Consider the following 72,089-nt stretch of genomic DNA (forward strand, 5'->3'; position numbering starts at 1 on the left):
TAGAACGAAAGGAATATAAGGCACATTAGACTGTAAACATGACAACATTAGATAGCATCAGCAGTAAAAACTTAGTAAAAACTTAAGAAGAGTGCAAATTTAGTATAAACAGCAAGCTGCAGTTCTCGAGGAATGCTCTCACAGGGCGGTGGGACCCCAAGACCAGAAAAATAACGAACTAAAAATTGAAACCACTTAAATTATTCATATCTTTACACAAATAAACACGCTGCTTTCCTTATGTTTTAGATGCAGCATTTTTGCATCATCGTGAACTTTTTCCTAAATTTTGGGCATGAAATGCAAATTAAAACATGATTGGCTCTAGTTGGAGCCGATTTCTTAAAATGCTAATAGGATGACCTGATATCAAGACACAATAAAGATGGCAACTTTCAAGAAGAAATAGAACCACAAAGGCAGTAGATATGTCACATTTAATGCTATAAATATATGGATCAAATTCAACTTACGAATCAAGTAATTTAAACCACAGGGTCTCTGACTCTTCAGGATTCAACCGAGGCATCAGGGCTTAACAGAAGAGCTTTATATGTTTCCAAAAATTGAAGATACAGATCAAGAAATTGAATTTCAATTATTTGTGCAAACATATCAATTGGTAGAACCTTTGATAAAAGAAAGAGATGCTGCAGATGAATCACCCACATATTCTTTTGAATTATATGTATCAACGGGATTAATTTGGAAAATCATTATGTGTATGCAAGAACAAACTCTTTTTATTAGAAACATTCCTTTAATGAATTCCTTGGGAGCTTAGTTGGATTGGGACAAGTGTTCAATCTACGGGACGCGATTTACACTTTAGATTAATGATTCAACAGATTGAAATAACACTTTACCTCGGTGACTTAACAAGCTCAAAGGCATTTAGCACCTACACCTCCTTCGACAGTTATACAAACAACATAACATCAAAGATCGCAAAGCCTGAATAAGGTTGTTCGTACCAGAATCTCAAAAAAGAAGGAAGTCTATATTCTTGTTTCTCCTTTTCCATTTTCCATAACTAGGATTGACTTTCATACATCCATTCTGTCTCGTATATAGAGGATAGCAATTTCAGCATGAATAACGACAAGCATAACATAGAGATTGAGAACGCAGAATATATGTTCGAGAACCACAGCAACAAAGAATATGTACAAGAACCATCTCGTTACCAGGTATAAACCCCTCCTGCAGAGAAAAGACAGGAATACACATTATCAATTCGTGAACCAACAAGAATGTTCCTTCTCTGTATTCAAATGAAAATCCATTGGATAGAGCAAAAGCAACGAGAGAAGAGCCTGAAATGTTCGCAAAGCAACAGCTTTTATCTCATTCCTTACATCAGACTACTCAAAACTTTAAAGATTGTAAGGAAACGCACGCGTGAACGAATTGGCTCTGGCATCCATGGTCTGAAGGTGGCTATCCAAGCGAAGAGGACAGCAAGAAGAACGGCATCGAGGAGGAGGCGGAGGAGGACAGAGACTTCCATGCATGGCTCAACTACCCTCCGCCGTCTCCACCTCTTGAGCCCTCTCTTGCTTCCGGCCCTTCAGCTTCAGCTTTCAGCATAGAGCAAGAGATGTCCGCGATGGTTTGCACTCTGTGCTGCATCGTGAAGTATTGTCGGGCGCTAATCAGCAGCACCGGTTGGGTTTGGGCGGAAGGGTAATTGTGCCAGCAGCTCGGCACTATTGATCAGAACATAAGCTCTCAACTTCACTAGCTCTCTATGCTAAAAATTCGTGAAGAATTGTTCTTAGCTTCATTTTGAAAAAGTTTTGTTTGGAATTTCAGGGGTTCGCAAAATTCACGAACAACGAATACCATAGTTTATATAGACAGAAAATCCCGAACTGATTCGCTTGATTTTCGCCATTCAACGTAATCGGTTAAGAAAAGCTTGGATTGAGTAGTGGGCTGTTGGAGATATTGCCGGAACCGAATCTGACTTATTCTAGGATTACAGTTGGAGGAGAGAAATCGGCAAAAAGAGAGGATTATGGGATACTCACTTGATTGTTCTACCAAAGAAAAGATTTAAATAATTTCCAACAACATCTAAAATAACAAATATTATTCTTCGGCTAAACAAAAGATTTGGCGATATTAACTTCCTAATCCAAATAGAAACTTTATATGGAATTCTATCTAAAATCGTTTTTTCATTTTTAACTTTAGCTTTGACTTATGTGATCCAAAAATTGATCTCATATTGTTTTAGATCACTGCATAATCTAATAACACTTTGGCAACAAAATTCTACTTTAAGCAATTCATTCATTTCATGTAGTTTGGAGTTATAGGTAATACCTTAGTTTGCGTAGTCCACATTTACATTTTAGTCTTGCGTTGTCCATCATCTTGAAATCAATATTGCTAATGAAAAGTTCCTTTCCCTTTTCACTCTATACTTGTTTTCTAAGTACCGATCATTGCTTTTTATCGCCGATACTAACACTTGGTCATAATGTTTATAAGTCTTCAACATTATCAATTAGACCTATGTCGGCATTGCCACGAATGTGATGCTTTGTTTAAGGCCATCCCGACTCGGCTTCGTTGATGGGTCACTAACCAACTAAGTGACCCATCCATTGCCCAAAACCTTATGACGTTGGCATCTTTTTCCGAATCTAGGCGACTATATGCTAGCCTTTATCGGCATGTATCATCATTGAGCTCGTGCATTCCGAGACATCTCATCAATTTTGGTTCGCCCATGGTTTCATCGCTTCTATTCATGCACGTCTTTTATTGTGGATTCTGTCCGTGGAATTACTTCAATATCCTAATGAATTAGTTTTTTTTTTTCCAAATTTTTACCAGCCATTCTAAGGAATTTACCAGCATATCTATAAATTATTAAATTGCCAACTTCGATATTTTACTAGATTACCAACCTTGTAATGAGTTTATCTAATTTTCCTGGTTATGTCTTAATAGTTTATTTTTTAAGAATCGTGCCCCTGTAGGACTCCTCGAAATGCAACATTTCAAGCCTGATAGCCCGGATCGACCTCAGCTTTTGAAGAGCCTGTCAGTTTGTATTTCTTAAAAAAGTGCAAGGCAACTTTTTGCTTTCTTGCCTTTTGGTGTTGCCAATTGACAACAAAGACATTAAGGCGAAATCAAGCATGGTTATAATCTAAAGGAGCAAAGTGAAAAATTTTAACTTTTCCTTTGCACTTCGTATAGTTTTGAAGCTTGTGTATTAGTTATATTGTTTATTCTTTGTAACTTTTCTTAATCAAATGTAAATTTGACCACTTTTGCATCTATACATTAATTTAACGACAGTAAGTTATAGTAGAAAATTGAACTTACAAAGCAGATCGTATGAATTACAATTTTTTCCCTTTTATCCATTGATGCATTTGAATGTGGGAATGGTCCCACAAAAACACTTGAGAGATAGTAAAAATAAACTTCAAGAACTAAAAAGCAAACCTAGAACAACTAGAGCGGCAGGATTTGAAGAGCAAAACTAGGTAGACTTAAAGAAATATTTTTGTCTCCAACTTTGATATAATTAACAACGAGCGCAAATGTAGTTACTCTAAAAGAATACTCAAGTTCTAAGGAGCAATCACATTGCGAAGTTATTGCATGGTTTATATGTATTGTGGATCAATATCATTTCACTCATTAATTATAGATGTCCTATCGTGGAGCTCATAGGATCAATGATTGAGATGGGCTTAGTTTACGTGATATATAGACCTTATGTTTTATTGTTTCACTGTCTTTTGCCGGTTGCGGTTATAAAGAAGTTAATTAAAAAAAAAACTGTGCTTAAATATTTCTGCCGAACAAGTATTAAGAGTTTAAAAGGAAAGGCAAACAAGGCAAGAACAAAAAACAAGAAACTAGGTTGATTCGAGTAATTAAGCGGCAACTTATAATCTCTTCTTTGGAGGTAGCCACGGCATTAAAGAAAAAAAAGCAATTAACCGCCTATAAAATCCAATCAATTAATTGGATCTCTAATTACCAAAGTGACTATCAACAAGTAGAATAAAAACTAAAAGGATTGATGGCCGCGCTCCAGAGAGTCGTCATAGTAATTTTAATCGGTCTTTTCAGCGTTCTCGATGTGGTGAGAGATGATACAGACACGACCGTGCTATCCTGGCTTTGCAATCCAAATTCCTACGATCCCGGTGATGATACTGGGGTAGCTTGCAATGAGGCTCTGGCCGACGTACGCCAGCACACAGTGGACAACAATTACGATTACTATGCATCATATACGTATCGTAAAAGAGCATGCTATGCCCACGGGGTGTGCCATCAGGAGGTCATTCCTGATGATTGCACTTCTTGCTTGGACTCGGCCGTAGACGAGGTGTCTGGGCTTTGTTTCCATAGAGTCGGGGCACAAGCTCTGCTTGTAGATTGTGCAATTAGGTATGAGATATATGCTTTCAACGAGTGATTTTTTTCTTGCCATCTTGAGAAATCATGTACTGGTTATGGACCAAATAAATCTGTATACTTACTTGCGTCTGTACAAATTGGATCTCTTTAACGAACCTCAAAGCTATAGTGCCGCCTTTAGCCATTTAGCCTATCTCTCGCGCGCGCTCTCTCTCTCTCTCGTTGGCATTCTGGGCTGCTGCTCCACGGCCATTGAGATCTCGGGTTCTTCATCAGAGTCTTGAGGGCCATGGAGGAGACGTCCCTCTAAATCTGGAGGAACATATTAAAATGTCAACTCCTACAAGGAACGAGAAATTTATGTGCACACCCACCCAAATTGGATCTCTACGCAGCAAAGTAGCTAAAAATAAAAAAAAACAATCTAATAGAAAGATCCACTTCGACCTGGAGCTTATCCAGTCTGGCCTCGACCTAAAAGCTTCTACAACATGTCTTCGACCTGAAGAGTAGTGACTAATGCGATCAAAGTATAAAGTGGGTACTTCAGTCTATTTGACCTAAGAGCAGGAATAGTTCGTAGCTAAATCGGATTGTGAAAGAAAGGATACTTATTGCAAGACGCGCGATTGTCGTAGGGGTCGCCACGACGGGATTCGAATGGAGAAAATCATGGAAACATGGAATAGTTAAAGAGGGAACGACACGTGAATTTCAATAAACATTGAGGAAAACCTTGAGAATATAATTAGAATCGTTTGAAACGCTTTTTCTTTCAAAGTAATGTCTCTCCATTTTGATTTCAATTTTAGGGTTAAGCATGTAATTCGTAATGGATCATATGAGAAAAAACCAGTGGAGAGGCAGATTAACCAGGAGAAGTTGGACATGATTTCAAGTCAAATTGAAAACACTGATCACTGATGCCATTTCGGCTTGCTATGTATTACAAGAATGAAGACGCGATAAAGTGGGGTAATATCTGAACATGTAATTCATATAATTTAGCGGAGCTCGTTTTTGTTTTAGTTTCTGGGAATCAAAGAAATAAACTTCACGCCGGTCTTCTTTTTATCTGATCAAAGGATCTGTTTTATCCTCAATATCTTGCAGCAATTATAAATATCACCCACTTTTAATAGTAAAATCCAAATAAGAGGATGAAATACTCTTTTTTTTTTATTTAAATAAGGGCCTGAAGTTGATATTGTTTCAAATAAGGGCCTAAAGTGCTCTCATAAGTGTAGCGAAAATCCTAAAACTTATCATGAAAGTGCAAACGAATCCTAAAACTTTCAAGAAGTTTAATCAAGTCCTAAAATTTATCACGAAAGTACATTCGAGTCTTAAAACTTTCAAAAAGTGCAATGAAATTCTAAAACTTGTTACGAATATTCAATTGAGTCCTAAAAATTTTTAAAAAGTGTAACCAATTGAAGGACTTGATTGGATCAATATGATAAGATTTAAGACTTGATTGCATTTTTTGAAAGTATTAGGACTCAAATGTACATCTGCGACAAGTTTTATGACTTAATTGCACCGATTGGACAAATATGACAAGATTTAGGGCTTGATTGCACTTTTTGAAAGAATTATGATTTAAATGTGCCTTCGTGACAAGTTTTATGATCTAATTATATTTTTTGAAAGTTTTAGAATTCGATTGTACTTTCATGACAAGTTCTATGATTTTTAATGCACTTTTCCCTTGTTTCAAAAAAGGGCCTAACCATGTGTCACGCCCCGACTCTTGAGCTCGCGACATCCCTACCAATTCGCCTTAGGTCAAAAGGATGACGTCCCAAGCATGTCATCGACCCATTCATTTTCATCTTTTATGATGCATGCAGAACGTGCAACTCCCAAATATCAAGTTAAACAATACGGATAGTTAAACAAACGGTCACATCAATCAAATCAAGACAATTCAGTAAAAACCACCTTATGTTTATTTATCTTCGTTAACCCAAGGAAGTGAATTATCTACAAGCCCATTCTTCGGGCCACTTTCTCCGACTCTTGAAGATACCAGGTCCGAATTAACACAACTCCCAAACTACTCCAATAAGATCAATGCCACTTCCAGCTCTTTAAGACAAAGGGCCCGAAAAAAGGTTGACAACGACGAGGTGAGAATAATCTCGGTGAGTCACCGCCTAAGCCCGACCCGGGCGCTGATTCGCTCAAATCAACCTACAAAGCATCCCCAAGGCATCAAGCATATAATTCAATCACATGCAACTTACCAGTCCTCGGCCATGCATAATGCAATGCTTAACTCAAACCAACAATCACGACCGACGAACAACCGGCAAGGCATAACATCAACTTGCACATATGGGACACCACACGAAGTTTAATTATTAACAGATGAGGCCACATGACCCGGCATACTAGACGGTTGGTGTCTATCACACTAGACAGTTGGTGCTCTACCGGGAGGACCAAGCATCAATCTATTACTTCGGCGACGGCGACTACTATGTCGTTGTAATTCCGATTGACACGGCACGACATAGCAGACATTCCAAAAGGAGCGTCGGTCCGTCACAAGCTGCAGACGAGGAAGACGATGAGGATGTGTACGAGTAAGGCAAAAAATGCTTGGAGATCAAGCACATTGCAGAGGTTATGGCCACCAAGAAAAAAATGAAGCTCTTCTTCCCGTTAACTCTCTTATTTTTCTAGGTAAGGTATTCATTGCAACTTACGGACTTTATTCTAGTACGAACTCTAGACAAATTCAATGTTTTGTCTCCCATGGAAGTTCATTTCTGTCGCAAGTGACTCATCGTTTGTCTCCATCTCGCAAATTGCACAACAGATGGGCATATAATATTGAATTTCAATAGACATTAATCAGAAACGATGTTTTTTCTCGATATATTTTACGTGTATCCTACATATGTTATAGATTACAATCTTATTTACGTTATAACTAGTAAAATTAAGAGAAATCAAACGGGCTAACAGACACAGTATTAGAGTACATAAAAAAACAAAATGAAAGTTAAACTTTTCCAAGATGAAACTCGAAGTAAAACGGAGATCGAAAATTGCAAGACAACGATGCCTTCACGAACGGAAAAACATAAAATAGTGGCCATTTCCAAATTACCATTTGGCATTAAGTCATCGAATGAATTCACCCACCCATCTCATCATTAAAGATTTCGTATTGCTGCTGAGTCTCTACTTTTTTACATAATACAAGTTAAATAATTCACGTCAAGGCGCTGCGCAGATCACTTTCCCAGCGCAGAGTCCACGTCATGTACTTGGGTCCCACCCCTCTATCGACTAAGGAAAAGGCTATAGAAGAGACTGCACACAAAATGATAGCCTCCACCATGCCTGTTTTAAGCATTTCCATGGCTAATGTTGTCACAACACACAACCCCAATCCACTGTGCTCCTACCCGCAGCAAAATATAAAAAGGAAAGATTAGCTCTCCAGTATCCTGTAATGGGCGTGGCTTAGCTGACCATCCCACTGAGTTAGACGGTGGGGCGGCCAGCTAACGACCAAAAACAAGCGTTTTGAGAAAATCGGATCACTTGCTAATCCGATTTCCACAATTGGACTCTTTTGTTGTTTTTTTTTTTTTTTTGCTTTTATGTATTTTTATTGTAATCTCAAATTAGAAGACAAAAATATAAGAGATCCACACAATCAATGTTCTAACGAAACACGTCCAATTGACAAGCATATCACGCTAATATGTGATGCGTACATGTCAGACGTAGACTTTTGGTTGACAAGCATATCACACAGATATGTGGTACGTACATGTCAAACGTGGATTTTAGGCTAACAAGCATATCACATGGATATGTGATGCGTGTGAGTTTGAAATGTCATCTTAGCTTTTCTCAATTCTATAATTGCTTATTGCATTTTGTAATTTTAGGTGACCCTTTTCAAAATGATTTATAGTGCCAACTCAGCCATGTTTTGCATTGCTGATAAGGCGCATTTAGAAGACAAGAATAGCGCAATATACGGTTTACAAAATGTCATGACAATCAGGAGGAGGTTTTTTCGATACTACGGGTTTGTTTGTTTCACAGATAACTCAAAATTTGAAAAATATTTTTAAAAATATAATCACTTGGATCGCATATGAATGAATGCAAAATACTTTCATCCCCATAAAAATAACTAGGCATAAATTGTTATATATAATAAATATATTTTCGTCAACTAATTTTTCTAAGAGATAGAACCAATCTTTTTTGGAAAATATTTTTCAAATTTTGAGTTTTCCGTGAAACAAATGCACCCTATATCTCAAGCTTATTTCCTAGCGCCAAGCACAAACATTTGCAGTGAGCGAAGGAGAGAGAATCGGAAAGGAGCAATGAGAGCCCGGAAATAAATGAAAGTTGCTACTTAGAGGTGGCAAAATGGGTCAAGAACCCATATTCTAACCCATATTTAAGAGTGTGAGTCATAAACGGATAGCTTAACAAATTTAAGTGAGTCATAAATGTATTACTTAATATCTTAATGGGTTTTAAATGGATCATAAATGGATTAGCTAACTAGCTTAAGTGTTTGACCCAAAAAAAATCTTAAGTGTTTCGACCAAAAAAAAATTATCTTAAGTGAGTCATAACAATATTTTCTGCTTTTTATTTCTTTTTTCTTCTTCTTTTTTTTTCCGATGGTCCGGCAAGGGTCTGCCTGCGGCTCCCACCATGAATGGGCGAGGGCCACAACCCTCACCCCCAGCTAGCAAGGGTTCCCCAAAATCAAAACCCTAATCATTATTGCTACCACAATCTGCTCGAATCAAAATCCAAAACAACTATAATAGAAGATGTATCCAAAGACACAACGACATAATTGACACTGTCCATCGAAACACGAAACTCATTTGAAATGAAGCAACATTACAGTGAATAGAGAATGGACGCGACGTACACGATCAGGCATATATTTAAGAAAAGGAAAGTACAAAAATAAGAAAAGAAGCAATCACGGGAGATTGTGGTAGCGATAACGATTAGGATTTTGATTTTGCGAAACCCTTGCCAGCCGCGGGCGGGTCCTCGCCGTAACGGAGCTTGCATGGTGGGGATGGTGGGGGAGGATCATATAGAAAAATAAAAATAAAAACAAAAACCAAAGAAAATAATAAAAAATCAAATTTTTTGTTTTTATTTTGTTTAATTATAAAAAATTATCCATGATTTTTTAATAGTATAATGTTTTAATAATTCGTGAGTTTTGGTAAATTAGATTGAATATGAAAGCGTTTTAATAATTTGGGTCGGGTCGTGTATAGATGGTTAGATTTGTACCACGTGAAAGTGGGTCAATATAGGTCAGACCATATTCAACCCAATCCAAACTCAATTTGACCCATCCATTTCACACCTCTGTTGCTACCAAAGCACCAAATTCAAGAGGGTGAAATTGAATGTGAGGCACTTAAATCGAAAGATCTCCCAAACACACCCTTGCTGGTCAATTGCTTACTAAAAAACAAACATTCCCAAAGGATTTAGAGCATGTATGGTAACTATTCTCATTCTTTTATTCTGATTTTGGGAACAAAAAAGGATGAGAATTGCATTCTGATTCTTTAAAACTTATCTAAGAACAGAATTAGAAAAAATCATTTTAATCGGAATCAATTTTCCGGAATAGAATGGTTACCATACACAGCCTTATTCTCCCTACTAAATTTTCTCATCCACTTTCACTTTGCTTACATGAGCAAGGAAAAATCATTTGCTTCACTTCCATTCTTTACCCTCCTCTACTTTGACTTCCTCCATCCCAGAGATTTATTGACAAAAGAATTTGTTAGAAGCAAAAAGTAATGATAAAATCCTCGGGCAGAGGAGATTTGCCTATTAGTCAAGTTGCAACATCAAACTAGTTTTTACTATAAACTTTGAATGATCGGACATGATAACAAGGATATTATTCATAAAAGGCAAAGAAAGAAGCATATTCTCACAGAAATCACTTCAAGCATTCAATTACGGGAAATGTCTTCTTTAAACATACATCTCAATATGGGTCTTCTTGGTGGTTTAACCGGCTTTTTATCTCCTTCAACTGATTGCTTTTTCCTTCGCTCAGGTCCCATGACTGTTACTCTTCTGGATCTTTATGCCATCACCGGGTTTAGTCCTTGGGGAGAAGATCCTGGTCATGCCGACTCGGCTAAATGCTCCTTTTTTCGACGAGACCAATGATTTATTCTATGGTAGTTTCATGAGCCGTCATTCCAAAGATAAAGGTGAGCCATCATAGAAAGAACATACAGTGTTCTTTTCACACTGGCTTTTTTTTTTTTTTTGGCAAATTAGAAAAAATGAAAATATAGGCTGGAGGACAGGGGCCTGTGGTTGTTAGTGAGAGCCAATGGGGTCGCCAGCGCCTCGGTGAGGACATGTTGGCCCTCTCCTAGATCTAGGCGTGGGCGGCGACCCTCACCGAGGCACCTACGACCCCACCGGCCGTCACCGATGCCCCACCGGTGAGGTTAAGCCTTCATTTGAAACAATCATGAACACTTCATACCCTTATTTGAAACGATTTAGCTACTTCAGGCTCTTATTTGAGAAAATAAGACATTTCGGGCCCTTAATTGAAATTTTCCTTTTCTTTTTTCACTCTTGCGCACTTTTGACATGTATAATAGATGAGGGGTGAGCATGGTCAAGATTAGTCCGGTTCCCTCAATAACCGAGGACCGGACTCGAACTGGAGCAGTGGTCCAGTCTAGTTCCTAGGCAGTCCATTGGAATGGGTAAAATGAAAATTAAAAATGTAAAGCACACCAATTGTTTGGAAGGCAAAGCTGCAATTCAAGAACCTCGATTTGGAAGGCAAAGATGTAATTATTCGGAAAAATGGACCATGTTGGATGGCCAGACCTAACTACAGGACCACCTTCTGTGGCCACAGGCAGTCTCAGAATTTTATCACCTTGACCACGATCAGGAACTTCGTCCTGATCGCATTGACAGGGTTTGGAATCCACAACTCTCTCGAAGTACTCCGTTGCCAAGTCTATGTCGTTTATCAGTTTGCTCAGCACCATATGGGGAACACGTCTCTCCCAACGTCCAGCCATGATCATAGATGGCGGGTGGATAGTTTGCTCTCTCTCTGAGACGATATATGGTGACTCGGTAGCACGGACACAGTTGGATGACCGGGCCTAGGCCTCACCGGTGATTGCTGATACTTACCCAACAAGAAAGAAGGGAGGAATAGATGGTAAAGCAGATAGAACCTCAAGTTTAATGCATGTAAGTTCCAGAGTGGATAACTCCGAATTAAGTTGTGTATTAGGTCGGGGCAGTTCCTGATTGAACCGGTCCATCTTGCAAAGGGGTCCCACTATAATAGACAAAAATGAATTTACTATAGATGGATCATGAACTTTGCTAGTATAACAGTCTCTAGGTGACTATGAGAATAACAATATGATTCTTAAAAAATTGGACCCCTAAATAATTTTTAAACTAGTTATGATTTATTTTCTGTGGCACAAAACAGACAATTAGCATAACAATGACCCAGAAACTCTCATATAATTAATCCTCATCGATCATCGCCTTATCAGAGTCACTTGGGACTAATAATTATTTGCCTCAATGTTAAAGCTCGGTTGATTAAAATTGACATTATGCAAAATCAGCAGCCTTCTGATGTGTCAGCTTTTAGAGAGGGAGAGAGAAATAATACAATCTTTTTTAATATATGGCTTTTGAAATCTTCTGGAGAAAATGAAAGTTTTTATTGTCTTTGTAAGGAGAGAGCAGAATAGGAGGAAAAGAAGAAGAAGCAGAATCTCTTTAGTAGTCCAGTTGATGCACATAATAAGCATCGAATTGAATGCGATCAACGATGATACTAGAGTAAAGCTCCATGTTTAACTGGTCAATTGTCAGAAAAGACACTGTTGAGTCCATTACCTGGACCATCCTTTGGAGGACATAAACTTATTCGTTGTTGAAAATTCTTACTCAATGTTTGATCTGATGAAGTTCCCCATTAGACCGAGGATTGGTTTATTTGGTTTTGCTAGCTTCCTACGGAATTAAGGAGGAGAATAGTGAGTGAATCCTTTTCCGGTTTTTTTTTTTTTTCCTTTCTCCTTTTGTTTGCACGTAAGTTTCTTGCGTTTCACATTTAACAAGGCGACAATATCATTAACAAGTATCTTGGAGATACTACTAAGCAACTAACCAAACAATATTTATAGTTTTCGTATGTATTGACCTTTTTTTTGTGCTACTATGGATGTCGTATCTCGGCCACAGGCAATCGATTAAGTGACGGGGGAAGTTAGAATTATGTCTCCATCTCAATAAATGCACAACATGCATACATCCCTCGTCCCCCGGCCGAGAAGAGCTGAATGTCTCCACCAGATCTTTTCATTACTAGCTCATTAACACGCATTGAATGGAACCCAACTTTTTGGTGATTCATCGCGTGTCTTCCACCGATCCATGGTGGTGGATCATTAAAGATTTTGTATTGTTGCCGAGTCAAAAGAACAAGGGTTCCTGAGGTCACACCTTAGGTTACCACAGAATTTTAAAATTCTCTTGCAAGAAGAGAATTCGAGCAGTTGCGTTTTCTGTGTGGTCATAATGAATTCGCACAACAAAAGATACTCCTTCTCTTGTTCATGATGCAATAAAGAAAGGGTCGCTAAACCAAAACCGACATTAATGAAGGTACGTGGGTTCATTTAGTTGTCATTTAGGTGGCTTCGAGATGCTCAAGAAAGGAGAATCCACATTGAACAAGCTGAACCCGTTCGTTTCTTTACGGAGAACGCTTTAATTCAACCGGATGAATTCAATTCACACACCCATCTCCCTCGACCCTCCTCCCAGATGAATCAAATGTCTCCACCAAAATTATTAAATACGCATTGAATAATTCCCTATTGTAAGTGACCGAGGGACCCAACTCTCAGTCGTACCGTCCTATCTATGGTTTAAGACTTAGTAAGTGTGAATTGCTAAAGGATATGGAGAGATCTCTGTTTTCAAAAAAAAAAAAAAAAACCAGACTGGGGAGCAATCATGAAGACCCCTCGCTCGTCAAGTTTTCAACATCAAACTTCTTGCGTTTTCACTATAAGCTTGAATGATCAGACGGGTATTACTCACAATGGCAAAGAAAGAAGCATATTCTCACAGGAATCACTACAAACATTGAATTCTGGAAAATTTCTCCTTCAAACATACACATCCATGTAGAATAATAGGTTCCGCCAGGCAATTTGAAACTCAAAAGACAATACTTTGCTTCCATTACACATTGAAGTGTCATCACCGCCATGTACGCGCAATGCGGACTTCGAAAAATTAACTAGTCCCTTGGGTCACCATACTAACACCTGGAGGGCGTTTAATCTCAGACCTGTCGCATAAAATAAAATGCAAGTAACGATAGAAACCTTGATGGTAAAAGAAGATGCATGTCCATTTGGTGCCCTTACGGAGAAGATAAACAAGTCCATCGCCCAGTTGACCTTTCCATGGCTGTGGTGGACGAAGGTGAGGCACATTCCAAGGAGGGAGAGCGAAAATATCATCCACCCGATGCTGATCAACAACAAAGGCCGCCGCCCGACTCGGTAGCCCGACCCAGTAAAGGATGAAGATGGGGATAAGGATAAAAATTGTCTTCACAGAGTCAACTACAATGGCCATGAGGAGCTTTAGGTTATGGGAAGAGGTAATGGCCTTGTCAAACATCATAGAACTGTAGAGGAAAATGGTGTCAGCACCAAGATATCTAGCGATGACACCATTTTCCTCTACAGCCCCAAAATATTTGACAATGCCAACATTACCTCTTCCCATAACCCAAAACTTCTCATGGCCATTGCAGTCAATTCCATGAAGACAATTTTCATCCTCATCCCTATCTTCCTGCTTGACCAGGTTGGCCGACGACCATTATTATTGATCACCATCGGCAGGATGGTCTTGCAACGGGCATGTCTCACTGGCAAGTATGCAAATGCAGTAGATGGTATCGAGAGGGGATAAAAGATCTTCTTCCCTAGAGTTGAACGAACGAGAGAGGGATACATATTACGTGCACACGGAGGGTCTGCAACGCCCTTTGCTTTCTTCGAGAATGTGTGGTGGAGAGAGAGAGAGAGAGAGAGATGGGGGCATCGATCTTGTCGTGGCCTGTGCAAGATTTTTATAATCATTTAGCAGTAGTAGAGTTGAGGTTTTCTGCATTAATGGTCAAGAGAAGAGTTTGAAGCGACATTAAATATGGTCGCTCTTCCTCGCCCTCTCCTCTCTCCTCACCCTTATACGATTCGAAGCAAACTCAAATCTTTTCCCAAGTTTATAATTGATATTTTTTAAAATAAAATATTCTTAATTACGTCAATTTGTTTTTAAACTTTTTTATGATTTGTCATTATTCTAAACCTTCCAATTGTATTAATACAGTTCTAAACTATTTGAAATCTTGTTAATTTAGTCTAAACTTATTATATATACAGATATGCTCGATGATGTGCGGCTGTTAATGGAAACTATATCGTCAGCATTTGATGCCATGTTAGTTTACTCGCAAATTACTATTGGAAGCTCCGTTTGGGACACTAGACATTGTGATGGTTTTGGGAGAAATGGGGGCAAGGAGAGTTTGAACAAGAAAGCTTTGGAAAGATCTTGCGTTCATGATTATTATTTTGCCTAAAATGCATGTTACGTGTATCTCAACATCGTTAACTGTTCCTCAACATCACATGTGAAAGCATACAATGTACGCATGCTACTTGTATCTCAACATCATTAATAATTCCTTGACATCACATGTGAAAGTATAGAACGTGCACATCAAGGAATATGAACAAATTGGAATCCTCCTCATCACATGCACACTTTGCCTAAAAAGGCAGAGATTTTTCTCTACATGTTGCCTCAAAGTATCTCGTAATCCGCATCGTTTTTGATAGCCCTGTTGAAATTGAGATGGAGATTTAAATCTCATTCCTTTTTTAAAAAAAACCAAGGTTCTAGTGGTCATTACACAAAGAGAACTACAAAATTTCAAAATTTTCTTGCAAGAAGAGAATTCCGGCCCACTCCATTTTCTGTGTGGTCATAATGAATCACGACCAGAAATATAACTCCTCTACACTTCTTTCTGAATGTGCCATTAATAATGCCCCTGCAAGCACGATCTCCTCATTCAAAGCCTCTCTCTCTCTAAACCATTAACGTATCCCTCCCCTTCTCTCTCTCCCCTCTCCCGTTACAACTTCGCTTTTGAGGAAGCAAGAGAGAGAATCAAACGACGATGAAGATGATGCAGACGAGTGAGGCCCATCGACCAAAAGAAGTAACGAGAACGGGGGGGGGGGAGAGAGAGAGAGAGGGAGCTTTGAAATTTCTCGGATTAGGTGATTTAATTTTGAAATGACCTGAAAAATCCGCATTAAAAAGCTGAAAATTGTTGCTCAATATTTTTTGATCTAATGAAGTTCCCACATTAAACCGAGGATTAGGTTATTTGGTTTTGCTAGCTTTCTACGGTTATGTTACGAAGGAATTATGGAGGAGATTAGTGAGTGAAACCCTTTTTAAATATATATATTTTTTTGGTCTCCTTTCATTGCCAATAAGTTCCTTGCGTTTCCAATTTAACAAGACCCCAGTATAGTTAGTTATCTACTAAGCAATAGATTAAAATAGATTTATAATTTTCGTATGTATTAACTTTCCTCGTATTATCATGGATGTTGGTTATTTTATTTTAAAAAATCGAGATTATGCGGCTTTTCCAAATTATTGTCCAAACAAGGGTAGAAGGACAGCCCCAGTTGAAAGACGTTATAGCCACAGAGTACATAGAAATTTGTTCTTCGAAGCAAATTCCACTTTGCATTAAATAAAGGGACCCATGAATTGCAAAATATATGAAAAGAAAAATATGCATATCTCTGCCACAGTGCAGTCGATTAAGTAACTGGGGAGTTAGAATTATGTCTCCATCTCAATAAATACACAAATATATATAGACCTCTATACACACATATTTATATCTTCAAAGTGGAAGCTTTTCATCCTCGTTTGTCTCCATCTCAATAAATGTGCAATAGAAATGGACGTTGACGGGAAGCAGCAATGTCCTTGGCACATTTTATGAATATTCTACGGATTTTAGAGATTACCATTTTATTTATGTTATATAACTAATGAATTTTAATATAATATGTAATGTCATTCTTAAATTTTTAATTTATTCAATGTGATCTTTAGACTATTGACACATGTTCACTTTAGTTCGTGCACTATATGAAAAAAAAAATTAATGTTGTTCCTGAACTTGAATTAATGAAAGGATAATATTGAAGTTTTTCATGTAGTCCAGGGATAAAATTGAACGCGTGTCAATAATCTAAAAATTAAATTGAACAAATTAAAAATTCATGGATGAATCGTCGGACCAAAGTCTAAGGATCACTTTGAACAAGCTAAATGCTTAGAAATTACATTGTACATTGAATCAAAATACTATTTACGACATTAATCCTAAGAATTTCGATTTAAGGAATTGCTACATCAAAGCTCATTCTTGGCCTCGCATTCAGAGGTTCATTCAAAGCCGCACCACCCCCCCCTCACCTCTCTCTCTCTCTCTCGCGAGCCCCTGCCCTAGTTACAGAAACGTTACGACTTTGCTTTTGACGAAGCAAGAGGGAGAATCAAAGAATGATGAAGATGATGCAGACGGGTTGGTGGGCTGGCAAGTTCCCAACATTTAATACGGCCGTGTCTTGCAATGGGCACCTCTAGTTGTACAAAAGTCTTTCTAATTACAATCATTGATCTTCTACTCAATCTAACGGTAGATGATGTCAATCCTCGTCTACTTGATCCGAGAGTGGAGACCCCTTTGATCTTACGGTGAAGGATGGTGATCCTCATCACATTATTCCAACGGTAGTGATTATCCTCATTCAATGAATGAGACCTTCAATCCTTGTTACACAAATCCGAAGATGGAGATTGAGCTCCTTTACGATCTAATGCCTTGGATGACCTTCCCTTGGATTGATAACGTGTCAATCTTTACCCCATGACATGTGCAGATGCGGTGGATGATATGGAAGTGAAATGACCTGAAAATCGGCATTAAGAAGCTGAAAAATTGTTGCTCAATGTTTAATCCGGTGACTGAACCCTTTTTCGTCTTTTCTCTCTCCTTTCATTACTCGTAAGTTCCTCGCATTTAACAAGACCACAGTATCGTTAACAAGTATCTACTAGACAATTAATTGAAAAACATTTATAATTTTCGTACGCAGTGGCTTTTCTCAAGTTATCGTGGATGTTGGTTGTTTTATTTTCAAAAATTGAGATTATGGGGCTTTTCCCAAATCATCAGCCAAACAAGGGTAAAAGGACACAGTCCAAATTGAAGAAATTATGGCGACGGAGTACAAAGAAATTTGTTCTTCGAAGCAAGATAAATGAAAACAAAAAAATCTATATCTCGGCCAAAGTGCAGTCGATTAACAGATTAAGTAAGGGGAGAGTTAGAATTATGTCTTCATCTCAATAAATGCAGTATTATGTCTCCGTTTCAATAACTGCATAATATATACAAAAATATAGAACTCTATACATACATATATATATTTATATCTCAAAAGTGGAAGCTCTTCATTTCAATTGCAAGTGACTCGTTGTTTGTCTCCATCTCAATAAATGCACAATAGAGGCACATTTTACGTATATTCTACCGATATTAGAGTATACAATTTCATATATGTTATAATTAGCGAATTTTAGTCCTATATATAATGTCATCTTCGAATTTTTCATTTGTACAGTGTGATCCTTAGACTATCGGCATATGTTCAATTTGGTTTCTGAATTATATGAAAAATATTCAATGTTATCCTTGGACTTGAATTCATGGAAGAACAAAATTGAATATTTTCATAAGGTCCAAGGGCGAAATTGAATGCGTACAAATAGTCTAAGGACCATATTCAATAAATTAAAAAGTTTAAGGTTGACTCGTTGAGCCAAAGTCTGAGGACCATATTGAGCAAATTAAATATTTAAAAATCACATTGCATATTGATTCAAAATGCTATTTGTGACATTAATCCTAAAAATTTCGATTTAAGGAAGTGTTGTAGCAAAGCTCATTCTTGGCCTCGCATATAGAGGTTGATTTTTTTTTTTTTTTTTGGGAACAAATAGAGGTTTTTTTTTTTTTTGGGGGGAGGGTGGGGGGAGGTCCTAAAAAACATATAGAGGTTGATTAGCATGAAAAGTTATGTGAATTTTTTGTCCTCGTGTCTTTTTCTTTCTTTATTATTTTTACTTTCTATTCCACATAGGTCCATTTATGATTGGATTTTTTTTTTTTTGGTCATTTGTTCTCTTGATGTGATTACATTTATTTTCTGACTTCCTACTTCGTAACAGGGGCGAGATTATGATAAAACTGTCCAACATTTTTCAATTTCTTTTTACCTCACTTTAATGATATCTTAATTTTGTCTTAATGACTCCAAGAGTATATATTACAACTGTATAATCTACCTTTATCACGTGACAAACATTTCTCTCATATGAATAAGACATTTCTTCTTTTCATCAGTCGAGTAATTCTATTTACATTTATCTCGAAATTCATTAATCCACTTAATTTCAAAAAAGAAAATGAAGAGTGAAAGAGATGGCAATGTCCTACATGAATTGGCAAGGTCATGCACTTAATGTACGTCAGTATTGTCATAATTAACAAAGTATACATTTTCTAATGACACAACAGGAAAACCTGATTACAAGCGTGAATTTGAAATGCCATCTAGTCAATTTTTTTCTAATGGAAAGTACATATTTGGTTGTCAAGATTGAGCAAAAGGAGATGTACCAAAAAAATATATATATATCTCACCTACTCGCCTTATAACTGCTAATAAAGACACTCCAAATTTGATTACTAGAACATCACAACGGCAATTTAATGAAATAGGGAACATGAATTGCTGTCTTTCCGGGGAAAACCGATTCCAAAGAGAAGGTACAAAGATTTAACCACATTAACTTTATCCAAACGTGTATATTAAGACGTGCATAATCCACCTTATCACATGACAAGCATTTCTCTCATATGAACAAGAGATTAGCATTTCTCTTTTCATCACTCGAGTAATGCTATTTACGTTTATCACAAAATTCACCCATCTACTCAATTTTAAAGTACCCAAAAACAACCTTGCACACCCTTGAGAACTAATAGACACATAAAAAAAAATTGAGGAGTGAAAGAGCTGGCAATTTCCTACATGATTTAGCATGCTCATACAGTTAAGCTCCACTTGTTTCGCGGAAAACAACTTCCAGGAAATGTTTTTCGGATTTTTCGGATTTTCTAGCATTTGGTTCACAAAAAATAACTAAGTTAAGGAAAATATTTTCCACCCATGGAAGAACACATTCAAAAGTGGAGAAATTGTCGTTCCTTCCTCCACTCCTTGACATTCATTTTTTTAATTATTTAAAAAAATTCCTAATTTTTATTATTCTAGTATTTGAATATTTTCTAAATTTTTTATCCTTTTTCCTTTTTTCTTTCTTTGCCGGTTGCCGGCCATCGCCGTGTAAGAAGAAGAAGGGGAAAAAGAAGAAGAGAAGACCCAAAAAAATAAGAATTCGGAATCTATTAAATTCAAAAATTAAAATTAAAATGTTAAATATTAAATGGATCACCACGAAGGAAAATCAAATTCCATTTTCAGTAGTGAACTACAGAAAATATTTTCCAGTTCAATCTTAGGTTTCAATCAGACATCGGAAAATATTATCATTTTCTCATAAAATAACTTATTGGAAAATCGGAAGCAACTCATTTTTTGCAAAACGATTGAAGCCTTAATGTACATTGATTTTAAATCGTAATTAACAAAGAATGGTGTTTTCTAATGACGCAATCGCAAAACCTGATTACGACACATGAACTTGAAATGCCAGCTAGTCAAAATTTTCTTTTTTGGTCATAGAAAGTACATATTTGGTTGTCTAGATTGAGCAAAAGGAGATTAAAAAAACATCTCATCTACTCGCCTTACAAGTGCTAATAAAGGCACTCCAAATTTGATTACTAAGAACACCATAACGGCAATTTAATGAAATAGGGAACGGGAATTGTTGTCTTTCCGGGAAAACCGATTCCAAAGAGAAAATAAAAAAGAATTAGCCACATTAACTTTATCCTTATAGAATTTTGGTTGAAGCTATTTCTTAATAGAAGTGTCGGTCTATTTAGTTAACTGAAAAAGGTGAGGCTGCTATGGCAATTTGGAAAAAAAAAATCGAGGTGGTAAAAAGGGCTAAATATATTCAAAACGGTAAATTTATTATAGGAATACTCGTTAAGCATACAATGCCTCGAGAAATCCTTGAAACGCTTCCTTCTTAATCATATATTTGGCACAAGAAACTTTTGAGCTATGTCATAATCCAATCCCCTCCTCCTTGCTCGAAACTGTAAGACATGAAATTGTGTTAGTAATATGCAGTTTGCAGCTTTAATTCCGATATGAAAAACCTTCTTGAAACGTCACAAAATGCATTTTCAGGACAACTATTTTCAGTTCTCAAATGAAAATAGAACGGGCCAGAACTAAGCTGGCCTAAGCTTCTGTTTCGCTCCTATAATTTCTCGCACAAGTTCATTTCAACCTGAACATTTTCGTGTTGTGCACTCACAAAGTTTAGTGGACGGATGCGTGTGGACTCCATGGTGGTCATCTCCCTCGGCTACTTCCTCTCAACCGCGACATTGATCTATTCACAACACCTATCCCAAGGTCTTCCTAAGCCACCGGTGGACCTGCTCTACCCGGGAATAGCATTTTTCGTTATCCGGATAACGGGCAACTTGCACCCCCATATCCTCATCTTCAAACTGAGGAAACCTCAAATCAGCATCCCCGTCAATTGTTACGTGTTATTCAACTCAGTAATTTGATGATATAATTTAACAAAAACTAATGAAAGGTAAATTTGTCACAAATATGTCACTTTGGAATTTTTTTTTTTTTGGTAAAAAAAGTGGTTTGGGTAAGTTTATTCCATGTGCACTAGTCTAGAATTTTCGGTGGTCAAAAAAATAATTTGGGGTAAATCTATTATAAGTGTACCGGTTTGGGTACTTTGTCATAGGTGTGTCAGCTTGGGATTTTGCATTGTCAAAAAAATAGTTTGAGATAAATTTGTTACGGATGTACGAATTTGAGATTTTTTGTGATATTAACCTAATAAAATAAATTAAAAAAATAAAAAATTACCTGTTTATTTTGGCATGCATATTTAGTTAATCTATTTAATACACATTAAGTTGTTAAGTAATCTACGACAAAGAAAAAGGAGAGATTAAAGGAGAAATGAGGATTTGAATGAGGGTGGTTGCGGAGCTGATAAATGTATGACAACCGACCGAGAGTCTCCCACACCCGTCCTTTATTCTCGACCAACATTACATTGCTTTCCTACTTCACCCGCCTCTGAAGCAATCATCAATTTAAGCAAAGAGTCGCCCCGACCTATTAACCTCAAAATTCAAGTGAACAAGCTTTCCCCTTCGCTTCATTAAAAGAGTTTATGAGATGGGGTGATGATCATGATGATTTTGCCAAGAGGAAGTTCTGAGGGAACCCCTCGACTTTGACATTCAACGCGATCCTCCTTTTCATCTGTTTCCTTGACTTGAGCATGAAAAACATCTTCCGATCAGATGCGTTGGCTCGTGCTCGAGTCAATGAAACAGATGAAGAGGAGGACCTCGAAGGTGTGCTTGCGCCTGCTCAAGTCGGGGATGCGTCGGCTCGTGTTCAGGTATATTTGTGCTCACGAGGCTGCTGGTCGACAGTTCTAGCAAGCCCGGACGAAAGGGTGCCTCAGCTTGACAAGTGACGATAGTGACGGCCATGGATGAATAGATCTCTCTCTGGACATTGAAGCAAAGAAGCTATCTCTCTAGACAAGGAAGCAAGCTTCCATGGCTGCCGATCTGTCCGAACAAGTCGTCTTTGTTTGATTTTAATTCCATATTAGTGTACACGGGTCAATAAACAAGTGGATAGAATCAACAAATTTATGCCACATCAACGCGACATGGTGACGGAGGATTGGATTATTTGGCTTCGCTAGTTTCCTAGGGTTATGTTCTGAAAGATTTAAGGAGGAGGATTAGGGAAAGGAAAGGATTGACCCTTGTCCAAGAAGAGCTAAGTCAGTGAGTGAACTACCCTTTTTCGTTTTTTCCTCCTTTTATTGCTTGTTAATTCCTTGCCTTTCACATTTAACAAGAACACGATATTCTGAATAAGTATTTGGAAAACACTCATTGATTTGTTAATTAAAAAAATTATAATTTCGTATGCATTGACTTTTATCTAGTTATTATGGATATAGTTCGAATTGAAGAATTTATATTGACGGAGTACACAGGGATTTATTTAGGGATTACTTGAATACAATTCTTGAGTTGGGAGATCAAGAAGGGAAGGAAGCCATGTTTTTGACTTTCTGAGTCCGTTGGCGTTGTTGGAATGAAAAAGGAGAGGGAAATTTATTTCTTCTTCTTGGTCATCAAGTACCCAATACATTTTCACTGAGTGGGCCCCATCTCGATATCCTAAGGAGACCGGACAAGCAAGTCGTCCGGTTTCCTTGGGAAATATGTGGATGCCGAGAAGAGTAACTGCGCCGTCGGCTTATCATTTTCCTTGAATCTTTTAGTTTGAATTAATAAGAGTTATCTAACCAGCTTAATAGTATTAATTGCTGAATCTTTAACTTTCAGCTCAAGGGGACAAGTTAAAAGTTTGAAAATCACGTGTTCTCGAAAATGATAATAACAAAACTACTAATTTGGTATGTGGATTTTTAAAGAAGGTTGCGTATTTATTGCTTTGGGATTAGGTGTTGTTTTACAGTTTTGCTCTCGAGGATCGGCAAACTGGATGACAGGAGGATTTAAAACTACTCAAATTAACCTAGTGGAGAATCCAAATAGGTAGTACGTGGCGCTTGTCAAGCGAGTACAAAAAAATTGAGGGCATTGAAAATCAAGTTGAATACAATTGATGATATTCTTAAAAAAGAATTTGTACGAACTAAGCTGAACAAAATAGGCAAATCTGTATTTTGACGGATTGAACAGAAAAGAGCAAAGTATTTGCGAGTTATCCCCAGAAAGATTTACAAAATTGAAGCATCTACATGTCGAGCATAGTCCCTCCTCCGTCCATTACATCCTCCGATAACTTTCCCACACTGCTTCTAGTTGCCAATTAGATGTGATGTAGATTATAATGCATATTCCCATCCTTATTTTCTGTTCATTCTGTTCCAATTTACCTTATCCTTTCATGCCTTTTTTGTAATCAGATGAAGCAATCTTCTATTTCTCTTCATTTTGAAGGAATCCAACTGATTGTATGAAATCCATATAAACTCGGTTTCTGATAGGTCCGAGTTATCTTCAAATTAAATGCCGCAAGTATATTTACATAAATAGGGTTCATGAAACACAATTGGAAGGGGTTTTGGCAATAAAGTATTGATAAAGTAATTTCACAAATTTGAGAAATTGATTCAACTAAATTTAGTTATCTAAAACTTTGTTATTATCTAAAAGATAGAGGCTAAGCAAGCCAACATGTGCTTTTGCAAGGGTGAAATTGTCATTTCCTCTGTATTTTTATTCAAGTTACTCTTTTGCCCGTGAATGCGCTAAAATAAAGTGGAAATGGCTAAAATGAATATCACAAAATTCTCTATAGTTAGTTTTATTGTCGTCATCGTTATACTTAATATTACAATTTTGTCAAAGAGTGCCTCGGGGCCGGGGGCAGTCGTTGAGAAACTAATTAAGGAAACTTTATGCTACCGATGAATTAATTATGAAATATTCAAAATAAAGTATGCTAAATAGTGTCTCCGGACCACTTATTAATGTTATATTATCATCATCGTTGTTGTTATTTTGTTTTTGTTACACATCAATATATTCTTTATTCGATCATTACATCATTTTAATTCTAGGAAAAGAACTACACGATGAAAAAAATAGCAATGAAAATATTATGATGAAGATGGCAATGATGACCATAATAATCTTTCTTTTGTTTTTTTTTTAATCTTTTCTTTGATTATAATTGGTTTCCCTTAACCTTAGTACTGGGATGTATCGCAAACAGATTCGGAACAATCATATAGATGATAGAAGAGAAAATAGACGAAGCATAGTTTTACTAAAGGTCACCCTAGAATAGGGCTACGTCTTGCAAATAAATTTCACTATGATTTAGGTTTACGATCGCACGACTCGTTACAATGATCTCTCATATGAGCACAATATGTATATGACCTAAAAATGGGTCCAAAATCTAAACCTATCAAAATCCCTTTAATCCCACAACAAACGGGCGAACTTAAACACAAGCCCAAACTCGTTGTTGTTTTGGGGGCGCTGCCTCCGAACTCCTACCTATTGACCGAGCAGCGGGACTCCCGTTTCGGGGGCGCTGCCCTCAAACCCCGACATTTCATGCGCAAGGGTTACATGTCGTCGAATCATATTTCAATTTCCCTAAGCTCATGTGGACGTCCCCGATATGAGAAACAAGGGTACCCGAAGTATTCGCCAACTCCAACACTTAGAACCGGTTATCTTGTTTTGCATTTACTAATGAAAATGCCCAACTGTCCCTTGCGAAGCCTTGGTGTTGTTCGCCTTAGCCACTAATATGGTTTGATTTATCCACGTTATGTACATTATTTTCTGCTTAATGGAATGATGGCTCAATTTGACTTCTTCCGTTTCCCTTTTTCAAGTAACTCAAGCACTTAATTAATTTTTGTTTACCCTTAGTTACTAATTTTCTTGCTCGTATAGATAAATTGTAGTGCATTGTGTTGGAAAGCACAATAAAGCATAATTATGCGGTGTTATCACCAATGGTCCTCTTATATAGCTAGCTATGGAGGCCAAGAACGTTTAATTTTTGTGCTTATCCTAATTTTTGGTTATGCAAATTGTGCAACCCCTAGCGAGTCACAACAGGGTCATGCGGCCCTCACCGTGGCTAAAATGAGGAAGGACGGTCTAGCTTGTTTGGATTTCATTCATTATGACAAACTGCCAAAAGGATGTATTATTTTATGATAAGTGTAAAATACATTACTTGTTTAAACACTTCGTGCTAACAACTTTAAATTGCTTTCTCGGTAATCATTAGATCAAGGCAAAAAAAGCCGCTCATAGAAGAACCCTTTTACACCGACGGCATGTGTCACGATTGCTCTCATTTAAAGACGCATCTTTGGGAATACATGGAATCAAATTAGAGGTACGAAACATTACTCACCTAATTAAAATTCTCTCGACATGAGTTGAATCCAAGCAAATTGTCATGATACGTGTGTGGTGCCTATGATTTTGCCATTTACCCTTTTGAGTTTGTCAATGCGGGGTGATGTACTTTCAACTTAGCAATTTGGTTGAATCATCATCTTGGTACTTCAATCAAGAGGAGGCAAGCGCAAGCACTATTTAGATAGGTTTACCCAACTAGGCTCGAAAAAAAAAAATTCAACATCATTTGCATGGACACCACAAAGAATTTGGCCTGTTAGCCCCCTAAAATATTCAACTAATCAAGGTCGGTTTTACCATGTTTGGGGGCACATAGGGCCTAAGAGAATGCAAGAAATACCGTAGCCCAAAGAGTTGAAGTTGGATCTCAAGCCAATTTTCGTCTCTTCTGCCCATCAAAACTAAGCAGATTGGATTACAATCCATTTCATTAAAGGTCACTGAAAAATTGCGGCTTCACTATAAAATCATTCTATTATCTGTCTTGTCTTAGAGGACATTACCTTTTACTAACTCGTTTTTCGATTTCGGAGAAAAAGATTTACATAATTTGAATGGTATCTTTTGCAGTTCCCGCCATTTCAAAATATTGAATAATCGCGCAGAAGTTATCTTTTCTCTCCCTCTTTGTGATATAAAGTTGCTGTCACTAAAATTTTGGCTCTTGAATTCGGCCCATCAACAGAATGTTAAAGTTACGTTTTGACATCCTCCATCGCATCCCATTGCATTTAATCTTCAATGATTGAGGATGGATAATCCCTTCTTTGTAGCAAAGGCGGTGGTGATTTTATGGGCTTAAAAGAGAGGCACGAAGAGCGGTGACCTAATGAATGAACACCGAAGAAACAAACAAAAGAAAGATTAAAATCTGTCTCAAACAAAGGATTATGAATTGGAACTTCAAAATCTGAAGGCAGTGGCAGCCATTCTCATCTTCTTGTGCGTGGGCAGCGACATTGTTATACATCAAAAGGTAATTGTAATTTATAAAGCGAATACTTAGTATAGGATGAGACCTATTTTTCTTATCTGGAAGAGAAAGAAGTGAGTGGATAAATTTGGCAGTTGCCTAAGGAAAGAGAGGGTTGATCTAGTGTACACTGTTGCTGAAATTCCATGGCTTAAAACCGTCTCTCCGCTTTTGCATAAAGTCCTGTGAAAAATCTTCAATACTTCAAAGCTTCCAGATTTGCCATTTTCTGCATTCCGAGGGCATTCTGGCTCTCTGGTTGCGGGTTCCTCTATGATAGGTTGACAGTTACTTGCTCCGGGTCTTGTTTCTTGTTGCTGTTCTTCTTGGTTCCCCTTTTGCCAGTGGTAATGACAGAGGCAATGTATTTGGCTGGCTATGTTTCTTTCCATTGCATTCACTGTTGATCACTCTCAACTGCCATGAGTATTGTAAGGGAACACATCATCTGTAGTGGCCAAAAAAAGGGAAAAAAGAACATCTGAAACTGGATAATATGATCATACCCTTCCAATTGTTAACGTGCATGCAAAGATTTTGTAACTTAACTGATTGTCATAAATTCAATCTAGAGTAGGTACCGTGCACCAAATTAGAAAATAGCATCCTTTCAAAGTTCTCTGATCGAGCTCCGCTAGATGGTTCCGTCCCTCTTATAAAGAACAAGTGTACTGTGCTAATGATTTGTCATTTCATAAGATGATATGCATGAAATGACCAATCATGAGCACAATGCACTTGTTCTCTACTGATATCTAGGTGCTCCAATTGTTCGACAATCACATGAGGCCCTGCGAGAAAAGAAGAATCCAATAAGTTTACAGATTAGGGTTTATCGAACACGGTTGCACCAGCCAACCCAACGGATCAGTCACTTTTACATCAATGTGTAAGGCTGGTGGTTCCTCAATCCCTTTTCTCCTCGCATATTTTCTCTTGCCCGTGGTCTTCCCCCATCGACCTCGGAGTCCATTTCTTTCTGCGATGTCCTTCGATGCCTGAAACCACCAGTTTCAGCCATTGAAGAAGGTCGCAGAAAGAAACGGAGGTTTCAGGCATCGAAGAATAGCCCAGAAAGAAACGGAAACAAATTCGAGGACCACGGTTATAACAGGTGGTTTCTCAACTCTTTTTCTCCTCGCATATGTTCTTATAACCGTGGTCTTCCCCCCATCGGGTGAAACTGGTGGTTTCTCAACTCCGTTTCTCAGACTGTGAAGTAGGAAAGATCAAACATAAAGTCAAAATCAAGCTCCCAAAACTAAATGCTTAACCGTGTAAGTTCAGAAACCAAAGGCACATCATAGGTAGGGCAGAACAAGTTTGCACACGCATTTTGCAAATATTACGTTTCAGAGCAAGAAATAAAGCCCAAAATCTAAACTTTAGCTTCATTCTGAATTTTAACAGCAAAAGATTCACAACAAAGTTGGACTTGTGGGAGCGGCTAAGAAAAAAATACTCTCAAAATAAGACTTCGTTCCTAATGATTGAAATCGCTGGTTTCTATAAATTAACGCTTATTTTGAAATCTTCGGATTTAGGGGCGAACCATCAAGGCAACACACTGAATAGAGGGTAGGGTTTAACAAAACCCTAAAAAGAACTGATCATTATTTGTTTTTTTCAAACCGGAACGACAGGAAAACGAAGAAAACGACAGAATCAGACGTCGCCATCGGCGAGCAGGAAGACTCACCTGACGAGCCTTATCGCTGCGAAGAAGACCGACATCCTTCCAAAGAGAAGAGAGGGAGAAAGAGAGTGTTTCCCGCAGCGGAGTGAGAAATCTTCTTTATTGTTGTACTCTCATAACACTCACGTATGACCGAGTCTCGGGAACGTAAGATTCATTCCCAGCCGTCAGATCTTATCTCTTTGAAATTTTCCATGAAAAAACTTCACACCATATCTATCTTTCCAATCCGGTAAACATCTTTAAGTCTCTACTGGAGCAAGCAAAAAAAAGATTTGATGGGGATGTGTGGATCTGTCATTATCTGTGTTTATAACGATTTCTCTTATATTTTAACTTTCTCTTCGTATGTTTTACCGATTACACTGAAAGGAATCACTCAAAAACCGGTCCGGTCCGGTCAGATTTAGAGTAGGTTCTATTTTCTCATTTTTCTAATTTTCAGTTTCGAGAAACAGGTTCGAAACAAAAAACCGATTGGTAATGCAAGAAAAATAAATTTTCTACTTTTCTATTTCTTGAACAAAAATTGAAATAAGAATTTTTTTTCACTGCTCACTTCCTCTCTCTCGCATGCAATGTCATTCTCTCTCGCGTTCTCGCCGCAGGTCACCATCCACCGCCGTTCGCTTCTCTCAAGTCTCGATGGTCGATTGCCGGCCCACTATTGCTGTTTGCCGCTTGCCATTTGCCGGCTGCCATTTACCACCACCGGTTTCTGGTCTGTCAATCTCCGTCCCCCCATTCCCGTTCTCCGTTCTCCTGTCGTTGGTCGTTTGCTGTCGTTCACCAATCGCCATGTCATTTGGGACTCAATTGACAAAAGTACAATATATTTAATATTTTTTGGACAATTTTCCTTTTGCCATGTCATTTGGTATTAAAGGAAGGACTATGCAAAAGAATAGTAAAAAAAGCAAAGGGCAATTTGATGCATTGAACTTATAAAATTGAAACTGAAATTGAACGTCTGATCCAAGTTGGTTTAAGTAATTCCTAGGGAAGAATCGCGACATAAAGATGAGAGAAATACTTTCATTTGATGTTAATAAATAGCTCAATACATGTGGAAGTTATCACATTCTTCCACCAGAGTAAAATCAGATCCCGTGACATATAGATGTGGACGTTCTTTCCCTTGCAAAATGTGGACGAGATTTTTACTACTATATAGCTTCATACTTTTTTCATTCAACTGATCACCAATGTATAGTTCTATAAATTGCCAATGCATAACTACAAAGTAATTCGTTTTTTGTACAAATCTATACACATGTGATGCGGAAGAGAATTCCTCATTCAATCTCTGTAGATATTTCCTACATTAAAGAATCCACACGGATTTTTAGTAGTTTTTCTTTCGACATTTTCATTTAATTTGCTGAAAAAAAACTCACTTTGATCTTATGACAATTGTCCAAAAAAAATCGTAAACCTTACGGAGGCCAATTTTTTTTTTTTTTGGAAATAATACGGAGGCCAATTTAGCCATTAACATATTGATGATTTGTCAATGTAGTCCTCCAATCAATTTTGATCTAGAAATTGATGACTTGGATGTCGGTTGTCCTACGTGGCATGGCTAGAGGGGGTCGCCAAGCCTCCAATAGTGTCAAGTGGCCCCCCGTCGGTCCTTAACATTGAAAGAAGAAAAGGAAAAATATTCAAAAAAAAAATTAAAATTTGCAAAAATTGTATACTTTAGCTCTTGCCATATTATATAGGACGCTCAATATTCATGTCATCGATTTTCGACCAAAATTAGTCGGAAGCACTATATTGACAAATGATTGAAAGTTTAAAAATAAATTAGCACAATTTAAAGATTTAAAACTGAATTGATTGCCTACAACAATGTTAGATTTTTTTTAACAATTTTCTCTTTTGATGGCTATTTTTCTATCTTCACTTTCCAATTTTTTTTTAAAAAAATTCCGTGTGCATTTGGAATAAGATCACCAGCAAAGTAAAATAAGCGCACAGTTTCCTCGAAAGTGTACAATTTATTTGTTTGCTCGAAATAATTTCGATCCATGAATTTATATTGTTGGAGGAAATTAATCGTGCTCATCAAATGTAATCACAAAGTTGGACGAAAAAATGGATAATGAATTTACCTACAAGAAGGTTTTTTTTTTTAATCACCACCCGTTTCCTGTTATTTTATTTTTTGTTGTCATTTTCGTTTGTCTTTTTTATTTGTTTTCATTCTTTGTATCTTATGCGTATTGTTCTTACTCTAGTACTTGTTATTAATTCTTATTGAAAGTGTGTGTAAATAATCTCTCAACGTGGAAGTGAGCTTTTGTCGCACATTAATTATTGCTGAGTACATGTAGGCCGCTGGCATTGCTCTTAATTCATTGATCAATAACGAGTCCTGAACTCTCCACTATCAAGGAGAAAGAAGAATTCACACTTCATCTTTAGAATTATCTGGGGTTAAAAGAAATTCCGTTAATTCTACCTTGAAAATCTCGAAATTGTTTGAAAACATCCTATTGTAAAACAAACTATGATCTAACGAGGATTTCAATCTCGTAATTTTCGTAAAGAATTCTATGAATTCCCATACAAGCTTCTAGTGAACAGTAAAGCCCCATGAGGGATTCGCCAAAATCCTAACAAGAATATTTCTCTTTTCTACAATTAAGACTCTGTTTATTTGTCTGAATTTCGAATTGAGATATAATAAATAACTGGATAAGGAACATTTGAAATTCTCTACATATCAGTGACTTGTAAAAATATCGTATCATATATTTGTTGCAACTTGAAATAGGATTTGAAATCTTTTAAAACAATTTAAAAAACCTTTGCAAATCCGTAACCAAAAATCGAATTGAACATCTTTAAAAATCTTGAAAATTTTTTAAATAAAAACTTGAAGTGCTATTATTTTCTCAAATAAATCAAAGAAGGGCCTAATTAAGGGCAATTTCGTCATTTATTTTTTTTTTTTTTTTTTTTTTTTTTCCTCTTCCCTTCTCGGGCGGCCCTCGTCATATCTGGCGAGGTTGTCCTTGCCCGTCCAACCCAAATGAGGACTACCTTTGCTCGAGGTGAGAGGAAAAAAAAAGGAAAAAAAAATAAAGAAAAGGAAAAAATTTAAAAAAAGTAAAGGATAAAATTGTCTTTCTTTAAAATAACAGTAACGATGACATTTCGGGCCTTATTTGAAATAAGATTCAATCCATATCAGTATTTGAAATTTTCCCGTGATCTTTGGAAAATCTTGACTCCGAGTCCTTTTGAACGTGACTCAAACCTTCCCGACTACTTCTCCTCTCAACGGACTCAGTTCACGTAATTCTGGGACAGCTCAGCCAGTCTTCCATTTCGAAGTCCTCTGTACTTACTCTGTTCTCCACCGACGGCAAGTCGAGCAACAAATCTGCCCCCATGGTACTCTATCGTCCCGTTGACTTAGCATCGGTTTCTCTGTCAAGTTCGCCCCGGCAGTCTTATCGGCCGAACTTTTGATGTTTCGTCCGTCTGTTTTTAGGTTGCAGATCCTGGTGCGGTGCCGGCGTCGGAGTCTGCCAAGGAAGGTAACCGCTTCATTAGTCCTGACGTTAAACTTAGTAGAAAGCTCTTAGGCAGGTTTGATCTCGCTGTTCTGTGTTGTGTGCTCTGGGGAAGGCGCATTTGGTTCTTCTATCCGTTTTGGAAGTTTATTGATCGTCTGATTCCTCCGTTTGCCTGTGTCAATGCGTCACACTTTCGCTCTCGCGTGCTCTGTTTGTGTATGTGCATGAAATAGTAGTCAGGTTTTATGTGCCTCCTCGTTCGAGTTTTACTTGCAAACTTTGCAATGTCATGCTTTTTGGCGTTCGTTGCATTAGGTCAAAGAGGAACTGAAGAAGTGCTGGTGAATTCAAAGAAGCAGAAGAGAGATGACTCTGATTCTGTGGAAGAGGAGGAGAAGGTGTGTTACATTTTTTTGTGCCGAGCAACCGTTGTGTTTGGTGATTTGAACTATTCGTCTTTGTTTGCGCTAGGCTGTTGAAAAGAAGCTGAAAGTTGAAATGCGGAAACCTCTGACAAAGAAGGAAGAAACTAGTAGTTCAGAGGATTATTCCTCAGATTCATATTCGGAAGAAGAAAAGAAAGTATGATTTTCACTTTTTTTTTCTTTTAAGTAACGTCCCGTTCCTCCGAATAAGCCGCCATTGCCGTCTAAATATGGCCAACAAGGGCCAGTCTTCCATCAATTCTTATTGTTCCGCGTGTTCGGATGATGAATCCGATGACGATGAAGTCAGTAGACGTAGAGTTTCGTCAATTCTTTCTGCATAACCTGTGACGTTTTTGTTAACAACACAACAGATGGAAGCTGTTGCAAAGGAATCATCAATTGATGAATCAGAATCCGATAGCCCTTCGGACAACGAATCTGTGAGGACAGCTAGTACTGATTGCTCTAATATCCCAATTTTATTGAAATCGAACTATTTGTCGTGTGTTTTGATTATGGTTTGGTCACTCCTCCGAAGAAGCATGAATCCACCGATAGTACCAATGAGGAAAGATACTAGATACTTTGTAGTTGTATTGAACTTTTAGCCAGCTATTTTATTCTGGGATTTGTGCCAACAATACGTTTTTTGATGCTCAGAATCATATTGCAGATGGATTATTAGATCACTAGTTCTCTTTGCTGGAGATTGTGTTTTTGAGCTGTTGTAAGAATATGGGCCACCTCTTTACAGGAATCTGCGAATGTTACTTCTCAAGACACAAAGGCACCAGCCATGGCATCTAAGACGGCTCCCAAGAAAGATGAATCTAGCGATGAAAGTGGAAAGAAACCAATTTCTGTAGTTCCCAAAATGCTAGTAGATTCTGAAGAAAATGACTCCCATTCTGATGAGGTATATGTGCTAGTAATTCTATTCTTGAAAGCAGAAGACGAGCAATGAGCTGGTTTTCTTTCTTCTCATAATTTGACATTTAGTTTCTTCCACACAGGATGAAAGTGCTGAGAAACCAATTTCTGCAGTTCCTATAATAATAGTAGATTCTGAAGAAAGTGACTCCGATTCTGGTGAGGTACATGTGCTAGTAATTCTATTCTTGAAAACAGAAGACGAGGAATAAGCTGGTTATCTTTCTTCTCCTGATTTGATATTTAGCTCTTACGCATAGGATGAAAGTGCTGAGAAACCAGTTTCTGTACTTCCTAAAGTGATAGTTTAATTTGAAGAAAGTGACTTCGATTCTGATGAGGTATATGAGCTAATAATTCTATTTTTGAGAACAGAAGATGAGCAATAAGTTGGTTTTCTTGCTTCCCCTGATTTGACATTTAGTTCCTTGCACACAGGATGAAATTGGTAAGAAATCAATTTCTGCAGTTCCTAAAATGATAGTAGATTCTGAAGAAAGTGATTCCAGTTCTAATGAGGTCTATGTGCTAATAATTCTATTCTTGAAAACAGAAGACAAGCAATAAGCTGGCTTGGTTTTCTTTCTTCTCCCGATATGACATTTAGTTCCTTGCACACATGATGAAAGTGCTAAGAAACCAATTTCTAAAGTTCCCAAAACGATAGTAAAATCTGAAGAAAGTGACTCCGATTCTGATGAGGTATATGTGCTAATAATTATATTCTTGAGAACAGAAGACGAGCAATAAGCTGGTTTTCTTTCTTCTCCTGATTTGAAATTTAGCTCGTTGCACGCAGGATGAAATTGCTATGAAATCAATTTCTGCAGTTCTTAAAATGATAGTAGAATCGAGCGATGGTTCCTCTCCTAGTGAATTAGAGGAAGAGTCTTTTCTCTTTGTCCTTTGTCAATCTTACCGTGGCATTATATGTCAATTGTTTGAGTTCATTCTTGCGCAAATAACTTTATTTTGTGCTTGAAGCAGGAAGTTGTCGGTAAGAATAGTGTTGAAAAACCAGCTAACAATGTATCAAAAAAAGAATCAGGCAAGAGCAATTCTGAAGATGAGTCAGACAGCAGTTCGGATGATGATGTGAGTGTCTTGCAATTAATCAGGTTGGCTACGATATTAGATTATTGATTATTGATCGATATGCTCATGTTAATTCTCAATGCAGCCGAAAACGCTTGCTACGTCTCAAAGTACGGGCTCAAAGACTGTCTTTGCTGGTAACCTGCCACACTCGGTTGAAAATCAACGCTACATCTGTCTTCTGTTTGTTTAATTTTGTAATAGGCCTGGAGTTGTCTCCTATGGTTTCTTTGTCGCTTCTTGTCTAATGGAAGTTGTTTTCTGGGGACGTTGCAGGGAAGAAAACGACATTCGATGATGACGAGTGAGGCATCGGAGGAAGTGAAACTCACTGTGGTACTGGACAGGTTTTTCAATGATACTATATTTATCAATGAAGTAGCAGACGCGGACCGACCCGAGGATTTTGTAATTTTGGAGACCAGAGCGCCCATTATGATTGCAATCCTGATATCTCGAATATTTTGATAGTTCATTAGTGAATAAAAGTTCTGTTTATCTTTAGCTTGGTACATGGTGCTCATATAAGTGCCATGCATCTGTCCTAACCAATGCTTAGACTAAAGGATAGAGTCATATCTGTCGCATGCTGCCTAAGATGAATCTTCTTGTTCATAATGGCACTGGTTAAAGCTCTTTATTGAAAGCAATTGTGATAGAGACGATAGAGAGAAAAAAATTGACAATAGAGTGGCTGCGGGGTCGTCGGTGGGAATGGAGGAGAAGATGAGCTTGAATGAGTCCTAGTTGTCGCTAGGGCCTTTGTTCTTTACCTCAGGATGTTGTCCATGATGAATGGTCGCATTGATTTTACTTTAATAGCAAATGCTTTTTCTCCTTGGTGTAATTTGGTGGTTAATCAGAAAGGAAAAAAACTTCAGGTATTAATGATATAAAGGCGATGTTAGAGAAATCTGGAAAATAGACTTCATAGCACATCACACTTGGCCCAACTGCTTCGTTAATCGACATAGATTTATAAAAAATGTTGCAACCTTAAATGCTCAATACCCTCATTTGGATGGGGTTTGGGATTCTGATAATTACTGCGTTCCAACTATGAAAAGATACTGCTTATGCTCACCTCAAAGAGGGAGGGAGTATTGACAGAAGATCAAGTAAAAATCACAAGAGTTACATACACCCTTAATGTTCTTTCATGAGATGCCTCATTAGGGAGTGATTAGGCCATATAATGATACTTGATCGAGCCATTTTGTCGAGAGTACTATTAGAGTTACTAAAAGTGACGGAGGGTAAATTTGTCACTTATGTATCAATTCAGGGTAAATTTTGTCACAAATTATCAATTTGGATTTTTTTTCGTGGCATTAACCCTATAAATTTCCATGTGGACTTGCCACATCAACTACCATGTGTCATCAAAGTCAACAATTTAATGATAAAACTTAATAGAAGCTAATAGATGATAAATTGGTCACGTGTGTACCAGTTTGGAAATTTTGATGATCCAAAAATTGGTTTAGGCTAAATTTGTCACATATGTACTAATGTAAGATTTTTCGTCCTGTTAATCTTTCCGAAATCATAGGTAACCTTTTTCGTGGATATGCTAGCATTTATTTTTTTTATCAGTTTATGATGGCAATTTCTTTGTAAAATATGTTCTGTTGATCCTTTGTGACAATGGTCATGTTTTTATTGATACTTCAGTACCGATTATAAATTATATTAAACATTACCTCATTAGATTTATCTTTGATTATGTATTTAATCATAAGAGTTATCACTATTATGGATTTAGGCATATTTATCTACAACATACAGAAAATTGTGCAATCTATTACCAATATATCCTATCCTTGATGACATTATGAAATGGTGGTTTTTCATTTGATAAATTTTTTTGGGTGATTTCCTAATATTTCAATTGTATGTAAAACCAACGAGTCATTTTAAGAGAGACCGCTTATATCATTTATTCGTCATATATGAGTTGTCATTAATTCATTATAGATGTAGTTCCTTTTCATAATAGTCTAGCATCATTTAATTATGAAACCATCCTGTTCTGTTGTGTTCCTCTATTCTATTCAACTCTCTTTCACGATTAGACTAATTGCAAAACGATAAGAGTTATCTCCAAGGTCAACAAATTTTCATTCGTATTGAGTTATTAAATGACAATGTTCTTTTATTTTATTAGATAGCATTTGTTTTATCAGTTTCATAAAGTTCATCAATCTGTAAGAGATGTGCTATAATTTCTCAATGATGCATTTTTTCATAAAAACTAATATCATTTATGTAGTAAATAGAAGTTATCGTGTTATATGACTTTTCTTAACAATCCTCTAGCATCCTAGATTTATGTAACATAGATCATCATGTTATAGAGCTATTTTAAAAGGTCTAGGATGTTGTGTTAGAATAAAGTCCCATGTTGAATAATTGGTGTGGTTTGGAGCAGTTAATGTATCGCCATCGGCACATAGCTAATTAGCTTAAGTTTTAGGTGAATATGAGTCCAGCTGAATATGTTGATGGGCTTAGACTTAAGCTGCCTCTTGGCGATCTGCACAAGTGAATGGGCTCCTACTACGCTCTCCCAACGTAGGGATGAATTTAGGAATCTTGGCTTCATCATAACTGTATTTGTGAAAACGTTTCAATGTGAAATTCAGTTCCCCATCATTATATGGCTTTTTAAGGCTAGAAAGAAATATTTATGTATAATATGATCCAAATTGTTCCAAATAACCTGCATTCGAGTGCAATACCAATGCTATCACCGCCGCACCACAATGGTGCAATCACCTTGATGCTGATGTCAGATTTAACAAATTCAACAAATCGTTGTGAAGATTTACATAAATTATATAAACAAGATCTAGAAGATGGGAAGCAATGATTACAGTTGTGAAAACGTTTCAATGTGAAATTCAGTTCCCCATCATTATATGGCTGTTTAAGGCTAGAAAGAAATAATTATGTATAATATGATCCAAATTGTTCCAAATAACCTGCATTCGAGTGCAATACCAATGCTATCACCGCCGCAGCCACAATGGTGCAATAACCTTGATGCCGATGTCAGATTTAACAAATTCAACAAATCGTTGTGAAGATTTACATAAATTATATAAACAAGATCTAGAAGATGGGAAGCAATGATTACAGTTAGTGATTCTATTACCATGAGAGTTATACTGTGCGATAGAATGTTCGATTTGAATCATAACTACTACTTGTGTGTGCAAGTCCCTCACCATTGCCCAACCATATGTGCTAGTGAGAGTGAAGATTGATGTGATTCTACGTCATGGTACAGTCGAACTTATGCAACATATGAACTAGGGCTTCCTAAGATTGGAGCGATTGAGGGAAACGACACAAAATTTGTTTGTTGCAATCGCTCGCCCGCCCCACCCCCACCCACCCCCCCTTCCCCCTCTCTCGATCGATCGAAGAGAATAGTGGTCTTCCTCTGGTTAACGACTATCATTGCGAAGTAAAATTGAAATTGCTTTTATGTATCAATACAAGAGATTTAGTATACTGACAGTATGTTGGAAATGCCGGAACTATATGATTCTTCTTCTTCTTCTTCTTCTTCTTCTTGCGACGGTCGGTATTGAGATAGGACAATTATAAAAAAAAGTCTTAAACCTATTACAAATTGTACCAATTCAGTCCATTTGCTCAAATTTGACGGGCTGCGTTGACGTGGACACTAGCCGGCCAAAAAGTAAAAAAAAATATTGAAATATCATGTTGCCGGCCAAAAAGTAAAAAAATAATATTAAAATATTATATCGCCGGCCGGCCAAAATTGGTCAAATGAACTGAATTGGCATAATTGTAAAAAGTTTATGACTGAATCGGTTAAAAAAAAAGTTTAGGACTGAATTGACACAATTGCAATAAGTTTATGATTGTTTTGTAATTTTCCTCGTATTAAGCTAGAAGTAATAAGCAATGTTAGACTTGTCGTGTTTTTTTACGGACAAGCAACAAAGCACATGCGATTTTAAAGAAAAAACGATAATGTGGTTTGGTCTATTCACGAAACTGATTAAACAACCAATAATAATGACTTTAATGGATTTAAATTGAGAAGTGGAAATATAGATTACCATTGAATAATGTCACAAAAAACCAAAATCTCGAAAGTTATTTATTCTTTAATTATTTATAGCTTTTTTCAATTCGGTTCCATGTTAGTTAAATGAAAATGGAAAAACTAATCACCTGACGTCCAATACGATGTCAATTACGTGACGTCCAAATTGAATATCAACCGTGGATCACACTAGCTAATTATTTTATCACTTTGCAATTCTTTTCTTAATCAGTAACCAGGAGGCAATGCAATGGGCAGCGAGATTATCATATATCAAAAGGTAATTGTAATTTATAAAGCAAATACTTATCTGGAAGAGAAAGAAGTGGGTGGATAAATTTGCTAAGGAAAGAGGGAGTTGATCTAGTGTACACTGTTGCTGAAATTCCATGGCTTAAACCGTCTCGCCGCTTATGCATAAAGCCCTGTGAAAAATCTTCCATACTTCAAAGCTTCCAGGTTTGTATACTGACATGAATGATGGCTCAAACCGAGCCCGAAATGAGTAGCTGCAATAACCTTGTTAATCCCTAAAATCTATGTTTTGCGAAACTTCTGGCCACGATTCATGCGGTTGCCTGGAATCTGGCTACGAAAGGCATGCTTTCTTCCTCGAATGCTTCGCCGAACATGGTTATTGATCTGGTCTTGCCGGCACCATGCACAGTGTGCATTATCGAACCATCATCCTTCTTACCCGTGTTTTCCTGTCAAATCCCCCCACACAAACAAATCCTACAAAAAGCAGAGTCCGTTATCGCTCGTTTAGAACTCTCTTCCAATGCACATGATTCCATGGAAGATGCTAATGCAACTCGATGTCTAAAAGTTGACTTTTCTTGGCGTAAAAAGCATTAAATAGTTACTAAGCCTGTGTAGACCGTAGACTCTCTGGAAGAGATCATGACATAGATTTACAATTGCCATCCCAGATGGAAAGCTTCTTCGTTTTGTTCAGCACGGCGAAATCACGGGTAACCAACTCAAAGGAGTTTTCCAGAGTGTTCTCCACAAATTTATTTTATTTGTTTCGACGATCAGAGGGGTTTTTCAAACAGAGACGTATGAACAAAACAGAGATTTTCTTTTCATCAACAGGGGAAAAGCACTTGCACCTCGAATGCTTAGCCGAACATGGTTTTTTCATTTTAAATTATTTTAGTGTACATTGAAAATTAGTCTTTAATTAGGATGAAATTTTACAAAGTAATTACATAGTTGTTTGAATTAAATGAAAAAAAATTAGGAAGAGAACCAGTTTTTTGAAATAGAAATTTTGTGCAGTTATTTAACGCGTTTCTATTCCAAGAACAAAAATTTTAGGCAGTTATCAACCGAGTTTTGATTCTCTAAAACTCATTTAGGAACAGAATAAAAAAAGTCATTTTAATCGGAATCATTTTTCGGGAACGGAATGGTTACCATGCGCAGTCTTACTAGTCGAAAAGTGCAGCCCAGCCATCGTTGGACGGGGTACCCGTGTTTTTCTGTCAAATCCCCTCACACAAACAAATCCCGCAAAGAGCAGAGTCCGTAATCGTAATCGCTCATTTAGAACTCTCTTCCAATGCACATGATTCCGCAGAAGATGCTAATGCAACACGATGTCTAAATGTTGACTTTTCTTCTTGGAGGCATAAAAAGCATTAAATAGGTACCAAACCGGTGTAGACCTAGGGCCTACATGGTAACCATTGCCATTCTCTCGATTCTCATTCGATTCGGAAAAACTGATTATGGTTCAAATGAATTTTTTGATTTTGTTATTGAATGAGTTTTAGAAAATCGGAATGTGTTTGATAATCGCACAAAATTTATGTTTCAAAAAAATGATTCTTTCCCTATTTTTTTTCATTTAAGTCAAATAACTATGCGGTAAATTTATAAAATTTCATCCTAAATTAAAGACTAATTTTCAATGCACACTCAAATACTTTAAAATACATTATTTTTTAGCATGTCATGAATGAAATACAAATTTTAATACATAATGTTTAAAGTTCTTTAAATGTTGCATTTTCTAAATACATAGAAACATCTTGTGACGCACGGCTACCAATATACATGTTGGATGTCCTCATCCTCTGCAATATTCTTTGTAAGAGAGTGAAATCTATGAAATTTATGAAATTTAGGCCCAACTTTATGAAAATAAGGTCAAACTAGCATAATCTAAGTTTTTTCTATTTTTTAGGATTTTCTAAATTTTTTATTATTATTTTTAAATTATTTTTTATTTTTATTTTATTTTTATTAGGTAGAGGGGAAAAAATGACAAGAAAATTACAAGGAAAAAGTGAGAGATGTGAGACTTCATTCTGTTTGCTATTTTCAAAAGTCATTCTTTTTCCCGAAGTAACTTTTTTTTTTTTTTTTTTGCTTCTGAATTTTACTCTAAAACCGATTCTGGTTCTCTAAAACCGATTCTCAAAACGGAATCAGAATCGGAATTATTTACATTACCAAATAGCATTCTCATTTTTTTACTGTTCTGGAATGAGAATCAAAAAATGAGAATGGTTACCATGCAGGCCCCTAGACTCTCTGGAAGAGATCATGACATAGATTTACCAGTGCCATCCCGGGTAGAAAGCTTCTTCGTTTTGCTCAGCACGGCGAAATCACGGGTAACCAACTCAAAGGAGTTTTCCAGAGTGTTCTCCACAAATTTATTTTATTTGTTTCGACGATCAGAGGGGTTTTTCAAAAAGAGACGTATGAACAAAACAGAGCTTTTCCACACTTACCTTATCAAAAAAAAAAAAAACAAAACAGAGCTTTTCTTTTCATCAACTGGGGAAAAGCACTTGCACCATCAATTAACTGTCCTTTGAAGCTTGCATTTGCCAAAAGGTACAAGATGTACAGATATTCACACGCTACGGAGCGAGCCCGCACACTAGAAACAGAAACCTTCACAAGGAAAAACGAACATAAGCACAATAATGCAGGTTAAGGGGGCTACGGCATTGAAAGCTACACCAAAACAGAACACAAGAGGTCGATGCATCCGAGCGCTCACAAAGGCCCCTGTATCTACATTACGGACATAAGACATGATTTGTCGAGCGAGACCTGGATCTTGTTGAAGGAGCTCCCTCAAGATGTTCTCCAGATCAGCCATTTGCTTCTCTAGGCACTCCTTTGAAGTCTGCAAAAAGAAAGGGCGAATCAGCTTTTCTGATAAGCGACGGTAATTCATTTAAAAGGTTACAGAAAAAAGAAGAACCCACGTAGTAGATCTAAAAGAACAACAGGGTACACAAGCACAGGTCATAAAATTTCTAATAGAAAGTATTATCCTACCAAAGTCTGCGAATCGAGCTCCGTTTCTCTGTGCAGCAACTTTAGGCAAGTGGGTTTCTAACCTTCTGACTCTACTGTCCATTCCTCGTTCGTTTCAAGTGTGGATAATGATTTTTTACCATGGGTGTGCCGAATTGAAGTTTCGCTTGCATGGATGGGGAAACGACTTTGATTGTTGAATCCATTGCTTGAGTTAGTGCCTTTAGGTTGCTAAAACTTTAGGTCGCTAAAACTTACTTTCTTACTAACAGAATGAACAGTATCATAACTATTTTGAAGAAAGATCCAAAAAATGGCTTTGCTACCTTTGCATTTTATACCAGAAATAGAAGGAGATCGTGCGGATGCTTGGACAGTTAGGTGAAATAGAAGAAGAGGAGGATAGCGTGGATGATAGAAGAAGAAGGCTATGAAGCCATGGATGACCATCATCATGTGCCATTCGTCATCACCGAATGGCACACGGCATCTCTCCTCCTATTTCGGCAGATTGTTCTGCATCCGCTCTGTCCATGCCATCTCCATTTTCAAGGAGAATATTTATAGACAAGAACAATTTGATTTGAGCGAAACAAATAAGAAACCATAATGCATTTTTTTTATTAGTTGCAAAGCCAACAATTCAAGTGTTTTCATCTTTGAAATTTAAAAGATCTTCCTAATGTCATTAATGGTTTCTTCTTACCTAGCGATAATATATTTTTCACTTGCGATTATCTGTATCGATGCATATAATCTATTTTCTCTTTTTCTCATATTCAAGGATTTTAACTTATTGAAGCTTTTTGGCCTTCATAAATCCTCTAATCCAACAGAAAAAGAGGGGAGAAAAAAAACACAACAAATGAAACCGGTCGGAGCATCGTCCTGGTTTTCTCCATTAAAAGTTGTGACTAGTATTAGACAGTCAGACAATTAAAATGACCACACATTATCACACACGATGCCGGCACGGTTAAGGTAGCTGAGCCCATATTTTTACTCACACGCACGACAGATGTTATATTCTACATCTAGTGCTCAAAACATATATTCTTCTCGATGTCACTTGGCTTACCACAGGTTGAGGAAAACAGCGTCCTCCTTGTCATTCTCCTCCTCGACCGCATTTTCCTTTTCTCTCTCCACTCTTTTATCTTCTCCAGTGTCTTGAAGTGTGTTTCAGTTCTATCCTCGGCTTTTGTCTCTTTTAAACTCCTCACGTGCTCTTTAATCCTCCTCTTCTTCTGCATTCTTTTCTGCTTTCTCTTCTCCTTCAGCTTCTCCTTTCTTTTTTGCTGCACGGTCAGGGAGTTTGTTTCACATGTTGTATCACTAAATTCTCGGTTAGATGGACCAGCAGGTGGAGGAGGAGGAGGTGAGGGAGTGGGAAAGTGCTGGAAATTACAGGTCCCTACATGCAAATTGCGATAGGGGCCAGTTATCATTGGCATTCCTCCACATGAAGGTTGGAGAGGGGGCGCAGTAGTTTTCATCATTCCGCCAGGAGAAGGTTGGAGGAGTTGATAATGTTGCAAAGGATAACTTGGGTTACCAAGAGAATTCGCCTGAAAAGGTGGAACGAAAGGAATATTAAGCTGTCCAAGGCTGGGCAGAGGAGGGAAGGCAGCCTGAAATGGTGGAAGGAAAGAAATATTAAGCTGCTGCCAGAAGCTGGGCAGAGGAGGGAAGGCAGTGGGCAAATGATGTTGCGCCTCAGGTCCTTGATTATTACCATAGTTCCTCTGACCATACATAGTGATAAGGCTTGGGCATTCTTTCTACTTCAGAACTAGTAAGTCACCAATATATGGTTCTGCCTGTGAAGTTAGAAAGATCAGATCATGAAGTTAAAATCAAGCACCAAAAACAAAATGCTTAACTGTGTTAATAGAGAGTAAGTTCAGAAACCAAAGGAACACCCACCGCAGGCAAGCAGAACAAGTTAGCACACGCATTTTGCCTCTATTGAGAAAACAAATTTCAAAATCTGAACTTTTATCTTCCGCTCACCCAGTTCACCTCCTCATCAAACTAGGCTTCATTCTCAATTTTAACAGCAAATGGCTAGGGGATGAGGAAATGATTCACAACTAATGGTCCTTCATCCAATGAAATTGATAGATAAATCCTTTTGAATTTTGTTCTCTCCATGTTATTTTCGGGTTGAAAGCCCCTCATCACAATGTTCGCACAGAACCCATTAAAAAAAATCAGAAACGGAGAGAGACCGAGCCATCAAGACGACACACTGAATAGAGGGTAGGGTTTAACAAAAACCCTAGAAACCCAAATCAGACGGGGGAGCAGTGGTGCTCAAAGAAGAGGAAAGAGAAAGGGAAAACTGTGTGATGGTGCCGTGAACCACAGTCTAAAAACCCAAGTCGATGGAGACGGTCTAGTTGTTCAGCTTCGTCAAAAAAAAAAAAAAATGACCATTTTTCCAAACCGGAACGAGAGAAAACGAAGAAACGAAGGACAAAGAGGAGAAGGAAGACCCACCTGAGGGGCTTCATCGCTGCTGCGAAGAAGACGAACGCTAGGGCTCAACTGGCCAAGAGCTAAGCAGACTGTGACACTCTGTGAGGGAATTGGATTGGTTTCCGTTTGAAAATCCTTGCTGGGGTCGTGCAAGAAGAGGCGCGATGAGGAGGCTTTAGGGGCTTTATGGTTATTAATGAGCATTGATCGTGACGGTGGGGGACGCTTTTCACCAGTTACAAGTCCCAAGGTGTTTTCGCCGGATAAGAGTTTTTTATGTCATCATGGGAAGTTCGAAAGCGCAAGCAACATGTAATGCGGACAAATGATTGCATGCTATCTTCGTTCTCCTCTTACGTTCGGAAGGATATCTTCTTTCACGTTTCCACACCTCTCTCGCTCTCTCTTTCTCTCTCTCTCTCTCTCTCCTGCAACAGTGCGTCCATCTTCTCTTCCTCGTTGTTGTCATATTCGCCGGACATAGTGAATCGATGAAGCGTGTGATCAGTGTTCTAACGAAAGCTTCTGCAGAAGAGTCGACTTAAGTTTTTCCTTTGCCTCGCCAATATTCTTTTCATCGAAGACGAACGAACAAGGAGAAAGACAGCTTGTTGTTGTTTGGATTCAAGTTACACTGCATTTTGCATTAATAGGTGATGGGGGAGTCTGGGACCAATGGGTGATTTCATTGCGGCTGCAGATCGTTTGAAATTGTCGAACAAACTTTAAGCTTTGCGGCCATAAAGTGGATGTCTTTATCGATGTCCTCTCGTTACCATTTCGAGCTGCCGTTGTTGTTCTCCCGTTTGTGATGTTGACTTAGGTCGAAATGAACGAATTAAGGCCGCATAAGACAACACTTTCTAAAAAGAAAAGTTGATTTTCCTACTTTTGTTTTGAAAGTTGATTTTCCTACTTTTATTTTGAAAGTTGATTTTCCTACTTTTATTTTGAAAGTTGATTATTAATAAAAAATTCGTTTACGAAAATGATTAAAAATTTCTACTTCTTTTTTAATTTTTTAATCTTCTTTGAAAAATAATAAAATACAAGGCGAATATTTTCAAAATTAAATTTTTATTAAAAATGTTATTTTTTTTTACATAGGGAAACAGGCAACTAGGCGGCAGTGGCTATAGTGGGTAGGGAGGTGGTCGGCGGCGTTGAGTAACTATTATGGGCAAGGGGTGGGCGGTGGACGAGGCGTGGTTGGAAAAGAGTAGGCGCTTAAAATGATGGTGGAGGCGGCAAGTAAAAGGAATTGATGTTGAGAGAGGTTTTATATGAAAGATAAGTAACTTTTTGAGGGATTTTGATATTGAGTTAGAGTTTTAATTCGCTGAAAAGAGGAAATGTAATTTTTTACATGATCAAATAGAGTTTCCTTTTAGAAATTATATGATCAAATAGAATTTTATTTTAAAAATATAATTATAAAGATACGTAATTCAACCATTAGGAATATTATGTTAAACACGGCCTAAATAGTTCTTCTGGTAAGCAACCACGATTGTGTTAGGTTGGTGGCTGACAGCTTTTATTTTTTTATGTTTTTTTTTTGTTATTTTTTCAAACACAGCTGAAAAGACATCTGAAAAGAAAATCACCGATGAAAAGACCGGGTTCATGCATGGAGTCTCCACTTTGGCCTACATACAATGCTTCCTAGGAAAAATGCTCAGTAAGCTAAATCACGAAGCTCCAACCTTGTCATTTAATCCTTATCCTCTTCCTCCTCGTACGGCTCCAGAATATAATTAAACACCACATAAAAAAAAAAAGCCTAAAAAATGGAGGATCTTCGGAAGAGCAAAACTTAGATAAAGAGAAAGAGAGGCTATGCCGTTGCGATTTTTCCCTGTCCGAACAACCTGAGATGAACCAGCAACAACAAATGGAGGAAGATGAAGAAGCCTTCTTACATAAAGCACTACGTAAATTCCTCTCTTGGAAAGTTTTAGCCTAAATTTCGAGTTCTGCTTTTATTGGATGTTCCAAAAATGGACTAAAGAATTTGGGAAATTTGCACCAGTTAGTTAGGATTTGGTTAAGTTTCAAATTTGAAAAAAAAAAAAGACATTATATGTAAGGAAATTCAATCACAAAGGTTGGTCGTCAAATCAATTGGTACATTTTGAAGAGCTATTACCCTAATAGTCTAATAGTACTGTCATTATTTTTGACTTCACAATTTTTCAATTAATGAATACTTTATGCATAATATGCTGTGATGACATATGGATCTACGGTTATAATGGGTCTCTTACGCTAACCAAGCAAATCTCAATTTCCTTACTAACCGTTGTCACTTTTTTTTTTTTTTTTTTTTTTTGGGAGAAAAACTGAATTACTCTTGCTTACTTTACCCTGGTGTAACGTGTAACTTTACCACACATGATGGCTCCTCGTGGCAGTAAGACATAGTAAACTACTGAATATGATAGATTTATAAGGTATGCGGGAGATTTATTAGACATACGTAGATGTTTACTATTTTTGAATTTTAAAATGACAAGAATTTTAACAATGGCCTACTTTTCGACATCCTTTTGTCCCCTCAATTTGTCTTTTTTACTTTAACTATAAAAGAGGTCTTAATGGGAAGTTGGAGAGATGGAAGCACTCAGATCAATCAAATTTAGTGCATTTCTTTGTTGCATGTGTAAAATTATTAGAGTTAATATCCATGAAAATCTCCAAGCTGATTGACCACCAAAAGTTTCAAATTGATAAACCAATGCCAAATTTTTTCCAAACTATTTTTTTAACCATGACAAACTCCAAACTAGTACATTTGTGATAAATTTACCCCAAACTTATACACGTGACAAATTGACCCCCTTTAATTTTCGTTAAATCTTATCGTCCAATTGATGAGTTGGGTGATGGTATACTAGTTTGAGATTTTACCCTATGATTGTCACGGTGTTTCAATTTGAAATTTTTCGTGATATTAATCCAATTTAACCAAAACTAACGGATGGTGAATTTTGTTACATGTGTACCAATTTGAGATTTTTTGTAGTAAAAAGATTGTGTTAAATTTGTCATAAGTATATCAATTTGGGATTTTTGTAGTTAAAAAATTAATTTTGGGTAAATTTGTCATAGGTGTATATGTTTAGAATTTTTTGTGGTAAAAAAATAGTTTGGGATAAATTTGTCGTAAGTATATCGGTTTGTGTTTTTTTCATGATCAAAAGAATAATTTAAATTAAATTTATCCTAGGTGTACCCATTTAGAAATTTTAGTAATCAAAAAATAATTTAAATTAAATTTATCACAAATATATCAATTTAGAATTTTTCATGATATTAATCTAAATTATTAAAATCGCTTTTCTCTTTTGCTTGTCCCTTCGTAGTTAGTTGTGCCCCCAAGACCCACATAGGCTCTTTCACTTAGCGAGAAAGTTATTGTACCCAACAATGGTTTGTTTCGCTAAAAAAGGTTTTCTAGTTTCCATGTAGATTGATAAGGATTTGATTTTTTGAATCATGAACCCGGTACATTGGAAAATGATTTTCATAAATTTTCAAAAAATAATTCCTAATTTTTTATATTTCTTATTTTTAATTTTTTTTTATATTTTTCTTTTCTTTCTTTTTTGTAAAGTTCTCAACATCATTTTCCTTGTTACGGCGAAAACGTATTTTTTATTTCCAATGCCGCATATGCTTTACAATAGCAGGGAAAAGAGAAAAGTGATATATTGCAACCACCCAAGTTTACCAAATAGACACTTATTATTTATCGATTTTATTGGACCGCGCAGAAATTAAAAGAAGAAAAAAAAAAGTAATATGTGGTGGAGTTAAGTTGCTTTTCCTATCTTGGCGGTCCCTTCGCCAGTCAGGCTAAGATTAGGCCTCATTAATAGCCGAGGGACCCAACTTAAGCGACCTACTCTCCTCTCACATAGAGTTTGAACTGAAATAAAAGAAATTAAATTAATCAACTAATCCAACATATAGATATATAAGATACTAAATAATTACAAATAGTGTAGTACATGGAGGAAGGAAGCCGACTTCTTTAACGGTTAGGCCTCATGATGATGGGTTTCTTTCGTACGCAAAAGGGCACACATAGTAACAATTTTGCTTTAAAAATCAACTTCTAGCGTGGACAATACAAGTTACCCACAACGCCCGACTTCGATGATAGTTAATTATCTTAATCCCTTTTCCTTGAGAAAAAAAAAATTACCATTTTGCTCGGTGTACTCACACATTAATTAGTATGTCATAAATCAGTGCTTGAACATGAAGGAGTCGAGGAATAGGTGAGCATTACGCATGGATGTATAGCTAAATGCATCCCTTTTTCACTAAACCGACAAATATTGCCTTAATCATCTAAACTATATTTAAAATGGCGTGGGGCAATTTTTTCAGTTCTTTTTCTTATTATTTTTTTTTGATTCTATGTAAGGTCAAGTTACCATAATTATGAATAATTTTTTAGTGGGTGCTATTTGACAAAAAAAAAAAAGTGTGGCTACTACAGTTTTGAGATTTTACCTCTCTACGATACAAATTTAGATTTGGTGAACACAGATAAGGTAAGAATTCTCGTTCTTCTTTACTTCTTTACCTTGCCAAACTAGTAGAATAGAGTAAATGTTTCACATAACTTTGTTGTGCTAACCAAATTATTCTATGCATGAACTTAGAATTTGAAAATTGACGTTGCATCTTTTTGATAATTAAGATTGGCTTAATGTACTTTCGTAAAAAAACTATTTTGTTTATCAATGCTATTGTTGCCTCTCTAAAGCTTGACCTTTCTACTATTTGGAAATTAATCGGAATTAGCCCCTAGATTTTCATCTCCATCAGTTGAATTATATGCTAATGGTCAACCCCACAAGTGAAGTATGCAATATGCCTCGGATCGTAATACCAAAGCCAACCATTATTTATCACAAAATTGTTCTGCTGTATTACTTTCCACTGTATTTGCATCGAAATTCCTTTTGGTTGAGCCGAATTCCGAGTTTTGTATCGAACTATCCAACTAAAAGATCAATTGAGAAAGCGAACCAAGCAAGTGGGAGGCCTCACCATTTGCAATTCATTTTGTCCTGCTCCTTTTATATATTCATAGTCACAAGTTGTTATTTATAAGTGGAATTAATTAGAACAATATTAATTATCTTCGGTTTTCACTTACAAGGTGATTTCAAAATTTTTAAGTACGACTTAGGAAGAAGTAAGCTACAAAAGATATTCATATTAAAGGAGGTCTCTATTGTGCACAAAGGAATGACCGGATGAGAAAAAATTCTTTAATGATTTGCCAAAATACAATTACAATCTAATCTAATTTAATCTACATAAAAAAATGTGAATAAAATAATTTGGTTGACACATTTAATGACTATAGCTTTCAGCCAAAACAACAAAGTTGTCCCACTTAGGATTTGACAACGGAAGGGTTCAAAATTTTTGAAGCCTGGGTTGTAAATGGATAGTATCTTAGATGGGTCTAATTTAACCCGACCAGCTCACTTCTTTCTCTCTTCTTCTTCACTTGCTCAAGACCTCTCTATCTAATTCGCAGCCGCCTCCACCGGCTACGGCCGACTTGGCCGCCCATCTCCGGTGGCTGAGATTCCCCGACAACTCAATCGTCACGGTATTGCCCGTCCTGCAATCCTCTGCAACCTCAAACAAACTCAAACCTCCGTTTCTAGCGGATGAATCTCTCTGGCCGCCGCCAAATTCCTGAAAACTATCCGAGCGTACGACTCCCGCCACCCCACACGCCACCTCTGTCTGCTCATGAAGTCGCTCTCCAATGACAATCGAGTCCTAAATGAACATGTTTACACCCTTAACTTAGTGAAAAACAGACAGCCCTATTGCCATGTTTCTGTAAAAACAGGAGTAAATCTCTCAAATGCCGCCAGTTAACAATCTAACTATCCAAGAAGACTTTGCACAGAAATAAGGAAATAAACGAAGAGAAGTTTTGGATCTTATTGCTTCAATGGATTCATCTAGAAACCATTGCCGATGGAGTCTTTTCCTTACGAGTGGTCTTAAGATCAAGGCCCTGTTCGTTTCCTCGAGCTACTTAAGATCAAGTGTATTGCCCAAACAAAAGTAATTTTCTGCTCTGAATCAAGGTGTACCACAGTCAGAAGAGCGCTTAATCTTGGGAACTAGGAAAGTCACAACACAAGCTTTCTTTTGTCATAGGTGCCAAAGATGAATGTAAAGGAAGAAGCCAATCAGATGACCCGCTAAAACGAAGAGAGGCAGTCAACTTATCAGCTAGCGGATGAATTTCATAGGCTCCCCGTGAATGTGGCGCAAGAGGAGTATTACAATTATTTCAGTATGAAAACATCACAAAACCAAGTTCTTGTCTGATATGATGTAGTTGAAAAGCTCGATGAAAACACAAAAACACCACAAAAAGATCAGAAAAAGCTCTGTTACATGAAGTTGAAGCAATCAGGAAGTTTTTGTCTCTGTCCAGCATTCCTCACGAGGTGACCACTCAATCGTCATTCCGGGATTTGAAGTCATAGTTTCCTATCCACGCATCCGAGCAAACACATAAAAGCTTCAGAGGTGCATATACCGAAGCTCGACATCATTCAGTAATCTTGCTAATCCAAGCCATTTTTCTAAATTGTTTACATGGGAAAGACTAAACAACCCAAATAGATTCATATAAAAGGTGCTACAAACTCAAACAAGGTAATATGCGATCCGCAACTACTATTGTCATCTATTCAGGTAAGATCTGTGATCCAACTTCTCTGCTGCATATTTGACACATAGGAAGTACCCTGTGATCTACTAACCACTAATATGCGCACAATTGCAGGTGATCTATATGCCAAGTCAATCTTTCATCTTTCATCTTTCAAGGACAACATTCTGTTTATAAACAAGCAGGTGAAGGATGACATACTATTGAGGCAACAACTGAACTTCGACGAAGTCCCCTGACCTCTTTTTCTCGTATCAAGGATGGCCTACACTTTCTAAAGACAACAGGAAAACTAGCATCTTCCGCCAGATACAGCTTCAGAGTCCAAGTCCTTGAATGCAGTATAAAAATTCATAAAAAATGATGAGTGAAAAGTCCAACCAATAATCAAAGATAAAGCATAGAACATCTTCGGCTTACCTGTCCATAGACACTACCTGTGTTAAAACCCACTATTCCAATGCCTCCAGATAACAATTTTCTTACAATACTAAATGTCTGCAGCAAAACAAATTTAAACAGTGCCGTGGAGATATTCCTAACTACTTTGATTACTTTTTCACGGAGAGTTTTCTGTGTTATATGAGAGAGAGTAGATCCATCTAAGAAAAGAGAATTGCTTGAAAAGCCATTTGATAGAGATGAGAGTTACCGGACGTTCTTATTATTTGAAGGAGGAGAGGAAGAAGGAGATAATGAAGATGTGTCGGGTCCTGCTGCTCAAGTCGAATTGGCTCGTGCTCAAGTCGACGAAACAGGGGAAGAACTGAATGATGAAGACGCGCAGGAGCCAACACATCTTCAACTTGAGCAGAGCCAACACAATTTCGCTTGTCGCTTCTTCCTTGTTGGGTTGGAAACACGGCCCCCCTTACCCCCCCCAACCCCGACACGAAAGGAAAAAAAGAAAAAAAAAACCAACAAACCCACCCACCCGGGGGGGGGGGGGGGCGGGGGCCGGGCCCGGGGCGCCCGCCCGCCCCGGGGCCCGGCTTCCCCCGTCCGCGGGGGGGCGGCCAACCCGGGGGGCGGCGGGGACAACCTCAAAAATTTTGCCTTTTCTTCCTTTAGGAATAAAAAAAAAAATAAAAATAAAAACATTTTGTGAAAAAATATATTTTTAAAAAAAAAAAAAAAAAAAAAAAAAAAAAAAAAAAAAAAAAAAAAAAAAAAAAAAAAAAAAAAAAAAAAAAAAAAAAAAAAAAAAAAAAAAAAAAAAAAAAAAAAAAAAAAAAAAAAAAAAAAAAAAAAAAAAAATCTCCCCTTTCAAATAGCCCTGTTAGAAACATCCGTAACTGTCATCTCCACTAAATCGCTCATCACGTGGTTCAGGTTTGCTTTTGCCCAGGTCAGGTCCGCTCTTCCCTTACCTTTCAGATAGAGTAACATAGGAATAAGAAAACGATTTAGCAGAGATGATCTCATGCCCCGTAACATTACGTTCCTCTGCACATTGCCTTGAAGTATGTCATTATCCGCATCGTTTTAGATTGAGATTGAGATTCAAATCTAATTTTTTTTTCCAAAAAACAAGGTTCTCATGGTCACACCTTATGAGAAGCACAAAAACATTTCAAAATGTTGTTGCAAGAAGAGAATTCCAGCCACTCCATTTTCTGCGTGTCCATAATGAATCACGACCAGGAATAATATAACTTCTCTACTCTTCTTTCTGATTTGTCTCACCTAGTACATTTCATTAATAGACTTAGACTAGCTATTTGCTTCTATGGATGGCTGTGGGCATGAGGGGAATACTCGATGAATGGGGACCTTGCTCTCAGTGCTTGCACCTTAAGGTGATATACCAGCATGTTGTAAGATGTGCGTTTTCATGGTTAAAGTATCTATCTTATGGAAAAGTCATCAAATCGCAGGATTAGCAGCATATAAAATCTTATTGGGTACTTTGGACTATGACGTCCAAGAGTAGAGAAAAAATCCATGCACGTTATGTGAAGAAATCCAATGCCTGCCTTTGCAGTTTCAAACAGGGCAAGCCAGCAAGACATGGCAATCTTCATAGAAAGTCTCACTTTATGGAGTGATTTATCTTCCGTAGGCTCAGGACATCATTAGCTACTGCATGGAACAATAGTGCACAAAAATGTGGCCAGTCTCCGTACAGTACATGGATGAACCACTAAAAATGACTTTTACAACCTCTTGAAGGAAAGAAGTTAAAAGCTTCCCCGATTTTGTGGTCCTCGTAGACTTCCATCCAGTCTGAAATTTATAATGGAGCCCAGAGTACAGGCCTCAATATGCTTTTATCTTTGATCATAGTGCGGGATCAGATTTTGGGCAGGAAACATTTTACGAGGAGGTGCTGATCAGATCAGCAACAGAGAAAAACAAGGCACAATTTTAAGGAAATATTACAAGGTTTTGGTCCCTTAAATTTGATGCAATAATCAACATAAGTCCGACCGCTTCATCTGGAGCTCAATGCGGAGGACAAACCAAAATCATTTACTATTTAGATTAGTTAACATAACAATGCCAAGTCATTCAAACGCAATCTATACAAAGAACAGAGCGTGGCAATTTGTCACTGAGCAGCAATGTCAACAGCATCCCATCAGCACCAGGGGCATTACTAACTTACATGTTCAATACTGTTGGTGCTCGTAAATCCAGACGCGACCTTGTTTTTTCTACAAAAGAAAATTAAGAGAACTCTCTAATGCCCAGCACCAAAACTTAAGAGGCATATTCAAGACAAAACTGACATGTAGGCAGGACAATTTTTCACATCACACTACCAAATGTTGTTGCATCCATGCAATAAATATTGTAGAGAGATCGATGTCAGCATCTACTTGTGCCAGCTAAGCCTGTAACTGAATGCCAACAGTCACCGCTGCTCCAAACTGCATCGACACAACACATAATCAATGTGACTTTATAGGTAAAAATGAGAATGAGAGAGCACAAATATCATACGAAGGGCAAACTAAACATTCTGATAAATGAATGGTGGTGCACGACCTTTCGAAGGCTGCTCTATCCAAGGCCCATTCATTATATTCAGGATGCTACATGCTTCGCTGTATTCCAAATCCGGTAGCAACTTTGGAGTAAGAAAGAAAACACCTGCACCATATGGTTTGAACAAATTATTTTATCCCTCTGAGAATTGTTTTCTTTCTTGTTAAGGAAATCATCTAATCTTTCGTACAAACAGGCTATCAAACCAAATAGCATTGTCTATTTAATCTTGAAGAATCTCTATATAAAAGATTTCAAGCATTCTATGCTGCATACCATGCTCAAAATTGGGACCTATACATTCCACACATCGGGGGAAGACCGGAATCGACACCGTATGTCTAGGCTTTCCTAATAAACAAATGCGGAAGTTATCTGCATCACTCATAGGTTTGCTTACTGAGGTGTACTGGGTTGGCTGGCAGAACTGACTAATTGCTGAAACGTCTTTCTTTCATTCATAGGGTCCATTCCTGGAAGAACCAAAAGTATATCAGAGAAAATGTTCCTAGGTATCAGTCAAGTCAACAGCTCAAAAGTACCAAGTGGTGGCAAAACCTTGATTTATACCCTAAATGGGCAGTTAGTCGGGTCTTGAAGGGAAACAAGGTAAAGAATAGTTGATACGGAGCGTTCCTGTGTTTCAAAAACATGTTACCCACTCCTGTCATGCTTTAAGCAATTCAAACTTAAATCTTTAGACTACCAAGTACCCCTCCAGATTGGTGGTGAGCGCTAAGAACTTGAAGTTGTCCAGCTTGCCTAATTTACCACGCAAGAGGATTAAGATCAGAATAAACAATGGAACAAGTATACAGTGGAGGTATAGTAAGCAGAGGGATACAGCGGCTCTATGGCTAGACGAATAATGGTGCACCCATATAAAAACTGCAAAACAAGTGCTTAAACTGAAGCAGCTTCTTCTTCAGTAACCCATGATTGTGAACATATTCCACAGTATGCAAAGACTAAATATAACCGAAAAATTATGTACCTTTAACCTTTTGTGAATACCTGAGAAATTACCCATGAACAAAAAGATAATAATTCTACTTCCCCAATCCATTGATCTCACGATAACTACTCCGTTTCAAGAATCCCACTTAAAGCCAAGAGCGCAATTAGCTCCCATTTGTTGACCAACTGATGGCCGGAACACCGAACACCCTTTGAACTTCCACATTCATTAACATGATTATTACAATCCTCCCATAGAGTCCCAGAGGTTTCCATAAAGATATTTGAGGACGGTAGCATAAACTGATCAAGTTGACAATATTCGCATTAATAGTTATATCAATTCCTTTTCTTTATATAACCCTGAACCAGAAATAGGTATTTAACTGAATAGGAATGATTTTGGATAAACTATTAATAAAGTTGGATTGACATGCATGTAATGCTTATATACACTCTGAAGAAAAGCGATATTGGATACTTTAACACCCCTTCTTACATGCAAACGAGACTGCGAACAACACATGCAATTGAAAAAAGGAGGCACACAAGTAAAATAAACCTGAGGCGGAACTTGACTTTGTTACAAATGATAGAAAGTACAATCCAAAACCAAAAACTATTAGATGGAGGGACACCACATGCATCCAATGCTCATCCCATAGATAAACAATGAGAGATGGCGTAGTAAATTTTAAGCCGTCGATGGATCAAAGAAGCAACTAGTGCCAAAATGGTTTTTCAAGTCGGGCACAGGCTTCTTCACATTGATCTTGATTATTGCCTCAATAAAGATTCCTCTTGTATGCAGGCAGTAAGTTCAATCAAAAGTCATAAAGCATGAAGCGAAGTCGAACAGACTTAACAGAAATTATGGCAAGCTCGAATCCATTTACCTGAATTTCACTTTTATAAGTATTCCATATCGATCAAAGTCTGAGCCATGCTCATCTGGACAATACCACTAAATAAGTGAGTATGTAATCATTCCAGCATATTTAAAAAACCAATAGCTATAATCACATACACATCCAATGAAACCTCCCCTGCAACAGCCATATCTTGGAAATTACGACCAAAAGTTTCATTAATCTGACTCACAATATTTCTCAAGGTAGGCAGCCAATATCCCTGCAGATAGTTTCACATCAGAACTTCTACAGAGAAAATGAACTCATGAGGATGCTGGTAGAAGCAATCCTGTAGTTAACGCATGCATCTTGGGAAAACCCAAATGATGACAGTGAAAATGGTAAAAGAAAATTATACCAAACAACAGTTACCCTAATGACAAAAGAAAAGGAAAGAAAAACAACACCGATAACATTGAAAGAATAATCATAATAACAAACAGTTAAATGCATGAAACAATGTTGCATTTGTCTCTAGTCTTGATGACTCAATGCTCTCAACACTTGTGACCATCGTCAAAATTTTACATAGGCTTATATGGCAAAATGCCAAACACTTGAGCCCTCCAATTAGTAGTTGCACTTTCAGTTTGCAGTTGGTAATATAGTACATAAGCATAAAAAATACCTGGAGATAAACTCCACGGGGAAAATGGAGCTCTTTTTTAATTGTATAATGCAGAAGAGCATGAAGGATCGACACTCTAATATTCTAGTCCATTTTTTAGTACCCATATTTTTCTTCACCAGCATCACAGGAACCAAATAGTGAATAGCTCCTCGCTGGAATTTCATTCCTCGAAGGAAAATCTGTAGAACCAAAACAAAACTGTCTTCTACATGATTTCTACTTGGATCATGAAACTAAGAAAGAGATGACCCACCATTGCTTCTCTTTTCAAGTAAGCTAGGTTTTCACCCAAACAAATCGATCGACCCAATTGCAACGGGAAAATTGTTCAAAAAATCCTAAACCTATTGTACTTTTGTCATTTCAGCCATAAACCTTTTGATTTTGCCAATTGAGCCTTAAATATTTTCACGTTTTGCCAATTGAGTTCAGCCGGCCAAATTTTTGGATTTTCTACATCGTAATGAATGAGGTGCTGTCTTTTGTGCTGGGAAGATTGGGGCTTGACCTTCGAATGCGTGCAGCGTCGGTCACTAGTGGGCTCGTTCGATCGGTAATGTCTTTAAATTTGCAATTTTCTAGTACTTATGAGCTCTGCCAATTTAAAACCTTATGTATCGTACGAGAAGTTGAGTCACTTTGTTGAATTATTCAGCTTATGTCCAGTCTTGTATATTCTCCTTTGGTCTATGATTATCAGCTTTCAATCTTTGCACGCGCGCACAGCGTGTGTTTGTGCTCGCGCGTGTGTTCGAGGAATGAAGGTTGATTGTAGACTTTGTCAAAATCCTGTCTGTGGCTGTCTTATTGCCCATGTGCGTGGTGTGAAACTCGATCAACTTTAGGTTATGGAACCAAATATGTTTGGTTTGTTTGACAGATAATCACTTGTATCGCTTAAAAAAAAAATGAGTGAACGAATAAATAATTCCACGTAGCAAAGCACGAGCAAAGATTAGAGCAGAGAGAGAAAGGGTTACCCGAAGGCGATGATACTAACTATATCGATGGCGGCTGTCCAAGTTTGAAATCTCTCACTTATGTCCATTCTTGTATATTCTCCTTTTTGGTCTACGATTCTCGCATAGTGTGCTTGTTGCCGGTCGCTATTATAGCCATTTTTGGTTTGATGAGTTAGATTTCATCTTTCAATCTTTGTGTGTGTGTTCGTGCTTGTGCTTGTGCTCGCTCGCGTGTTCGTGGAAGGAAGGATGATTTGTAGACTTTGTCAAAACCCTATCTGTGGCTGTCTTATTGCCCATGTGCATGGTGGGAAACAAGTTCTCAATCAACTTTAGGAGCCAAAGTACACTACAAATGTCAAAACTTGTGCACGTTACTTACTTTAGAGTCAAAATTTTTGAAATGATCATTTAAGTGCCAAATTTTTTTTAAAAACATTCATTTTAGTGCCAACTCCTATTTAAGCTAACGTGGCTAGCCGAAAATCCGATATGGCCTATTTTTTTATTAATATTTGAACTGACGTTATTTGTCGGAGTTGACACTGAAGTGAGTGTTTTTCAAAAAAATGGGCACTTAATGATCATTTTGAAAATTTTGACATCAAAGTGATTGTTTTTCAAAAAAATTGGCACTTAAATAATCGTTTTGAAAGTTTTGATGCTAAAGTGAACGCCCTACATAAGTTTGGACACTTGTAGTTTACTTAAGTCGCTATGGAGCCAAATATATCTGGTGTGTGTATTCCACATTCTGGAATTTTAAATTTCTTAAAGTAGAGTAATAGCGGGATGCACGGATTTTTCTGCAGTCCCCTGCTTCTTTAGGCTCAAAGTTACTTGCGCAATCGCAGCCATCGAAAAAATGAAAATTGATTTCCACCGTTAGATGACACGGCATCTGTTGGATTTGGCACGGCGATTTTGTCCTTGCCAAGCCCCACTGCTCCATTACTCACGCCGAAAGGAATTAATTGTGGCATGTCACAACCGCACTAATCATTCATGCTATTCAATTAATTTTCCTTTTTAGTTTCTTCCTTTTCTTTCTGCACTCGTGGTTCGACTGTGATGAGCAAGTATCATGGACTTGTTGTGGCTTTAATTTTTTTTTTTTTTTAATAATAGAGAATTGATTCCAAAAACTTTGTTGAGAAGATGTGGAAAGGATGTATTGAATTCAATGCGTCTAGAGGTTTCGAGTGGTTCAACGTGGGGATATACAAATAGAAACCGACAACGAAGACATGGTTTCGTTGGTCGTGGTCACCTCATAGTTTTCAAATATAAAGGAAACTCGTGTTTTCGCCTAATAGTATTCAATGAGATGCAATCACTGATTTAAGTTAGATTGTGATCGGAATTGAGCGTCGGATGTCGGAATCCTCGTCGGATTTCTCCTTTTCCCGAGGGGACAAACCAATACGAAAGCACCTGGTTATCTTTTTGACGCAACCTCATCATTGGGCAAAACCAGTTCATCTCCACTCAAAAGCCATGGACATCCCCAAGGCATGCCATTTGGAATGATTGCGAAGCGAAGGAGATGGAGCTCACGTGCACACGATCGATAAGAAGAAGGTTTAAGAATGTGCCTTCGCATTGATCCGAGACTTCCTATTACAAAGAGACAAGCTCCTCATTGGCCTTGGAGTTGTTAGAATAAATAAATATTAAATCACGCCTTCTTCTATCAGCTTAAGCTTTTAGAGCAGTTGGTTGTAGTCCCATCAAATCTTTCATGATATTAGAGCATGAGGTCGTGAGTTCGAACCTTTTCCAAACCCTAATTTGCTTTCCCAATAAAATATTTCGTGTTAAGAGTGAAAATATTTCATTGGGAAAGTAAATAAAGGCCTGGAAAGATTCGAACTCAAGACCTTTTGCTCTGATGATGAAGGCGTGATTTAATATTTATATATTCTAGCATGAGTTACTTAATCATAAATCACGCGCATTTTCAAGTGACTTTGTTTTCACCGGCGGCTTTTCTAATGCAAAGCTCCAAGGCCAATAGGGAGCTTGTCTCTTTGTAATACGGGATTCGCGATCGGCGTTGATGCGGCATGGTAAGGGCTTTTTCCTCCTTCGAGAGTTTGAAGACATATCGAATCCCGTGCATACCTTGGTTTTGGTGGTTTCGAAATGTCTTTCCCGGCATTCATGCGGTCACCGACCACTCGTGGGGACTAAAATCGCACATGCAAATTACTTCTAAGAGTGATCATATTAGGAAATGAAAGTTAGTTCACAGAGAGAGTTATTGATTTTGGGTTTGTGCTAAAATGTAAGCTTCGGTTTGTGCCAAATGTTTGGATACTAATTGTTGTCGATAATGAAAATATTTTTCATTGATTAATTATTTTAAAAGACACACATGGTCAGCCGTAGTAAAATTTTTTCTAATTCATACATTTTTCATGAAACAAATAGAGCCGTAATAAGCACCCATGAAAATATACATACTCACACACGTATTGTCTTTATTTTTATTATCATTTTTTTTTTGGGTGGAGTTTTGGGTTGTTTGGATTGACTGTTTTGATGGTGTTTGCTAGCTTCAGGCATGACTTGGAGCCCATTCAAGAGTCAAAGCCCGAACTGGCCCAAACTCGACAGCCCATCAGCCTTTGTTAAGCCCGGAACAGAACAGGCATCTTCCTACATATAGACCATATTTTTTCAAGGGAAAACACCTTTTGTTCCAAGAATAAAATCAGACTGACAATCAATGCCCTATAAAACCAATTATTAAGTGAGCAGCTAAAAATTTGATTCGGTTTTGACCATGTATTGAGATGTTTAGTCACGTTATGTCGTGGTGATTTTAGCATACCAACTTTGTATACATTTAAAATGTGAAAACACCAAAAAAAAAAAATCCTTAATTATACTAATTATGACATGAATTTCCTAAACTTTCTTTTTGGGTCACAAAAAAATTCAAAATTTGTAGCACGTCGAGGCGGCGCGCGGCGAAGGTCACGTCTTCAGGAGCCGGTACCCTGCAGTCCCTATCTCAAACTCCACCCTTTTGGATTTTGTTCTCCACGGTGCTGCCGAGCTGTATGCCGACAAGGTGGCGGAGTTCGTGGTATCTGTGTCGGGGCGATCCTACTCTTACGCCGAGGTGGTTAGGGACACCAGGAGGTTCGCCAGAGCGTTAAGGTCGCTCGGCTTGAGGAAGGGGCGGGTAGTGATCGTGGTGCTGCCGAATGTTGCTGAGTACGGAGTCGTTGCTCTCGGCATAATGGCTGGCTGCAGGTGGTGTGTTCTTGGGCGCCAACCCGATGATGCACGCTTCGGAAATTAAGAAGCAGGTGGAGGCTGCCGGCGCCAAGCTGATCGTAACGGATGGACCAAATGACGAAAAGGTGAACTTTTCTCGCCAAATGCCATATACCGAGGGGCAATGGTATACTCTAGACGCATTGATCATGCAAACATTTGTACAGTGTGTTGCGCCATTGCGCCATCTTGTATCTTTCCCCAATTTTGCAGCCAATGCGCCATTGTTCTTGCCGGCTTGAAATGAACTTGTCTCTATACAAAGATGGAGAGTAGGTACTTCGTCTAAACTCCATTCACTCTGACCCGACAGGTAAAAAGCTTTGGCCTTCCCGTTATCATGCTGGGCGGAGAGCAAATCGCGATACGGCCACAAACTGGGACGATTTGCTCAAAGCAGGAGACCGGGCAAGCATCGGTACAGTCGAAGAGGATGTCGACCCCAACGATCTGTCCGCCCTCCCTTTCTCTTCTGCTTAATCATGTTTCGAGGACCATAATGACTGTGTTAATAGAAAATCAGGCTACAAATACCTGGATTTTGAAAATTCCACCAACGCAAAACTTGAGGTTTTTCTAAAACCAACGTCCACGTCCACGATAGGCAACCCACCCCCCCACACACACCCCCCCAAAAAAAAAAAAAAAACTGAAGAAATGCGTTTATTTATAAAAACAGAGAAGATGAGATTGGACTGGCATTCAATGCTGCTCATAAAAATGTACAATAATTCATTAAGCATTGGATTGGTCATTTCCTAAGATAGGAAAGGGACAAACATAGGGTAGAAGAAAAAAGAAAAAAAAGAAAGAGGAAAAGCAATAAAAGGAATAAATAAATAAATAAATACAAAATTCGGAAAAATATTAAGATGTCAGCAAAATACCAAGAAAAGTTTGTTAATGAAGTGATTCTTTAAACTAACTACATAATTATAAATTTGTCTGCAACTGAGTTAATGAGTCGATGATGTGCTAATTAAATTGTCTCTAATAAATGGAATACATATTTATTAAATCAAACGTAGGATCATTTGTGTTTAAAGATTTTCAGACAAGGAGGTCCTCGGCCCGGAAAAGGTAAAATGGTTCATGAGCTGGGGCACGAAATTAATTTCGAAATTCACAGTTGACATCAGAAACAAGAAAAAAAAAAAAAAAAGAGGGAAAGTGCCTCGCTGGGCATTATAATGTGTTGTTGTGGTGGGTATTTGGCGACACTGAGCTTGGCCTTGGGCGAGCTCGTCCCTCACCTGTGGACAGTTGCTGGCTATCTCTGTGGCCAACGACAGATTGTGTTAGAAGCAAAAAAATAAAAATAAAAAAAATAATAATAAATTAAGAAATTATAATGTTATAATATTTAAAAAAAATCAAGAGGTGCAATTCCGGAAAGTGATTTTACCTCTTTAGATTCAAAAATTTCCTTTCCCAATTTTATGCTCGAATTGTTCTGTTGATCGGAAAATGTTTTCGATTGATCAGTCATTTTCGACGAACCAAACGGGTAAAAGTTCGGAAAAATGATTCCCGAAAAACACACTTCCCCAAACAAACACATCATTGTCTCCATTTGTTTCGCGAAAAATAAATGATTGTGAAAATATTGTCCTAAAAATGAAAACTTGTATTGCTTGAAACATTTTCCAAACATTTTCGTAGACGGTAATTTTGCTTTTTTTGCATTATATTCATTTTTGCAAGACATACATGCGATCGATTTTAGGAGAATATTTTTAAAAATTATTCATTTTTCACGAAACAAAAGGATTAAGAATTGCCACCCGACACTTGGAATGTACTGGAAATACTCTTAGACTGTTCCATGATTCTCCTCACTAGCTCAAGACCACCATTTTCACGGCATTGAGGAGAACTACAATCGGTTCGTACAATCATTAAACTAATCGTGTGATTATTTTATTTATACCCCAACAAAGAAGGCTGCTAAAAAGGACTAGTCTAGGTTTTTTTTTTTTTAATCACAATTGTAAAGTTGGTTTTGTGAGTCCATAGAGCTTAAATAAAAGAAATAAAAATAAATAAAAAAAACTCGTTTATCAAAGTTTAGAGAATAAATAAATTAAAATTAAAATTAAAATTAATGGATCACATTGAACATTAAAGAAAAGTTTATTTCAAAGACCACCAATGCCATTACCTCTTGAATTTAAGTTAGAAAGATAAGCTTTCCCTTATCTTAGTTGAAAGTTGAATTCCGTACCGAGCATAAGTTACGGCTTTCCAATATTGGGTCTCATAAATGGAAATGAAATTTATCCGTTGTTATTTCTTCAATTGCGCATAGCGAAGTTTTGAGGAAGAGAACATTCCAATATCATCGCAAAAATCAGGAAACATCATGGGCTACTCGGACCCTGAGGTATGATCCGAGGCAGCTATTCTACGGCTAGAAAAAAGAAAACTAGTCATGATCCAATTCATTATCAGGGACAATAATCATTCAAATGTTAGCCAATCGGAAGATGAGAGAGTAACGAAGGTGGAGAGAATAAAAATAAATAGTGGGAACCGTATGGAGATCAATCGAAAGAGCAAGTCGGCGCCGGCCGCAATGAGCGAAGAGAAAAAGAAGAAGAGAGAGATAAAAAAATTTATTAAAATTAGTAAAAGATAAAACTACTAAAAAAAAGTTTAGGATTGAATTGACACAAATTGAAAAGGTTTAGGGATGAATTAACAACAACAAAAAATTAGTTCTGGACTGATTTGGTACAAGTACAATAGATTTTATGACTTTTTGGTAATTTTTTCACCGGCGACCTCCACCGGCCATCCTCGGGCAAGGGATTAATCTCCGTGAAAAGTAATATTAATCTTAATCCAATGACAATAATGTAGCCGATCTCCAAGCAACTGGCTTCTGGAATTCGCCATCCCATAGTTCTAGTTTGGTTTACAATGTCCTCAGCATTGTTTTCTTGATCTATTTGTGCATAGACCTATAAGATGTTTATCACACACACTTATATAAATGTAAATGGCGCTTCAATATTAATATAATGCTGGAAAGTGCCAACGAAAGCATCATTAAAATCAATTTGAAGGCAATCGCATAGGCATTTTTTGGGACAACATTGAAATGACAAGCTGTCCCGAGGATATGTTAGTTATGCCTGATGTCGACCTCGGGATCATGCGATTCCTCCCGACATCCAGAATGAGTCCCGGTGGTTCTCGGCCTCCATTTGGTCCTGGCCCTCGTGATCTTTGACCCATTTTCAAGAAGCAGTAGGTGATCAAATCCGATCCCTCCATCTGCCTCAGAGGGTCTAGGGCCGTCTCTCACCATGGCCGATAGTGACTACAACGGGCTCTCTCTTCGGCATTCTCTTCGGTACTCTAGATCCATGCTGTGGAGCTCGTAGTTTTCTAGTATCCGATGAAGAATGCCCTGACGAGCAGATGGGCCGTTCCCTAGAGTTACGGAGGTAGAAACTGTGGAAATCGGGAGACGCAGAAACAAGAATCTCACCTCAAGAATCCAGTTGATGTACTTGACATTGTTTATGTGATAATTGACGTCCAAATCGTTCCATCTTGGCTTGAACAAGGCCATCGTGGTACGGATTAATCCTATTTTTTAATTAGGCCCTAGCATGCACGCAAACACTTGGACCACCTTAAGGAAAGTAAGGTCAAGGCATTTTGTGGAAGGTAGGGTTGCCGAAATTGATAAGGGAAAACGGGTAAGTTTCGTGCAATTGAAAACGGGAAAGAATGAATAAGGGGTTTGGTTGAAGAGGGAGAAGCACCATTCAGCTTCGCGTGCAAGGGGTACGTACACATGAACTCTCGTCCATTTAGAGGTAAAAAAGGCAGAGATTCTGGTATGAATAGGACCAATCAGCCTCTTTCCTAAGGGAGACACGACCAGCCTTGTGCATGTGTACCGAAATAGATGTGAAAAATAGTGACCGGCACAATTTGAGCTTAGCCCACTGCTCTAGGGATGCAACCAAATTGCTACTGGGTTGAAAGGTCTATAACTACAACTTTCTTCCTGACGATTGGCTTTATAATCCGCCTAGTATCCTATGGGACCTCATATGTTCTGTGGCCCGCCTAATTTGTAATGATGAACTCACTTCAGAAAATGAAAGGAAGTCTTAAAATCCATTCGAGAAGGATTTAGAGCATTGATTTGCGAGAAAATATCTTCATACTAGTCGCTTGCTCCAGATAAAGTATTATTCACCTCCATTGAATCATTAATCTAAAGTGTAAATCGTGTCATTGCATCCTTTGTAGATTGAACACTTGTCCCTTATCGATTAGTTTTTGTGCGTAGAGACTAAGAACTTCCTTCAAATCATGATCATCACTCAATCGAGCCACAATTGGACAAAGCCTGATTTGTGACTAGGACAGGGCCTAGTCCATGATCGAGACATGTTCTGCTTCGTTGCCAGCATGCGATCTCGTTCACAACAGGGCCTAACTTAATCCATGAATGGAACGTTCTTTACTCACCGCCCCTCGATTTTAATTGTTACCACCTTTAGTCACTAAAATATGTGATAGAAAATCTTATAAGAAGGATGATGATTTTGTATACGATAATGAATTTTTCCAAAAGGTTATATACTTGTGTGCTGTCCGATTGCTATTTGCCACACCATGCCTGCACGACCGACGTGCTTGTGCTGTGAGCATGGAGTTTGCAAGTGCTTTCCCCTAAAGAGGCGAATTGCACTCATTTCCTGAATGAAGCAAGTGGTCAATTTTTCACCCTCACGTGAGGGTTGGGGTGTAAGTGCATCTTGGAGATTGTGAAATTAGGTAGGAACAGTACTAGCTCATCCAAAGATTGATTCCTTGCCATATCGTCAAGAAATTGAAGATTGTCTATGTTAATTTCCTTTTATCGGTGAGGGCGAGTTTTGAAAAAAGTGGGGAGTTGATTTTAATGTTGGCTTCAATATAAGGTGGCTTTAATATAACAGGTTTTGAAATTAGATTTGGAAAATATGATTTGAATGCATTGGGCCTATGTTCACATATTAGAGTCAAACGCTAGGCCCATCATGCCACATTGCCACTAGGATTCCACGCAACTCTCCGAGGATATATTTTCCATATAACAACCTAAAGGGTGATTGACAATATAACGAGGTTGGTTAAAGGAGTATTTATTGACACATAAAGTGAATATTGCTAGGCTTTCTCATACTAGTTCACAGAAATGGTTCATTAAGTGATTTGTCAGATTGTGATCGGATCTTTAAACAGTTGGGCCATATTCTGCCATATTATTTACTAAACCATTTTAAACAAGGCGAAGATTATTCATTCTAGATACACTTAACGAAGGATCCCTAAGCTCCAGCATCAACAAATTACTTTAAAATTGGGCTCCTAGGTAGAGTGAACCTGGGGCATGTGAAACCACTTCATAGCAATCATTAAATGTGTGGATTTCACGTGAGACATACATGATTTGATGATTGAGATAGAGTGGGCTCACATACACCGAATGCATGCAGGACTGGTTTTTAGATTAAGTTTTGATCAAGTTGAAACTAGTTACCAAATCCATATCGATTGTGATGGTCAAGAAATTGGCTCTTTGAAAACCTGTTGTGCTTAGATCTCATAACCTAACAAGGAATAATAAGAGAAATTGGAAAGATAACAGTAATTGCTAGCATTCGACGACAAACTATAACCCAATCTTTGAAGTAGCAATTGTGAGCTGCGTTTGGTAGTCGGGATAAAATTCAGAATAGGATAAGATTTATCATATCGTGTATTTGGTGTTGCCCAGGATTGGATAAAGCGGGATATAAAAGGGATAAATTCAGCATAAAATTATCCCATGGAGGAGGTGGGATAGATGTAGATAGGATTTTTAACTATCTTATGCATAAGTTTTTTTTTTTCGAATAAAAATTTTCTTAAATTAATAAAATTAAAATAATATATGATTTCTAATAAAAAAAATTAAAAATAAAATAAAAATATATTCATAATTATTTAATTATATTTTTATTCATGTATTCAAATTTCTTTTTATCTTATGATATAAGTTCAATATATATATAGATATATATAGTGTTTAAATTTATTACATATTTTACACATTTTAGTATTTTAGGAATATTAGTATGGTTTACTATTTAATAAGATATTATTAGAGAATGATGGAGGGGGGAAACAGAAATAAAAAGAAAAGAATTAAAAAAGAAAAGGAAAAGTAGTGAAAAAATAAGCAAAAAAATGAAGAAGGCAATAGTATAATGAGATGTTCTTACCATCTCTGTTTGTGTAACTTTTAGGACAACAGACAAAATAGGATGTAAAAATATTGGCTTTATTATTTGGATTCACCAAATAATGGATAGGAAATAGCAAAATTGTTGACGCCTAAATTTTGATTAATCTACTTTTTGCATAAAAATTATAAAAAATCTTCTCACATATTTATTTTTAGCGTACATTGCATTGGCATATAATCGGGCAAGCAGAACACTTAATTTAGCATGCGTCTAGACTAGGCACGGGATGGAAAAATACACCGAGAAGATTTGAAACTTCAAGGACTGTATTGCAAATATTTAAAATTTCAGGGATTGTATTGCAAATACTTGGAACTTCGGGGACTGTATTGCAAATACCAAAAGAAGATGAAGAAGGGAAGATGATGAAGGGAAGATAATGAAAAGAAGATGAAGAAGGGAAGATGATGAAGGGAAGATAATGAAGGGAAGATGAAAATGGAAGGTGAAGAAATGAAGATGAAGAAGGGAAGATGAAAATGGAAGGTGAAGAAATGAAGATGAAGAAGAGAAGATGAAGATGGAAGGTGAAGAAATGAAGGTGAAGAATGAAGGATGAAGAACTTTGCCTATAAAAGAGAGAGCTCTTGAGAAGAGTTTTAGAAGGAGGGGGAAGTGGAGGAGAATTTTGGTGATAGAGAAGGGAGAGAGCTCTTGAGAAGAGTTTTAGGGAGGGAAGTGGAAGAGAATTGAGAGAGTTTTGAGAGAGTTTTTGAGAGAAATTTTTAGAGAGGAAAAAGAGAGTTCTTGAGAAAAATCAGAAGAGAAAATTCGAGAGTGAAGAAAAGAGTTTTAGTCGAGCATCATCTTCGACGAGTCCCGACACATATTTCGCCCCTCGCAACTCAACAACGCCATCTCTTGCCATTTTCGACGACAGCCGCGTTCTTCCAACTCCGAGATCTTGAAGGGAACTATAACGTGTATGTGAGTAAGATTTTGTGTAATAGAAGGTAATCCTTTCCATCTCGATCTACAAAAATGTAATCGTTTGGTTTGAACATTTGTTTGTTTATTTTAGACATGCCACGTGTTCCAAATTTTAGCATTATTACATGTTAATTTATTTCTGTAAATACTCGTGCTTGGCTGCGTTTTCTTTCTTTCTAAATCATCCATGGTGTATATCGCACAAAGCTCAATGTTTTACATTCTCATAAAAAGAAGATAAAAAACCAAAAAAATTGCATCTTTGAATTTCAAGTAAAATCCATCAAAATTGCCAAATCAAATATTTTTCATGAAAATGGTACCGAAAGGGCGTTAGAGAAATCTGACGTAACCAAATCCCCGAATTCAAAATCTCTGGTTCGCGGAAATAAGATAGTTTTCTCCCGCTATTTTATTTAGGTTTCTAATCAACCTACCGAAAATGATTAGTGGCGACTCCAAATTGAAATCACATTGCATGTTAATTATTTGAACCTTAAGTTGCGATTTGGTATGGACTTGGGAGAGTCCGAGTTAGGTTAGTTAAATAATTAACCTGATAATCCATTAGCCCGAAAATTAACTCGTTTATTTTTTTAGGTCGCGACAGACTTAGCGACTCATTGGGGATCCAAAGAGGACTTAGGCCAGATAATTTCATGAAAAAGAAATCACTTGATTTGGTAAACTTTGGTTGAATTCTCATTCTTAGGTGTTAAATGTTTTTGCAGATTGGGAGTTATAAGGGGAGGAGTGATCGGCTAACCCTTTGTTTTGCAGGCTTGGTGAATTGGAATTGTGATTTAACTTTTGAATCATTGAAGCGGTGTTTGCCTTTAATTGTTGTGCATGATTTATCGTATTTGCACTACTTTGCACACAACCCGTGACCGGACCTGGGTCACACTAATAGTTTTAAGATGGTATTTAGATGGTTCTTTAACCTTGGCGGTAAGGTTTCGCTAAAGGTTATCCCATCTGGATCCTGAAAATTTTTCCAAAAAATGGCTCAAGGGTCGTTCTCATGCACGTGAGGCTACGATGCATGAGAATTGCCCTTGTCGACCGAACCAAGCCGAAGTGATTGGACCCGACTAGTCATGACTATTGTACGCGAGGTTGCGACTAGTCATGATGATTGTCTTGCGAGGCTGCGACATGTCGTTTCGTTCATCATTTCACTTTGCAAAAGCCTTTTGAATAGATAGAATAAGATTTAAACTCACAATTCATGCGCATGTCTTTGTGATTGGCATTTTCTTCGTATGAGAGGTAATTTCTTGTCTCTTGTACCCTATTATCTCATTTTTATTTTAGGCCGGTCCATGATTTAGGTTGATTGTTTAGAAGTTTCATTGTCTTATTTCCAATTTCGCACTTTGCTTCCGTAGCTTTTACAATTTCATCGGTTGTCCTCAATTCTGATTTGGCTTATTCCTGTTGTACGATTTTTACTAAATTCTACGATCGAGCTTTGAGTAAGTGCCAAACATGAAAGTTATAGACCTATGTTTCAACTAATATCTTGCAAAATTTCAGAATTAAATTCATAATTTAAGATGGCCCTTCATTTTTTCAACAACATGCGGTTATAACAGTTTTCTGAACGTGATTTTTTTGGAAAGACACATTAAACTGATTTGATCCGTGCATTTCTAGTCTGATTGGCCAACATAAAAGTTGTTCATCACCTTCTCAACTACAAGCTCGTAAAATTTGGACATGTTTTGATCAACGTACAAATTAATACGAATTTTTTCGTAAAAGCGGACAAACTGAAAATTACATGTTTCAATCCTTTGGTCATAATCACTTTGTTCATTTGAGTCTAGAGGGATGTCATGGGCCGGCTCGCTATTCTTGCTCCCTGTACTCATTTTGGGTTTGTTACTGCGTACAGGTAATTTATCACGGATCCTCCATATATTACTCGATCAGTCGCAAAGAGGATGGCCGACATTAACGCCGCCGTTAGTGCTGCCCTAGACGAAAAACTTGGCTCCTTGACTGAGCGCTTTGAAGGGATGATGTCCCGAAAGATGGAAGAAATGATGGCCGCCTTCACCGCCAAACTTCAATCATCCGCCGCCAGCCCGCCGCTTCCTGCTCTAGTTCCTCCTACGGACAACTTCGGTAAAGCCCTGGAAGCTGCTCCCTATCGGACAATGCCGCTAGAAGATATGATCATCACGGGCATGAGCTCGAGCACGCCACCCATAGTCCCAATCCCTCAAGCCAGCCCCGTGACCCTCGGATTGAATGGTGATGCGGCCAAGCTGTTGGCCCAAATGGAACAGAGGATCCGAGAGGTTGAGGGAACTCACAACATACCCCAGATTGACCTGTCTATCTTTTCAAAGGTCACGGTGCGGGAGAAGTTCAAGATGCCCGACTTCGAGAAGTATGATGGGACTTCCAACCCGGTTCAGCATGTCCGGAGTTGTCACAAATGTCAGATTCATGGTGACAAGATTAATGTCCCTCCAAACGAGTTGCATCGGTTATATGAACCATGGCCGTTTTCTATGTGGGGCATTGATGTTATCGGCCCTATCAATCCTAAAGCATCCAATGGGCATCGATTCATCTTGGTGGCGATTGACTATTTCTCCAAATGGATCGAAGCCGCATCCTATTTAGCGGTCACGGCATGAAATATCGTGAAATTTATCCGCCAGGATATCATTGCTCAATACGGTTCACCTAAAGCCATAAGCACTAACAATGGCTCGAACTTAAACAACAAGCTAATGGACGAATTGTTCAAGGAATTCAAGATCAAGCATCCGAACTCTTCCCCATATCGTCCTCGGATGAATGAAGCAATAGAAGCCGCCAATAAGAACATCAAGAAAATCTTAGTGAAGACGGCTGAAAATTATCGCGATTGGCATGAGAGGTTGCCATTTGCACTTATGGCGTATCGGATCTCGATCCGGACATCTACTGGGGCAACCCCGTATTCTCTTGTATATGGAATGGAGGCTGTTCTACCAGTTGAAGTGGAAATTCCTTCCTTACGTATCTTGTCTCAAGCTATGCCGACGATGAGATTCCGCTCGAAGGGCGAGATCATAATAAAGCTTTGCACATAACAGTCAAACACAAGCATACTCACGTAGCTCGGGTACTCATTGACAACGGGTCGGTCTTGAATATTTGCCCATTAGCCACATTGAATCGTCTTGGAATCGACCTGGATAGGTTGCAAACGGCCAAGACTTCCGTCCACTCATTTGATGGCGTAAAGAAGGATGTGCTGGAGCGGATCAACTTGGAGATTCAGATCGGGCCTTCTTTGTTTGACATTCTCTTCCAAGTCTTGGATATTCCTTCGGCCTTTAACCTTCTCCTAGGCCGACCTTGGATTCATAACGCTGGAGCTGTCCCATTAAGCCTTCATCGGAGAAATTAAGTTCGTGGTCGAACAGAAGTTGGTGATTGTCCATGGAAAGGAAGATCACCAGATTTTCAATGAAACGGTCATCCCTTACATCGAGCCGGCTCATGATGAAGAAGATTGCTACCACGCTTTTAAGATAGTACACACCATTCATGCATCACCGGAAAGTCCTCCGCGAGTTCCCGAAATGTCAACCACTTCTCTTTTGGTGGCTAAGATAATGGTGGGCAACGGTGAAAGCTCAAGCTCAAGGAGTCAGATCGCTCACGGTGAAAACAAAGTGGGAAATCCGTCGCTAGTGTTAGCAAGTAACACTACCCAATTCGAGTATCAATCGGAAGATTACTTTGATGATGAGCTCACCACCTTGATCAGCCGGTTCGGAGCTGAAGGACCTCCAGAGTTGTGATCCGAAGCAAGTGATTATGGATCCTTGAACAACGATTGTTGGTGTATGATCTAAGACAAAATCAGTCGATCATTGGAATGGCCAGCAAGAGAGGTGGAACCAATCTCGCATGAATACTTCTTTAATTCTATGTATAGTTCCCCTGCGTGGGATATTTTTTACTTTCTGGCTGCCTAGAGTTAAAGGGCGAATTTTCTCCTCCCTTATCAAATGCGTGAGTTCCTTGTTAAGCTAGGCCTGTAGCA

At 37.8% G+C, this 72,089-nt stretch overlaps 1 protein-coding gene and 2 long non-coding RNA genes across 3 annotated transcripts; 1 reads left to right on the forward strand and 2 right to left on the reverse strand.

Annotated features, from left to right (window-relative positions):
• The first annotated feature begins 22,161 nt into the window (after positions 1 to 22,161).
• LOC125315243 (nucleolin 2-like) lies at positions 22,162 to 34,791 on the forward strand. Its single transcript, XM_048279692.1, has 15 exons — positions 22,162 to 22,284; positions 26,748 to 26,807; positions 27,085 to 27,168; positions 31,822 to 31,905; positions 32,006 to 32,240; positions 32,346 to 32,428; positions 32,502 to 32,612; positions 32,830 to 32,898; positions 33,213 to 33,374; positions 33,472 to 33,552; positions 33,649 to 33,675; positions 33,827 to 33,907; positions 34,376 to 34,483; positions 34,569 to 34,620; positions 34,760 to 34,791. Exons 1-15 carry the CDS (start codon positions 22,162 to 22,164, stop codon positions 34,789 to 34,791), a joined length of 1,392 nt encoding a protein of 463 aa, XP_048135649.1.
• An 18,668-nt stretch (positions 34,792 to 53,459) lies between these two features.
• Positions 53,460 to 54,497, reverse strand: LOC115729489. The gene is made up of 4 exons (XR_004013959.2): positions 54,455 to 54,497; positions 54,055 to 54,159; positions 53,527 to 53,936; positions 53,460 to 53,495 (listed from the first exon to the last, which is right to left on the reverse strand). It is a non-coding gene; the product is annotated as an uncharacterized LOC115729489 (long non-coding RNA).
• A 128-nt stretch (positions 54,498 to 54,625) lies between these two features.
• On the reverse strand, positions 54,626 to 56,033 carry LOC125314984. The gene is made up of 3 exons (XR_007198338.1): positions 55,908 to 56,033; positions 54,768 to 54,816; positions 54,626 to 54,690 (listed from the first exon to the last, which is right to left on the reverse strand). It is a non-coding gene; the product is annotated as an uncharacterized LOC125314984 (long non-coding RNA).
• Positions 56,034 to 72,089: the final 16,056 nt, after the last annotated feature.

Source organism: Rhodamnia argentea, chromosome 5 (genome assembly GCF_020921035.1).
Source record: "Rhodamnia argentea isolate NSW1041297 chromosome 5, ASM2092103v1, whole genome shotgun sequence".
Classification (NCBI taxonomy): domain Eukaryota; kingdom Viridiplantae; phylum Streptophyta; class Magnoliopsida; order Myrtales; family Myrtaceae; genus Rhodamnia; species Rhodamnia argentea.

Coding starts and splice junctions, on each gene's coding strand:
- LOC125315243 (XM_048279692.1), top strand. CDS start 22,162: ATGAAAAACATCTTCCGATCAGATGCGTTGGCTCGTGCTCGAGTCAAT. Junction 33,553..33,648: donor GTGACTCCGATTCTGGTGAG/GTACATGTGCTA, acceptor TCTTACGCATAG/GATGAAAGTGCTGAGAAACC. Junction 34,621..34,759: donor CTCAAAGACTGTCTTTGCTG/GTAACCTGCCAC, acceptor GGGACGTTGCAG/GGAAGAAAACGACATTCGAT.